The sequence below is a fragment of the Maylandia zebra genome, linkage group LG3 (genome assembly GCF_041146795.1).
Source record: "Maylandia zebra isolate NMK-2024a linkage group LG3, Mzebra_GT3a, whole genome shotgun sequence".
NCBI classification, from domain to species: Eukaryota; Metazoa; Chordata; class Actinopteri; order Cichliformes; family Cichlidae; genus Maylandia; species Maylandia zebra.
Genome location: NC_135169.1, coordinates 30,982,281 through 31,054,095, shown reverse-complemented (window position 1 = coordinate 31,054,095; position 71,815 = coordinate 30,982,281). Strand labels below are relative to the sequence as shown.

The 71,815-nt window shown below is 41.0% G+C and overlaps 3 protein-coding genes and 4 long non-coding RNA genes across 7 annotated transcripts in view; all 7 read left to right on the top strand.

The window, feature by feature from the left end:
* Positions 1-2,428, top strand: part of LOC112431344 (uncharacterized) — a 13,052-nt gene extending 10,624 nt beyond the window's left edge. The window contains exons 2-6 of the mRNA XM_076882209.1: positions 646-708; positions 1,135-1,194; positions 1,524-1,586; positions 1,805-1,867; positions 1,979-2,428. Of these exons, the coding sequence (XP_076738324.1) occupies positions 646-708; positions 1,135-1,194; positions 1,524-1,586; positions 1,805-1,867; positions 1,979-1,986 (257 nt within the window). The 3' untranslated portion in view covers positions 1,987-2,428. The remainder of the gene's footprint in view (positions 1-645; positions 709-1,134; positions 1,195-1,523; positions 1,587-1,804; positions 1,868-1,978) is intronic.
* Positions 2,429-21,489: 19,061 nt separating this feature from the next.
* On the top strand, positions 21,490-50,414 carry LOC143416470 (uncharacterized). The gene is made up of 3 exons (XR_013096839.1): positions 21,490-21,699; positions 21,822-22,100; positions 50,402-50,414. It is a non-coding gene; the product is annotated as an uncharacterized LOC143416470 (long non-coding RNA).
* LOC143414081 (putative high affinity immunoglobulin gamma Fc receptor IB) lies at positions 25,722-35,647 on the top strand. The gene is made up of 4 exons (XM_076877741.1): positions 25,722-25,834; positions 25,920-25,978; positions 27,551-27,817; positions 35,331-35,647. Exons 1-4 carry the CDS (start codon positions 25,722-25,724, stop codon positions 35,645-35,647), a joined length of 756 nt encoding a protein of 251 aa, XP_076733856.1.
* Positions 29,414-33,197, top strand: LOC143416471 (uncharacterized). Its single transcript, XR_013096840.1, has 3 exons — positions 29,414-29,629; positions 32,493-32,759; positions 32,938-33,197. It is a non-coding gene; the product is annotated as an uncharacterized LOC143416471 (long non-coding RNA).
* On the top strand, positions 37,194-41,200 carry LOC143416472 (uncharacterized). Its single transcript, XR_013096841.1, has 3 exons — positions 37,194-37,409; positions 40,287-40,553; positions 40,946-41,200. It is a non-coding gene; the product is annotated as an uncharacterized LOC143416472 (long non-coding RNA).
* LOC143416473 (uncharacterized) lies at positions 45,202-48,982 on the top strand. The gene is made up of 3 exons (XR_013096842.1): positions 45,202-45,417; positions 48,295-48,561; positions 48,740-48,982. It is a non-coding gene; the product is annotated as an uncharacterized LOC143416473 (long non-coding RNA).
* A 556-nt stretch (positions 50,415-50,970) lies between the features above and the next one.
* Positions 50,971-71,565, top strand: LOC143412406 (uncharacterized). The gene is made up of 8 exons (XM_076881695.1): positions 50,971-51,175; positions 51,318-51,578; positions 51,816-52,064; positions 52,289-52,402; positions 59,174-59,224; positions 59,322-59,387; positions 70,969-71,031; positions 71,143-71,565. The coding sequence occupies exons 2-8, from the start codon at positions 51,470-51,472 to the stop codon at positions 71,148-71,150; spliced, it is 660 nt and encodes a 219-aa protein (XP_076737810.1). The 5' UTR covers positions 50,971-51,175; positions 51,318-51,469; the 3' UTR covers positions 71,151-71,565.
* Positions 71,566-71,815: the final 250 nt, after the last annotated feature.

Below are 71,815 nucleotides of genomic sequence, written 5' to 3'. Positions count from 1 at the left end.
AAAAAATATTAAACCAGAGAAACCAAAACACCAAAACCCGGGTCAACCATTCAAGGACCTTAAAGGAAGCACAGGCAGGAAGACACCTGCTAGACACTGTTGCCTGTCTCCCTACTGTCCCTGCAGCTGACCCTAGGACGCTTGTCTCCCCCACATGTGGTCTTTCCAGATCTCCATTAACTTTTACATGTCTTAGATTCAGTTTGTGCTCAGTTTTTTATTAAAATTCAGTTGGACAAACATCCAAATAACCAACTGACTACATGCACAAAAGATCAGAAACAAACAGGATTTTACAACCTGATTGTATCTTTAACTCGACTGAAAGAATCCACAAATGTTGTTGTTTCATATCAGAACAACACAAACAGTAACACCATGATGGGTTCATGCTCTGAAAATATCTGACAGTCCTGTTGTTGATTTAAACACAACTAATGAAACTCTGTAAAAGGTTTTTCTGTTTTTTCATTTATCTTTGAAAGATCTGTCATGTTGGTTTTCATGTGTGAGCCACTGAAACACTGGTGCAGTACATCATGTGAAAAGCACAGAGCAGCTAGAGATGAAACAGCCTTTTAATTTAAGGAAACTGGCACCATGTCATTGGTTTACAATTGTGTAACTAAAATATGAACATTTCAGGTGCAGATAAACCTCCAGATGTCATTTACTCTAATATTGAACTGGAAAACTTTGGAAATAAGTGTGAGTACACAAAACATACAATGTAGAAAAAAAGCCTGGAAAGTTTTTGAAATATTTAAAAATGTGGCTCAAGAGTTGGGAGTTTGCCTTGTAATTGGAAGGTTGCCAGTTCGAGCCCCGGCTTGGACAGTCTCAGTCGTTGTGTCCTTGCGCAAGACACTTCACCCGTTGCCTACTGGTGGTGGTCAGAGGGCCCGGTGGCGCCAGTGTTCGGCAGCCTCGCCTCTGTCAGTGCGCCCCAGGGTGGCTGTGGCTACAACGTAGCTTGCCATCACCAGTGTGTGAATGTGTGTGTGAATGGGTGGAAGACTGAATGTGTAAAGCGCTTCGGGGTCCTTAGGGACTAGTAAAGTGCTATACAGATACAGGCCATTTACCAAAAATGTATTAAATGTTTTTCTTTTGTGGATTCGATCATCTTAACAGGGAAGCATCATAAACCAGAGCAGAGTGCTGTTTACACTAATGTGAAGACAGCAGCTGCAGGTACAGTCACAACAGTCTCATTCAGTGTTTGTACTTGAATGTGTCATCACATCATTATATTGCAGGTAATTATAGGTCAACATGGAGTTTAGTTATTCACTTACTAATCAGTGTTTCAGCTTTACTGAATCACAGCATCCACAGATTCTGACCCAGACCTCAATCACAAAACACACACATGCAAAGCTGAAGTGTCACAGGCAACAAATGATTTTTACTTAGATTTCTTTCACTTTAGTTGTAAAAAGTTTAAAGTTCATATGTATCCAACATCTTTGTATCATATCTGTACTGAACAAATGTGTGCTGAGCTCTGACGTCTCTTTTAGAGGACAGTCTGATGTATGCTGAGGTCAAACAGCCCAAAAAAGAAAAAGCCAAGAAAAACAAAGGTGAGCAAAGTCTGCCATCATCTCCACTGAATGTTGTTCAACATGTTTATCTGCTCCTAAAATGTAAATCTGTTTATATTAATATTTGTATTTAGGTTTTCATGCGTACTAATTACTTGGTTAATAAAATCTAGTTCTATCTTTGCATCAGTGGAGACATCCAGTTTCCTCCTGGTTAATGATATTATTGTTTTCAATGATCTTCTCTTCATTCACAGGAACATCAAGTCCTGCAGCTGATGCAGCAGTTTATTCTGAAGTCACATCAGGAAGCTCTCTCAGTAATTCTGCTGCCATGCAGGCTGATTTATTCTTCACATTATTAAATGTCTTCAGCTCATAATATCTTTACATGTTGGAAATCACTTTGTCTTTTTGTCCTTGTCTTACAGGTCAGTGAGGAGAGCTGTAGCAGCAAAGCCAAGAAGAAGCTTTTTATGAAGCCACTCTTGCTCCTCTGCTGCCCAAATATCAGACATGCTCAGCTTTATGTACAGTTACAATATTACATCATAATATCAGACATATTGCTCTCTTATAGCATAAAACAAATGCAGGTGTATTCGTGCTCTTTATATTCAGTTATTTGTATAAAGATTTTGTAATAAACCTTGAATGTATCTAACATGTTCCAACAGCAGTGAGAACAAAGTGTGAAATATGTGATCTTTAGTATCTGACAGCACAACTTAAAGTCAGTGTTTGCAGTGTTTCACAAGTAAATACTGATATGGGCACCAACAAATACTTTAACTGTGTTTGTCCAAAGATCTCGTACATTATATAAATAAGAATTATTTCTTAAACGTGCATATATGTATATTTTTGTTTCTGATCATTCTGTGCTTTTGTAGTTTGAAGGAGAAATAAAATCTTTTCACATTTGAACATTTTATCTTAGATTTTTGTTTCCTGTATGAGATTATTCACAAAGTAACAAAACAACCACTTAAACAGTTTGTAATGGTGTTGTCATGGAAACCTGAAATAAACAGATGCATTATCTGCAAAGCGGTCACTAAGAGTTCAGAGCATGACAGCAGTCTGCATGTATCTGACACAGAGGACTGAAGTAGAACATTTACAGAGAGAAGCTCTCTGTGTGCTGCTGTCACAGGATGCAGTTAAAGGAAAAGATAACTTGTACATGTGATGAATCTCATATGAAAGATGGAGACAGAACATCACAGAGAACTAAAGCTCTGCATCAATCGTGGTCAGCATGACTGAAAGAAGTAGAAGGATTAAACCTTTCCATTACGCTCCCTTTTGATCATTAACTGATCGCACAAGAATTTAAAAATATGACACAAACACAAACATTTAGTCACAGTAAGGTGGAGGTACAGGTCAGGCTCCTGCTCAGTCAGGTAAACTAAACCAGCTGGGTTGAGCTAGCTCAGTGTTTTCCCCTGAAGTCAGCATGATGGTGATAAACACTGCTGGTCATATGCTCTAACACCTCAGTATGTGCTGTAGATGGTTTTCTCTCTTCACTAGCAATCATGACCTTGTCCTAGAAAGTAGGTGAACAACTATAACTACACTGGTGACTGTTTTTATTTCTTCTATTTTCTTTTTGTCTGAAAGAGAAAACAAAGAGGTCATCAGTGCAACTCTGAGTATCTGTATTTCTATCCTGTAACTGTCAAGATGCAAGTTATTATACATGTGTATGTAAATGTATCAATAACAGTTACCAGGGTGCCGCCTGGTGGCATTACCTGAATATGCTCTGCATTATTTATCTATTCTATTCTCCACATCAGAAAGCCTAGTTATTCTATTTTCAATTCATTGCTACCCAACACCCCATGCAGGAGACTCTGACAGCACTGAGCAGCTCCTTCAGTGGCAGGCTGCAGCACCCACTGAGTGGGACGGAGAGATTTCGCAGGTCTTTCCTCCCCACTGCTGTCAGACTCCACAACAAAGACTTTTGCAGCTGATCAAACACACACATGTGCAATAAGACTAAGTGCAATACTGTTTTCTGACAAAGTTATATTTTTACTCAGTTGTATATAGCATTTGTATTCTATTTTTATCCTATTGTATATTTTATTTTATTCTATTCTATTCTATTCTGTACAGTTGTGTACAGTATATTATTCTTATTGTTTTCCAGTGTTCTCTAATTTTTGCTAATTAAATATATAACTGCTGAAATGTGTTTTCCCTTAGTGTGTTATTTATTGTGCTGCTTAACCTCAGTTAAAGACGTGAAAACATTTTGAGCTGTTGAGCACCAGTGCAAGTTGTTTTTGATCCATGTTTGTGTCTCTGAATTCATCTTTTGAAAGGTTTTCCACATTGGGAATGTTTTATGTTTTTAATTTATGTAAAACTTTTAAAACATTGAAATAAAACTCCAATAAATGCACACATGAAGTCATTTTTTTATTCAAGCAGCAACATCAAACAATAATAAAACATCAAACTGCAAAAGTGACAATACAGAAGAACATTTTAGTCCTTCCGAGCAGCTACAATGCATCTGTGTGTGAAAGACAGTTTTTGGTCCTTGTCTATTCTGCTACATGCTTATATTTATCTACTGGCAGACCTTGTGGTTTGTTTCACCATGAAAGGAGGAAATGCAGCCTGTGGTTTCAGCCTAAAGTCTTCAGCTTAGCAGATGTCTTGTTTTATGTTATCAGCTCACAGCAGAAAGTTAACAAGGAATTCAGACAAAGAGCACAGTGGAAATTTCACTTTTACCTTTGTGTGCATGACACATGTTTATATGACCTGCCTGTACTGAAATAATAGCAATAATTTCCACTGCTACATTAAAGTATGCATGGCAGTGTGTGAAAACAGACAAAAATAGCATCATTGTGGTGATAAGACAGTAAAGGAAAAAGAAATCTTTGTGGGCATCATGAGAAAATGTGAACAGCTTGTTTCTCACGCTGAAAAGCAGCTGCCTTTAAGTCTCTGTATGGACGTGCTGTAAAAGTTCATCTATCTGTGAATTAAATAAAATAATTTCTATTTCTACCCACAAAATCTTAACTTGTAACATATGATGGGTTTGTAAACAAACATTAATACTTCACTCATATTTATCTGTCTGCTGGACTCTGCAGTTACATTAAGCTGCTCCATCCAGGAGGAGTTTGGTCTGTGATGGAGAAGCTGAGCCTTTCAGTAAAATCAATATTATCGTTCTTCATTAAACAATGTAATAGATCTGTAAATCAAACCAAAGTTAAATTATTCAAAACTAATAACTGAAAACAAAAAATTAAGAAGTTTTAACAACAAGCTTACATTTCTGTATGTTTTTCTGTAAGTACAAGTCAGGTACTTCAGTACTTGTTTTTTCATTGGAAAAAAAAAGAAAAAAGAATTTCTTGGATACGAAAAGGAAAATATATAAAATGAATTTATACAGAAGCTAGCTAAGAAAAAAACGACAAAATTAAAACTTTGTTTCAGAGGATTGAAAGACACTTGTGTATCACAAAACAAGAAAAAGTTTGAACATGAACACGTCACACAACTGCTGCAGTCAAAGCTACAGGAGCTGTTTGAGGTTTGTGTAAAAGGAAGGAAGCACAGAGAGGTGATAGAAGGAGGCGCTGAATATAAACTCTGGTCTTATCTACATTAAGTGCAGCTTCTCTTTGTTCTGCATTTATTATCAATGCAAAGTCGAACACGTTGAGATTAGATGCAGATCAGCGCGCAGGGCTGGACGTGAGGATGGGGCACTCTTTGCTCTGTTTGCTGGGGTTATTCTGTGAGTACAATACACACCTTTACTGTTTGAATGGCAGCGATGAAGGAAAATGTTTCTCACTGGTGACAATTACAGTGTATCACTGCTTTAACCTGTTTACCTGACAGCTTCAACCAGAGGCGGAGGCAGACATTTGATACACCCGGGGCTTAGCCCTAAAGGGTAGTATGATGCATGTGGGATTGGGGGGGGGGGGGGGGGGGGGGGGGGGTGGTTAGAAATGACTGAAAGATTAATAGGCTCTGTTTTGAGTTTTGTTAAAAAAAGAATGACTTCATATAGGGAAAAATATATATCACATGTGCAGGACACCTTAAACTAGTTTTTTAATTAAGCAGCAAGGCAGAACAGAGTCGGGCCTGTATCAAGACACAGGGACTAAACCCCAATTCAACCAGACCCAGAACTGATCCAGAATTAAAACAGGACTACAACAGTTCAAAATCAGGACTACTTAGGATTTAACCAAAACAGAACCAGAACTAGATGATAGTAGCACTAAAAATCTTCATAGACCTGCACTACACTTATTTTTTAATTCTACCAAAGAACACTATTTAGATTGAGAAAAGTTTATATAATTATTTAGCCTTGTTGTGCAAACAAGCCTGCATAACTTAATAAATATAGAATTTGAAAAATAACAAACCTAAAAAGAAACACTAGGTACGAGATACATGAGGACCTATGATACGGTGATACTTTTGGTAAACAACCATTTGACTAACATGTGTCTCACCTGCTCTTGTTCATCTCTGTTCTGTCCTCATTCTCCTCTCTCTCCCTCTCTGTTCCTCTCTCTCCCTCTCTGCTCCTCTCTCTCCCTCTCTGTGCTGACAATCAAACCAAACACCAACATCATCAAATATACAGTTGTAACCAGATATTTACAAACTCTTCAGATAAAAACACTTTTTAAATTGTAACATCAAATCAGACTAAATGTTTATTTTTTTTAGATTGATAAATATAAAAACATATTTGTTAACTTTAAGAGTAAAGAGAGAAACTATCTGTATTTCTTAATTGTAAATGGCACCAAATTGTATTCAAACTTGAGCCACACTTATGGAGCTCCACAGTTCTTTTCCTGGTGTTTTGGTTTACATCTCTTGATTTTCCCATGTTGAAGAAACAGGCTCTGTGTTTTGCCTTATATGCATCCACAGGTGTGCCACCAGTTTACTCACATGGACTCTACGAACCTATCAGAAGCTTCTTCAGCTCAGAATGGAATCGTCTGGAGTTTTCTTATTAATGAACAATAAACTTAGTGTATATGTACTCCTAAATTTGATGAAAGTGATAAAAATAGAAGCTCTGTCTCTTTATTCTGGCATTTAACTAATTCAAAAGATATTTCAATATTTATTCATCCAAAACAAAACAAGTTTACTCTAAATTGATGTTCTACAGTAAAAAAAAATGTTCTTGTGTTTTCCATAAAGTGTATGTAAATATCTGGTTTCAACTGTGAATATACTGCTGTGTGTTGAAATTCTTCTTGTTTTGCATAGAAATATACTGAACAACACACAAAGCATAATATACAAAATAACATCTACCAGAGTTTTTTCTTTGAAAGAAGCCCCTTATGTCCATTCTTGTATATCAGTGCATTACTGAAACCGATTTATTTAGCCGTGGAGGGAAACAACTGAAAATATGAAATAAACACACATGTAAGCTAAGACTCTCTAAAGAAACAGCATTGTTGTTGTTCGGCTTTTCATTTCGCCATTTGTTGATTCGCTTGAAGAGCAAGTAACGTAATATGGGTCAAGTGATCCGTTTGACATCAATCTATCGTGATGCACCGTCATATTTACATTATTTGCACAGTATGAATGATTTGCTTTGGTACCTGGTCAAACTTCAGTTCTCCTCTGTCTGCCTGGCTGCGCTTCTCCAACAGCACACTCGCAGGCAGCAGCTCCCCCCGCCCCCTCGCTCAGTCACTTTGTGTCTGAGCTCGGATCATACCAATATTAGGTGGGATTTACGCACAGTTGTAAATTCCCACAGTGTGCGCTATGTGCTTCGAATATTGTGTGTAGTTTTTGTTTTATACAGTTGTATAAAACAAAAACTTCTGGGGCTTCTGAAAAAACAACCCGGGCTTAAGCCCAGTAAGCCACCCCCCCGCTCCGCCACTGGCTTCAACACAGCAGACTAGATTTTTTTTTCATGTTTTCAGCCTGTTTGACAGCTAATAGAAACACATAAATTAGGTGATGAGCAATAACTGTGCCATCTGAAAACTTACCTTTAAAAAGCCTCAGTTTATATATTTATTGTGATTTTGTCAGTTGCATAATGTCTGATGATGTTTCATTCATTATTTTAGTGCTCAGTACAGTCAACCATGGAAACACTGAAGGTGAGAAATAGTTTTTTTCTTCCTCTGTTGCTCTAAATGACGTCCTCTGTGTTATATTTTGTATCATAAACCAAACATTTCATTGAGATTATTGGTTAAAATGCTAATATAACCATGTTAAGTGTGTGAGCACTCAAGCACACACCCACGATACAAACTGTATATTTACTGAACAGCTGTGGTTTCATACATGTGGATTTTCTTTTCATGCATGTTTATCTGATCTGAAAACATCAACAGTGTGTGTAGTGAAGATTATGTCACTGAGTTATGCTGTTGGCATGTATGCTGGATTATATAGTGGGATATTTTGGATTACCTCTTGGAGTTGTAACAATGCTAATAATGAAAATCTACACATAGGTGGCATATTAAAGTAAAACCAAGATGAAATATGGTAACCAAATGCTGCTCTGAGCTCAGCATAGAGTTTGTTACCTTCATACTCCCTCATTTGGTGTTTTGATTGGAAGCTGTCTAACACGTCACTCCAAAGTCTCTGTAGATGTTCAGTGTGTTGAATTGTGTATCTGCAAAAACTCAAACTAATGATTCACTTTATTTAAGCATTCAGAGCAACAATTTTATAGTTTTGATCTTTTTCTAAATTACAGAACTTGGAGTGAAGGCCACTCTGACAGCAGACAGATTAACCATACCAGCAGGGGGCAGTGTGACACTGACCTGTGATGTGAAGTAGGGGTGGGCAGTGGCGTCGTTAGGCCTATTTTAGGGGTGCTTAAGCCTCCCTAAAATATTCTTAAGCCCCCCTAAATAATTTGGTGTTTAGTTTTTTGTTGTTTTTTTTATTCGATTTTTTTTACAGAACTTGCAGACAAATTCAATATAAAGATGCAGGAATATGAGTTTAAAGAAATAATAATATAAACCTGTCGCTATTCACATAAATATGATCATAACTCGGTTGGTTCCTTTCACTTTACACTGTTAAGGTAGCGTCAGTGCTTCGTTATCCAATCCGTTCCAGTTGTTCACAGGGGACATCCACATTACTGAAAATCCAGTCCTCGTTTTCACTGCTACTTTACACTCCGCTCGTATATACCTGCGGACACACTAGCATACATGCGGCAAACAGCAAGAAATCATGGATATACGCAAGTTTTTCAAGAAAGTAAGTCTTCATCACTGGCTGATAGTAACAATTAGTTAGCTCCAGCTAACAACAGAGAGTCCCATGTAATTAATGAACCAGGTGCTCCCCATTTTGATAAATAAAAACCTGGCTAGCGCACTAAGTTAAATTGTTAGCATAATGTTAATTTCTGTCACTCGTTTTAGCTCTGAAAAATCGAGCTGAGCTCATTCAGGTATGGTTAGCATCAGTGAAAACAATAATAATCACTCCTCCATCCCCATTAACCCGTAGGAGTCTGGACAGAGGATCACAGAGAGGGAGAGGGGAGAGACCTCTGCTGGAGAGGTGAGTCAAAGATTTCACAGGATGGAGTCATTTGTGATGCAGACAGTCTGATTAGAATGTTATGGAACTCAATATGGATATGAAATATGAAACATTTCAGTCACGGTACAACATATAAGACCTGTTTAACTTGAGCTTTTATTTAGGAGAGTCAAGGTTAGAAAGTAGAGAGCAAAGATATATATATATATATATATATATATATATATATATATATATATATATATATATATATATATATATGTATTTAGAACAAGGTTGCTTGAAAGCCAATCAGAAACCTGTGTTAAGCACTGGACTAGGGTGGACAGCCTATCCAGCTGATGAGGCTTAAAGGACATATGGAGCTGAATGTCATCAGCATAAAAATGATAAGACAGGTTGCTAAAAGATTGAATGATACTAGCTAAAGGAAGGAAGGAAGGAAGCATATAAAAAGAAAATAGTAATGGACCTAAAACTGAGCCCTGTGGGACACCACAAGTCAGGGCAGCAGTGTTAGAGGAGAACCTATCAGTCAGCTTAAAATGTGAAACAAAAATAGATTTAATTTCTCTGACAAAAACATCGGAGTGGCAGGTGGATACATACTTGTGAAGTATACTTGTTTGGAGGAATGGAGGAGATCAAAACTCCAGACATCCAGAGGCCCCCAGAACACAAGAGACCAAGGAAGACCAACAGAGGGGCAGCCGCGCCACTGTCCCAGAAAGAGCTGAGGAGAGTCCCAGATGAGGGCTCACTCAGCAGCCGCGGAGCAGAAGCCAGGGGGAGTTGCAGTGACGCGCCCGTGAGCTCCGCCGGCAGCCAGCCATGCCTGAGTGACCGAGCCCCAGGCCGAGAGGCCGGGGGCACCCCACCTCCGAAGTGGCCCGAGCGAGCCCCAGGCTCCAGGCCCTGATAAGCGGCCGCCAAGGAGTGAGCCGGTGTGTACCTGGACGCCCATCCCCGGACACAAAGAACCACCAATGCACCGACACCTGAGGGCGTCCGCCACCGGCAGGGGAAGTGGTGGTAGGGGGAGATAGGCCTCCAAACCTTGGAGGGCCTAAGATGTCCCCAGAGAAGTGGCGCCTGACACCCAACCTGACATATAGACACAGAAATACAGGCACACACAGATACAAACATCCATTACCACCCTCATGCTCTCATATGCACTTACTCCACACTCAACCAACGTGGAGACAGACATAAAGAGACGCTGTTCACACAATCACACTCCCCAAGCGTACTCTAAGAACCGGGTCTAGGTACCCTTGTCCCTGGAGGGGGGAACTGCACCCAGACCCAGGTGGTGTTACCCTTTTCCCTGCAGTGGGGAGAAGCAGACCGCCCCGACTCCGCAGCAGCAGGGAGGGCCCGCATTCCAGACCCCAGTCGGACGTCCAACTCCTCCTCCTAGCCCCCCACTCCAGCAGGCCGCAGAGAACGGGGGTGAGAGAAGACTCCAAACCTCCCTCCACCCGCTCATTGTAGTGTTGATGCATGTGTGTTCTAAGGTGCATTTAAAACCCAGCAGGTCATGGAGCTACCTGCCAGAGAGCAGCAGGTAAGCACATAGCCCCTCCTGCTAGCCCTCAATGTCTACGTGTATTTAAAATTGAGAGGTGGGCAACAACGCCAGGGGTGAGGTGTACACCCTGATGGTAATTTGGATTCCGTGTAGCGTGCCCACCCCCAAGATCCTATATGTATGTGTAATGAGAGTGTGAGTAATGTGAATGTCTAAGTTGTGGGATAAAATTGAGGCAGGGGCAGCCAGAAGGGGACAGGGGGGGGGGGGGGGGGGTAGCCTCCTCTGCACCCTGGTGACACACCCCTACTCCAAGGCCCTGCATGTGTGGGTGGTTGTGGTGGAGCGGGAAGAGGGAGGCAGCTGGAGATGGGGAGGGAAGGAAGGGAGGGGCAAGTGACCCCTCCCTGGGGCCAGCTCCCCCGCTGACCCCAGTAGGCACCCCCGTACTCCGCGACCCGCCAGGGAAACGGGGCCCAGGCCCATCCGGACCGGGGCCCAGTGCAGCAGCGCCGCCTGTCCCCACAGAGCTGAATAAAATTATTGATCTGAACTGTGCAGAAACATCAAACTTCTTCATCCTGTCATGTGATGATAGATGAGGACCTAAATGCACTTTGAGACAGACTGAATAAGAAAAAGTGAAACTTGAAGTGAACAACACACACACACACACACACACACACACACACACACACACACACACACACACACACACACACAAACAAACACACTGAGAGGGAAGTAAAACTCAACATAAGACACAAGAAACAGGGTAACAGTTAACACAGGGGAACTGACACAGGAGGATGAGACAGGAAAACACCGAGGAAACAAATTAAACTCTAAGACTAAATTACAAGAAGAACTAAAGCTCCATAAATGCTCAAAAATAAATGAAGCTCAATAAACAACTAGAGATGGCACGATACCACTTTTTTATGTCCGATACGATATCATAAATTTGGATATCTGCCGATACCGATATGAATCCGATATAGTGTGTTTTTTAATCAATAAAACTGTTTTTTAATATATTGCTGCATTTTGTATAAGCTCATACTCAAGTTTAAATAAACAACAACACTAAAGCTATTCTGTTATCCCTGTATGTAAAAAATACACTGCACCCAAAATAATTCATAGTTCAGCAAAACTGATCAATCTAATAAACTTAAACCTACTCAAACCTCCCTATTCTGGTATTTTAAAGAGTACTTAGCAGAAATATTAAGCAACCTAACTAATAGGGTTGCAAACTCCCAGCAAAAAAAAAAAAAAAAAATAGGGAACCACCCACCCTCCACCTCATGGTGCTAAATCGACGTAATCAACTTTAATTTGATGCAGTGTGGAAAAAAAATGCACAGAAATAAATTATTTTTCAAGAATAATTAAATAGATTCAACATCTTTCTTCAACAGAATTGCAGACTGCACAGATGGTATCTTCCCAAAGGAAAAAGTAGTATAGCTAACTAGGGTATATTAGACTTAATAGTTACTATATACAGTAATGGACTTCTATATATTTTACATCAGATTAAAACTTTGGGTGTAAGATTCAGATAATTATTTATTAAAATCTAGACATTTTAAATGAGAATAAGAAAGAAAAGTATGTCTTTGTCCCCCTTTTCCCTGTTAATGCCCTATCGGCCCCCCTGGCTAAACTTTGCTAGATCCGCCCCTGCACAGTTACCAGCCACCAGCTACTTAGAAAAGGATCCTGCACTGTAAAAAAATTCTGTAAAAATACAGTACAATCTACTGTATAAACGTGAAGGAATTTCCCGTATTAGTTTACAAGTATTTTTCTGTATTTCTCAACTACTGCAATGCATTGTGGGAAAAAAAACCTGAAAAGGAGGGAAAAGTAAGCGCAAGAGCAACCATTAGGCTTCTTTCAGGCTTCATCTGGATTTTGGACTCTGAAGTTGGAGAAACTGCCTTCAAATTTCTGTGGTAAGTATTAAAACTCATGTTTCCTTTTATTAGAATAATGTTTTTCAAAAGACTCCGCATTTTTATTTAGAAAGAATTGTTAATGTATTTGTTAACTGGTTTCGGCTGTCTCCAGACAAGTCAGGAATATTTTGCTGACTCATTTTTTAAAATAATTGTTATTTAGGTTTAACATGACTTAAGCTTTATTTTAGTTAATGTTAAAATAACTTTTACTGTGATACCACCAGTTTTGCCCTTCAGTGGCTGAACCAGTTTTCCTAAATATTATAGTTAGCTCTCTGTGTCTCTCTGGATATTACACAGCTGTGACTGCTAACTAGCTAATTAGCAAAAGTCAGCGATGTGGATAACTGGGAAAAGTGAGAACTTCATGGTCCTAGAAATTATTCTAGGACTCTAATAAGTACTGTATCAATACCTGTGTTTTACAGTTGGCTCTACTGTACACTTAAAAGGGTTTCAGGAAAAGTTACACTAACCCTAGTTTAAGCCTCAGACCTTCCTGGCTGTCGCTAGCAAATGCTAATGTTAGCCTCTGATTTGGGCTGCTAAAGTAAATACTTTTAGCTAGCTGACCAGCATAGATTATTTCGGTGGTTAACAGACTGCAGTGGTAATATTATGGAAAGTATAGTTTCACCTCAGCACATTTACAATTATGTCTATTTTGTAGCACATAGAAATGTTTAGTTAATATTTACAGACACACATTTTCCCTGTAACTGTGTTGTTACTCCAACATTTATTGAAAATGTATTTTATGAAATGCTGAGCAGCATTTCTAGTATGTGGAATATTTTTGTCACCCCACTGTGCTAATGTGATTAAATACTAATAATGATTACTAAAAAAAATCAATAATAAATCAATAATAACTATTTCTTGATTGAACTATAATGTAAGCGCAGTTCTGGTGTGCAGGGGCTTTATATGCCTTATCTATATCAAGCTTTTAGCCAAATATAAGCAGAGATATTTGTATCTTTCTTAAAAATCCAGATCCTTACAGATTATTTGAGAAATGGATCAACAGCTATCACTACTTGAAGCACTCTGCAAGTCCTGCAATGGAAAAATATCCCTTATTTCACCTTTGATCACACACTTTGGTTTTCCAGTGCAGAGCAATGGCCAAGAAAAGGACAGACTTCCCCGAGTGGAAAAAAAAGATGAAGATACAAGCTGGTGATGATCCAGAGCAGCTGGTCTCAGGAAATGAAGAAAAACCCTGATCACCTTCTCTACAGAAACAAGGTGAGTTTAATGTTGTGGTTGATTTAGTTTTTCAAGGTATGTATGTTACTTTAATTATAAACTGCTTTTGTTGCAACAGAATGGTGTTATGTGTATGCAACTCTACGTGAATTATAATCCTTTGTAGGGCTGTGTGATATGACCAAAATCTCACATCCCAATGTAAGACATATCTCTCCTGATAACGATATATATCACAAAATAGTGCATTTTCTGTTAATTCTGTGATTCTCGGGCAACTCAACTTATGTGAAATGTTTTCAGTTGGGCGTTGTGTACTTGGAGTCGAGTGTTTTGACCGATGCGTGAAACTATACATTTTTAGACATGAGTTTAAACGGCCGCCATTTTCTTTCTGAGTATTTATTACATGGCGTGCTGCGAGGAAAACCCTTTTCTAACGTTTGAGTCTACGGATTATTTTGAGCACCTGACAGCTCTTTTTTGCTTTTCATTCGTAAACTCTCTCCATACTCTTTCATGTGATTCTTGTGTAGGTGGTTAAAGAGGTTTGTCGTGTTTGAGTGGTGGTGGGGACCAATTTGTGGCATAATTTGCATAGTACAGTTTTCTGGGGCGTGTCAGATTTTTCATAACCAAACCATGTCCATGCTACAGAGGTAGCCCCTCGTTTAACAATAAGGTCCTCGATTTCTTTTGACTGGTCCTTCTGTTTGGAGCTAGCTGGTTCTGCCTCATCCTTGCTGGCCATGCTGGTATTCTCTGTGCCTTCATCTGCGTGGTGACTGTAAGTGCCATTTATAGTTACTTGATGTTTTTATTTGAGGTAATTTGTTTGATGCATATTCTGAAATTTTATGTTTGAGAATAATGTATATCATTTCAGTTTATTTTGAAAAGTCTCAACAGACACTTGAGCTTTATTGTGAAAGGTTTATGTGGAAAATAAACAAGCGGACAGCAGAGCCACGCACTGGTTTTACCGTCATTGTTGGTAACGAAAGTACGCGTAAAAACAGTCACTTGTCCGTCCATAGTGTGGTTATTGTAAGTATAAGAGAAAGAGAGAACTTTAAGAAATAATATAGCCACTACAGTGACCATCAAAATCATGAAAAAAATATTGCCGTAAACAGTTTATTTTGCAACACCACAAAACAAACAATAGTGTATAATATGAAACAATAGACATTTTTATATCGTCATCTGATATATATCGTCATATCGCACAGCCCTAATCCTTTTTTTTGCTTATGTTGTTTATGTTCTAGGTAAAAAAAATTATAAAAATACAAACTTTTTAAAAATGTCTTGTTGTTTCTCTTTTTTTCCTTAGAATAAATTGCGACTAGTCTCAATGGCTGACATGGAGGAGCAACCAGTGTTGGGACTAACGCGTTATTAAGTAACGCGTTACAGTAACTACGTTATTATTGTGGTAACGAGCACGGTAACTAGTTATTATGCCAAAATCAGGAACGCGTTACTCGTTACTGGGATTTAGATAGGGTCGTTACTCGTTACTTCGTGTGGTGGCATCGCGGAGTTTCCACAGATTCAGTAACATTAGCAAGTGGTGGAGGCAGCAGGTGGATGAAGGAAAAGGGACGCAGAAGGAAAAGAGACCCGAGGCGGCCGCCGGTCCAAGTGTGAACTGAACTTCAGGTAAGAAGTTATGACCTGCAGTCTCTCTGGGTCAGATATGAACCAAGTTTAGGTGGAGTTTATTTTCGTTATTCTGACTTTTTCCGTACTGCGTGCTAGCTAGCATGACGGAGTTTCTACACAGCTGGGTGGTGCTATGAAGTTAATGATGTTGAACCTTATTTTGTTCATAAGTTATTAGAGTTGCCAGCCGTCCCGTCTGGTATTCAGAGAAAATATTACTTATTTCTTATTGAGGTGAAAAGGAACAGTTTGTCCCGTAATTCAGCTACAATGAAAAAGGCACAAAGTTGGAGTTATTCTGTGTTTACGCTGCACAGCTGCCTCTTCTTCTCTCATTCTCCCCCCTCCCTCTCCCGTTTCTACTTCAATCATGAAACTGATCAATGATCAGCTGATCGGCTCTCTTGTTTGTTTATCGCCCACTTTGCGCCGAAAGAGGAAACCAGCGGATGTCGCGCTAAACAACAGCAGCACGTTTAAGCTTGATCAGCTGTTGTTAGAATTTATTTAATATTAATTTTAAGTATCAGCTGATGTTTGCTGGAGCCACAGCTGTAAAAAAAAGCTGCTGGTCATGATATGGTTTGGTTATCTGGTGAGAGGGAAACATGAAGATGAAACCAGGAGATGTCCTTACTGGATCATCAGAGCTGAGCAGGTGATGGAGAAACAGGTTTACCTTTTAGGTGACATGAATGAGTTGAAGGGAAGTTATGAACTGTTTCTGAGAGACAAATAACCCCAGGATCCTTTTTTAGGTAGCTGACAGCTGGTAACTGTGCAGGTGCGGATCTAGCAAAGTGTGGCCAAGGGGGCATGTAGGGCATTAACAGGGAATGGGGGGCACAAAGAAATACTTTTCTTTCTTATTCTCATTTAAAATGTCTAGCTTTTAAAAAATAATTATCTGAATCTTACAACAAACGATTGATAGATTGATGCATATATACCATCAAAACAGTGAACATCACTGTCACAACAGTGTTTGTTTTCATTCAAAGGCTTTATGATTTTTCCTATAATGGTGGGCCAGTTTCTAGTCAAAATGCCCGGGCCAATTTTCTGTCCCAGTCCAGCCCTGTATGCAGCTCATCTGCAGTCTGGTGTTACCTACATCTTCCTATTCAGAAGGCAGAATTTCTGAGTTCTGAGTACAATCGAAAGCACCACGACTGCAGTTTTTGTGTTGGATGTAAAAGGCGCACATGACTCTGTGACGTAGGCTAGAATCATGGCAGCAGTCAATGACGGTCCAGGCGTGGGATTTCTCTCGTGGAAATATGCAAGTTATCATATCCTTTCTATTGGTAGGTGGCACAGTGCACTTGTGGCAAGTAAGCAAGCTAGAAGACTGGCAAAGTTATGGAAGAAACACATTAACAAGAGAATTCTGAGTAAAACCAAAGTTACTTTCCCTAGTAACTAGTTACTTTGAAAGTAACGAGTAACTTGAAGTAACTGAGTTACTTTTGAGAGAAGTAACTAGTAATGTAACTAAGTTACTATTTTAAAGTAACTTACCCAACACTGGGAGCAACACAGCGACACGTTAACCCCGACTGCTGCAGTTCCTGTATGAACTGAGCAACTCTGGAAATCCAAGGAAAAGCTGAGTGTATTTTACTTAAAGCTCAGATGGACCTTGATGTACTAACATGCAGGCTGCATTCAGGACTTTGTCACACTGGTATATGAAGAGTGGTAACAAGACTTTGTAGTAATTTGTCTTACTATTGTCTTATTTGTTGTGATTTAGGGTCTGTGCGCACAAGCAGAGGTTTTTGTGTGTAACCTCGTTTTCAGAGCCTTGTCTAACATTTAATGGTCATGAAATATGTCAGACTTTTTCCTCTACTTAAACAGCTAAGAGCACTTGAACACCGTGGAGAGAAAGGTGTGCATTAAGGATTTTGAACTATGATGTTTAAGTGTTGTCACTGCTGAGGATTCGTGGACACAGATCCTTATTCACTACGCTGCTGTTTACAGTTTAACTTTTCATCAGAACAAGCACTTCTAATTGTACTTTGCTCCTCACTGACAAAACAAGTCCAGTAAATACACTTTTATCTTTAGGTTTGGGATCTGTCTTAATTTATTTTGTGTTGTAGTTATCATATGGGGAAAAGTCCTGTGGTTATCCACCTGTCCTGTTCGAATAAACCCAAAGTTCAGGAACATCTTCTTTAGATCTGTTCAGTTTTATTCATGTGGTACCACTTAAACAGTCAACAAATTTTGACTCAAGTATGTTATATTGTAAGGTAAAGAGCCCAAAGAGTTAATCTCAGACAAGTGTGAATTACATTCACTTCATTAATGAAGTGAATGTAATTGTAATGCGATTCAGTAATCAAAGGTGTTTGGCTATAACTGACTACATGTGTATACTGTATCATAAGTGGACAGACATGGATGTAAACCACACCTTAACCATTTGGCTGAGGCAAAACTACCACAAGGCAGTGATTCTAACTAAAAGCTACTCTGGATATTATTAAATGTGAACATATCGTTAAATATGACATTTTTTGTTTGTCAGGTGTCCTGTTTGAAGAAAACACTTGGTAGCCACTTGAATGAATGTAAATAAACACATTTACATGAGGGCAACCTGATTTCAAGGAAATAAAAATGCTCAAATTTGAAAGCTTGTGAGTTATTTTGTTCATGTATCAGCTGCTTAGTAGTTTTATGACAAGATGGATGCTGTCATTATATTTTAGTATAGTTTTAGAGTTGAGGAGAATAAAAGAATATTTAACATTAATTGTACCAATGTTGTTGTGTATAAAGCACAAATTAATTTAAGTTTTAATTTATGAATTTTTGAGCACGTGGTGTACTAGGTTGTAATTGCATAGAAATGTACGTTTAAGGATATAAAGAACTATATTTAATGAGTTACAGTGAAAAGAAGTGCTTGGAAATAGTAATATAAACAGAAATTTCAATTTTTCTATTAATGGAAAATATCAGTTAATGATACAGAAAATATACTGTGAATAAACAGAATTTTCCGTTTTATAGCTGAAGGAAATGTCCTTAAATAGTATAGAGAGTATACTGTAAATCTACAGAATTTTCCATTTTATCATTTACAGAAAAGTCCGTCAAACTTCCGTAAAAAAACAGAAAATATACTGGCAGAAAATTACCAGGACATTTTCCGTTTTTTTACGGAATATTTTTTTACAGTGTGGTGTACAAAGTAATATTAAATAAATTCTAACAACAGCTTATCAAGCTTAAACGTGCTGCTGTTGTTTAGAATCAGAATCAGAATCGGAAAGGGGTTTATTGCCAAATGTTGAGCAGGTTTACAACATTAGGAAATTGCTGCGGTGCTTCAGTGCAAACATAGTGTCATAGATAGCACTTAAATAGACATGAAAAAATAAAAGTAGGAATAAGAATTAAAAGTGCTACGTAGAAAGATATGTGCATGAGATATACATGAGATATATACATGAGAATAAGAATTAAGAGTGCTACGTAGATAGATATATACATGAGTGCAGGTGGTGATCAGTGCCAAACATGGAATGATGCAGTGACACAGCGTAGGGTCATGTGTTAGTGGCGGGGACAGTCATACGGTTATTGTTCATGTGTCCAACAGCAGAGGGGAAGAAACTGTTCTTATGGCGAGAGGTTCTGGTGCGAATGGACCGGAGCCTCCTGCCTGAGGGTAGCAGGTCAAACAGACTGTGTCCAGGGTGAGAAGGGTCAGCTGAGATCCGAGCTGCACGCCGCAATGTCCTGGAGGTGTACAGGTCCTGCAAAGATGGGAGTCTGCAGCCAATCACCTTCTCAGCAGAGCGCACAACATGCTGCAGTCTCTGTTTGTCCCTGATAGTGGCTCCAGCGTACCACACGGTGATGGAGGAGGTGAGGATGGACTCGATGATTGCAGTGTAGAACTGCATCATCGTCCGTGTTGGCAGGTTGAATTTCTTCAGCTGCCTCAGGAAGTACATCCTCTGCTGGGCTTTCTTGATGACGGAGGTGATGGTGGGCTCCCACTTCAGGTCCTGGGTGATGGTGGTACCCAGGAAGCGGAATGAGTCCACAGATGTGATGGGGGTGTCAGTCAGGATACAGTAGATGAAAATATAATAAAATATAATAAAATAAAATAAAATAGGAAAATAGTAAAGAGCAAAATATTAGAGAGACGTGGTAAAAGAGAAAAGATAAGATTAGCCGCTGGTTTTCTCTTTCTGGTGCAAAGTGGGCCAAAAACAAAGAAGAGAGACAGACTCGTGACAGAAAAGCCGATCAGCTGATCATTAATCAGGTTCACGATTGAAGTAGCAGCAAGAAGAGGCACTCGCTCCATATATCGGTTGTTAAGCTTAACGCGGGAATGCTTTACAAACATTCAGAGATGAACTTCCACACTTGCTTTACTTCTCTCTGGGATAACTTCCTCGGAGATGAAATGCTGGTTTGGTAGTGAGGCTACAAATACACACAGCCGCTCTATCATGTGAGCACACTGCTCCGACTGCTACGGTTATGAGCCGAGTTACGCCATGTCGCAAGTTTTGTGAGGTGCTTTTTTGATATTTAATGGATCGGATTGCATTTTTAATTTCTCTCCAATATCCGATCCAGTAATTTACGTCAGTATCGGACCGATACCGATATGTAATATCGGATCGGTCCATCTCTATAAACAACACTACAAACATGAACAAACAACAAATTCAACCTAAAAAAAAAAAACCCAGAAAACAAAATCAGACCTTGAATCTGACACACTCCAGATTTCTGCACCCTCTTTATTTTCATCAAATATTCATTTGATGTTTTGATGGTAAAAATTGAAATTAGAAGCTCTCTAATATGTAACTTCACTAACTTTCAGTTGTGTTTGGCTATTTTTTAATTACAGTTCACTTACCTTTTTATATTTATTTATTATTCAATATATGAACAGTGTATGAGCATACTGTTATAGAGTTTGTTACCTTTAAATGTGACATGAATGAAGGAAAAGACACTGACTGGAAATACAAAATCAACAAGGATGGTCGAGAATTTCTTGCCTACAACTTCTACATGGACTACAGATTAGAAATTAATTCTACAAGTCAGGGTGGTGAATATCAGTGCTTTGGTCGCAGGAAGAGCTCACGTTATACAAAGATCAGTAATACTGTCTCTATAACTGTATTAGGTAAGTCCTCAATGACCAATAATATGATTATTTGTGTTGAAAATCATCTGAATTATAAAATTCTGAATACATTTAATTAATGTTGTCATTGAAACTATTTTTTTCTGGTGCATTAAAACTTGAAACTTTAAGAAGAACTACTGTATTTTACTGGTTACTTTGCTCACAGTATACACAGTACAGCAATACCCACAGACTGTCATTTATTATTACTGCATTTGTGTATTTTAATGTATAACAAGAATAACTGTGGATTAAATTAATTTTAAATAAGGAGAAGAAGAAACATCAAAAGCTTCATAAAATCTAAGGTGATGATGTTTCTGTTATCTAAACCTGAAACTAGGCAGATCCCTCTGAACCCATCATTGTGTTTCCTTCAAGAGTGAACTGCAGTAGTTTATATTCAGTGTGACTTCTTCAGGCCTGAGATTGGACAAACATGTATACTGTGTTTATTTAGAGATCTACAACCTGAATTACTGCAGCTCTGTCACCATGTTGAGACAGAAAAATGGCAAAAAATTTGAAGCATCTTAAACTGCAGAAAAAAGAAAAAACTATAGTGATGAAATTTGTAGATTTTATTTTGTGGGACTTTAAATCACATGAAAAAATCTTTTAAAATGTAGGATTTGTTTTTATTTATTTTACCTTCATAATGGATCAGGTGTACATTTCCTTCCATTTTTTTTATAGCTCCAGTCATAATAGAAGATAAACCAATTAAACCCAGGGCCACACTCACAGCAAGAACTACAATCATACCAGTAGGGGGCAGTGTGACACTGACCTGCTCTGTGCAGAGCTCTGATGGATGGAAATATGAGTGGTTCAGACGAACCCAAACAACCTCTGAAGTTCAAATCAGAGATCAACAAAACAGAGATATCAGAGTATCTGAAGGAGGAATCTACAGCTGCAGAGGAACAAGAGGAAACCCAGTTTACTACACTGATAGAAGTGATGATGTCAACATTGAGAAAACCTGTGAGTTCAGTAATTTAGTTTGAAATATACATTCACTCATGATTATCAAACGTACAATGTTGAGTTTTCTGTGTTGATTTCATGTTTCTATTTGTATCTCAACTGTTAATATGTGTAAACAGTTTCCAATAAAGTTGTTGTAAAACAACAACCCAACTGGCCTCAGATATTCAGAGGTGAGACGATCACTCTGACATGTGAGGTGGAGGAAGGAGGTGAAACCACTGAGTGGGAGTATGAATGGAGAGGACCCAGGACACCCACACAGTGGACACACAATAATGATGTGACATTCAGAGTTTCTGAGTCCAGCAGTGGAGACTACATGTGTAAGAGTCGACGCAGAGATGACTCATATTCTTCAACAGAGTGGAGTGAAGCCTTCACATTGTCAGCATCAAGTAAGTCATGTTTGTTGTGTGATCTCCATTTGACAAATGTCATACTGGTCAGAACAGGATGAATTCAATGGTCTACAAAGCATGTTACATTGTTAGTCAGACAAAGAGCTGCAGCTGATAGTAGCCTCATTGTAGACAGTTTGTCACCACTTTGTGTCATGAACTTTCAGCTGGTATAGAGACGCCAATGCTGACCTGCTGCTCCATCACCTGAGGACAATAATGACAGAAATAAACAGTATAAAAATATTGTGTTCTTCAAACGTCCTCAAGAAACAACAACAAATCTACAATTTTTATAAAAATCATTTTGGCTTATGATCTCATCAAATACTGCTGTTTGTTACAATTGATTTAAAACACACACATGACTGGGTTTAATACAAAAAAGAAAAAAAGTTTTTACAATCTAAAGTTTTTGATATTATTTCTATTAAATTCATTGATTTGCTTGTTCGCCTCAAGTTCAGTTTATGAAAGCAAATCATACTCATTCCGCTTTATTTCAAATAACTAAACAACAGAAATGCTAGAACATTTTACTTAAAGCTGATATTTTAAGGTCTTATATTGTATTATGACTTTGTATGTAATTTTCATTCCTTTAAACTAAATTTCTTTCTGTGAATCAGCTGTTTTTCAAGGCAAGGCAAGGCAAGTTTATTTGTATAGCACAATTCAACAACAAGGTGATTCAAAGTGCTTTACAGAGACATTAGAAACAAAAACAAATAAAAAGCATGATTTAAAATTGATTAAAACAATCAAACAAACAAACAAATTAACAAACAAACAAACAAACAAACAAAACAGTATATAAATTCAAAACAGATCAAATCAGAACAGTAGATAAAATCAGTAGTTAAAATGTTAGTTTTGAAATTTAAGCATAAAAGTGTGGATTTGGTGCTTTATTCAAATGCAGCTGAGAACAGGTGAGTCTTCAACCTGGATTTAAATAAACTGAGTGTTTCAGCTGATCTGAGGCTTTCTGGGAGTTTGTTCCAGATATATGGAGCATAAAAGCTGAATGCAGCTTCTCTGTGTCTGGTTCTGACTCTGGGAACTGATAAAAGACCGGATCCAGATGACCTGAGGGATCTGGATGGTTCATACTGGGTCAGGAGGTCACTGATGTATTTTGGTCCTAAACCATTCAGAGCTTTATAAACCAGCATCAGAACTTTAAAGTCTATCCTCTGACGGACAGGCAGCCAGTGTAAAGACCTCAGAGCTGGACTGATGTGGTCCACTTTTTTGGTCTTAGTGAGGACTCGAGCAGCAGAGTTCTGAATGAGCTGTAGTTGTCTGATTTTTTTTTTACTCACTTTAACTAAAAAAAAAAACTCAGGTAAACAGTGGAAGCCCAGATGTCCCGGTTTTACAGCTGGTCTCAGATCAACTAACAGTTAATAGTTCACCTGTTTCTGCATTTAGGAGTACAGTTTGGTGGCAGAACATAAAAACAGTCTCACCTGATTCTTGATTCACTCTGATAAAGTTTTCATCATGTTATATACATCCAGCGTTAGCTCCTGGCTCTCTAGCTGGCTAACAGTTAGCTGAGATACCTGTGCTGTCCTCATGTGTGCTGCTGCCAGTTGTTGATTCTCATCAAATTTGTTTTACAGACACTTTTTTGTTCTTGTGCTGTTGGTGCCTGTTTGTAACAAGTGTGATGATCACACTGAGATCAGGGACCGACCTACCTGAGAAACCTGAGATCTATTATTGAACTCCATCCATCTTCTTAACCCATTATATGTATTATATGTGAGCTAATTAGCACTTACTGAATTCAAAATATTGGAAATTGCATATTGATAGAATTTTTCTTTATTTCTACAAAATCTTCATTTGTTATATAACAAAGTTCTTCATGAAGCAAGTGACAATCTGATGAATTTTTTCCTGTTTCTTCAACAGCAAGTAAACCCAGAGCCACACTGAGAGCACAAAGATCAATCATACCAGCAGGGGGCAGTGTGACACTGAGCTGCTCTGTGGAGGGCTCTGCTGGCTGGAAGTTTGACTGGTTCAGACGTGATTCAGTCTCTTCTAAAGCTCAGCTCATGAGAGGAAATGAAGCAAACAGAGGTATTAGTGTCTCACAAGGAGGTCTGTACCACTGCAGAGGAGGGAGAGGAGATCCAGTTTACTACACAGAGGACAGTGCTGCAGTTACAATTCAGAAACAAGGTGAGGGTGAAATTTTGTTGTGAGATAAAACTCAAATTCATGATGATATTAAAGTAAGTATATTTTTTTAAATTTTGTTCCCTGTTGATTATTTTCAGTGTAATTTGTTTTTATTTGTTTGTTGAATAGTTCTGGCTGCTGTGAATCATTATGATAATAAGCTGCTGCTGGAAACAGTGATGTCTTTGTTTTTCTCAGTTCGTAACAGGATCACAGTGAAACTGCAGCACAGCTGGTCTCAGATATTCACTGGTGAGACAATCACTGTCAGATGTGAGATTCAGGGAGGTGAAGGAAAGGTGTGGAAATATGAATGGACAGCACCCAACACAAACAGCCCTCCAACATCCAGTGAATACAGGATCAGCAGAGTTTCAGTGTCCCACAGTGGAGACTACAGATGTCGGGGTAGCAGTGACTATCTCTTAACAGGATGGAGTGATGCCTTCAGACTGACAGTTTCATGTGAGTTGGACCATGATTCATGCTGACATTTCATGTTTTCATGTTTACATCTGTCTTAACAGGAAAACTCCAACAATGATCCAGCTGTCTGCAGGCAGCTCAGGACAACAGTTTTTCTCACTGTACAAACAGAAAGGAGAGACACCATGGAGGCTCTTAAAATATCAGCAATGTAAAGAGGAATGTACAGAGATGACAGTTTGATAAGAGGATGATAAATCAGTGAAATCTTTAGTTTGTTAAACAGTCTAATGTGTCACATGCAGGGAAACTAATTAATTTTTGTGTTTGTAGATAAATTACTCTGTGAATGTTTAAAGTGTGATTAGTGCTGTAAGAAATGTATTCTTTATGATGATTTAATTTTTTTTAATGGTTTTGTTTCTTCAACAGCAAGTAAACCCAGAGCCACACTGACAGCACAAAGTTCAGTCATACCAGCAGGGGGCAGTGTGACACTGAGCTGCTCTGTGGAGGGCTCTGCTGGCTGGAAGTTTGACTGGTTCAGACGTGATTCAGTCTCTTCTAAAGCTCAGCTCATGAGAGGAAATGAAGCAAACAGAGTTATTAGTGTCTCACAAGGAGGTCTGTACCACTGCAGAGGAGGGAGAGGAGATCCAGTTTACTACACAGAGGACAGCAGTGACGTCACTGTTGTGGAGACTTGTGAGTTTTAAACTTTCTGTTATTTAAGTTTCTCATGTGTTTCATACAAATGTAGAAATAAACATTGTGGCATCAACTCCAGAAAAGACTAGAAAAACTGCATATTTTTAGGTCATTATCAGCTGTTAGTCTTTAAATTGTGTTTAATATTTGTGTTAAATATTTTTGGCCTCTCTTTCTAAATGCTTCTTCACCTTAAACTGACTTTAAGTGGACATGAAAGACTACATGTATTAAGCCACAGAGCCCTAAAAACAAACAAACAAACAAAAATAAAGGTTAATCCTGAACATGTTGTTATCCGAGGTCATCACCAAGCTAACAGCTCAGCTAACATCAGGTCAGATCAGGGTCGGTAACCTGCGGCTCTTCCGCCCCTCAGCTGTGGCTCCCGCAAACTTTGGGTGAAACAATTAAAAATAAAAGTCCCAAACTTCCTTTAAGAAGGTGGCCTGATGGGTAATGTATTCCGTGTATTCCGTGCCACAGGTTTAATGTTGTGGTGAAGACAGGGACCGCCTCTCTCTGCGGTGTGTGCGAAGCAGCGAGTGAGAGTAACATCTGCAGGAGGAAGTTTCCAGAGTGAGAAAAAGAAAAGTGTGTTTATAGCAGCAGCTACTGCAGCCAGAGAGAGTCTGACAGGCCCAGCTGTGAGCCACATGTTAGTATCCAGCTGTTCACTGTGTTCACCGCCTCCAGAGGAAGAAAGTGTGCTGCTGTAACCTTCCCTCGCCTCTCTCCATCTCTGCACTTTGCCATAAGTTGACCCAGAGCAGAAAGCTAGTTAGCAGCTACGAGCCAAACTCAGAACACTGAGCATCAGCCAGAGGTCTCCGTGGGTCAGAGCCGTGGATCTGGAGATAAACCTGCCGTTCTGACACTCATGTCAACATGACAAAGTCTGCTTTCCATAAGGAGACAAATTTGTGTTGAAAGTGTTACAAATGTGCACAATATTATCAACAAGCAATGATTTGTACACATTTGTTTCACACTGGGACTTGAAAGCAGCTCACATTTGTGGATCTGTGTGAAGCTGGCAGTTAAATTAGACTCAAAACCCCACGTGGGCACGAGACGTGATCTGTGCGTGTCAGGTGATTCGTCCACATGTATTTAACGTGTTGTGAGCTGTGTATTATCATCAGATCTGCTGTTATTGTGCAATAAATATCTTTATGTTTTCGACCCTGAGCTGATGTATTTTATACTCAGGGCTGCCCGTGGCTGCATGAAAACAACAGAAGATGATCGCTCATTGAAACGGACTGAAGACATAATTATATACAAATAGTTTTCATGATTATTCTTCTTATTTTACAATTATTGGACCACAGCTACATTTTATTTACTTATTCTGAACTCAAACAGACCTGCAGAATGATGCTTTATTTAAAGTAGGCCTGCACAGGCCTGTGCTGTTTTTCTCCTCTTTAAAGTTTTTGTTAAAAAGTTCTTAAAAGGTAAAAAAGCTCTTCTTATTATTAAGACATCTTGTATTGTATTAAGTATATTTATTATCATCTCTGAATTATGGACGATGAATTTTAAAGAAAGAAATCTGAAAAACAATCCAGACGTTAAAATTTGTCCCTCAATGATCAGCAGTTACTCAGGTTTGTGTCGACACATTTGTACAATAGTTTGTGTGAACTGGAGACCTGAAAAGTTGCACACAAATCACTGCACACATCTGTAAATCTTACTTTCTGCTTGTGAATCATATTATACACAGTTGTACCACTTTCAAGGTAAATTTGTTGCCATAAAAACAAGGATATACTGTCCACCTTCACTCCCTGTCTCTGTAGCTGTAAGTGGTTCTTCAAAGGGAAAATGCAGCTGTTAGCTGTAATGTTAGGATTTGTAGATCACTTTATAAATGTGGAGTGTGTGGAGAACAAGCTGTGTGAGTCAGATACACCAGTGGGCCACCACACACGTGTACCACACGGTAAATAAATGTAAACACTGATTTTTAAATCCAACTTCATTTACAGTCAAAGTGTCACCAGGATGCAGTAAATCTTTCTCCTCTGAACAACAGCAAAAAGAAAATCAGGCTTCAAAATGACTTCATGTTTCTATTTGTGTCTAACTGGATATTTTTCTGTGAACAGTTCCCAGTAAGCCCACTGTGACCCTGCAGCCATCCTGGCCTCAGATATACAGCGGTGAGACAGTCACTGTCAGATGTGAGATTCAGGGAGGTGAAGGAGCTCAGTGGACGTATGAATGGAGAGCAGCCAAGTTAAACACACCTCCAACATCCAATGAATACAGAATCATCAGAGCTACTGAGTCTGACAGTGGAGGATACAGCTGCCGGGGCAGGAGGGACTATTTCTTCTCAGGGTGGAGTGATATCATCACACTGACTGTATCATGTAAGATCTTTCATCCAGATTATTTCAAATTACTTATTGTGTTAATCTAACCTTTAATTGGGAAAATGAGTCATCTGCCTATTAAATAAAATCACAAATCAGATGTTAATTTATTAATTTTTTATTCTAGTAACTTTCAAACATGATAACAGACAGTTTGTGTTTATATTACAAAACTGATCATTTAACCATTTGTGGACAGGCTGCAGTCTTCAGTGTCCATGAACAGCATCAACATGCTGGTTCAGACGTTTCTTCTCAGGGTCGAAATTATTTATTTTCTTCTTGTATAAAAATATTTTTAATGTTAGTTTTAATCCAAAATTAATGGTTAAAAACATGTAACACATATAAACATTATAGAAAAAGCAAGTGAATGTTTCAGTTCAACAAGCGCTCCAGTCAGACATTAAACTTCAGTAACACTGTGCAGTTATGAAACTTTAATCTGAGTCAAACTGATTTAATCAGCATTAAATAAATCAATGAAATAAACATCACCCCACAGATACAACCCCAGTGAATTATGTCCAGTGTTCACTCAGTGTGGGTGTTAAACTGTGTGACTGGAGTCGTGCTTTGTGGCATCGAGAGCTCAAAACACTCCGTCAGCAACAAACTGACCATGGATTAAAAAAGTACACTTGGTGAGAGACAAACAGGGTATTTTAAAACTTTACTTATACTCGATAGCACTATAATTACTGCTTGTGAATTGAAATGCATTCTGGGATACCTGGCTGCCTCACGTCCACAGTACCACCAGTTCATCGCAGTCAATTTTCTAGTATCGATCTGTGCTGACTTACTCTACATGGTAACCAATCAGATGTTAGACAAGCTGCAGTGGCAGCGTTAAACAAGACCCTCCACAGGTTGATCACATTTTGGCAAGTTTGGTCTCATGAGGAACACAAACTCCATCTTTAGCTGAATTAAACTCAAAGGACTCCTGTGTGGTTTTATTTTATTGGAGACTTCATTGGAGTCTGTCAGCCTCTCTGATTGTTGAGTTTTCCTCTGTAAATAAGGTGTTTACATTATTCAAAATTACATCATAGAAAACTACATGAACTTGATGTTGGAACCATGTCAGCGATGGTCACGGTGCTCGAACAATAACAGACACCATTCAGTGTAGTGTGACTTTAGACTATTATTAAAGGGAAAAGTAGAGAGGACACAAACAAACTGACCATGGATTAAACATGGATAAAGTACTTTGTATTTGTGACATTTGTCTTTGAATAGATGAAGAATAAATCAGAGGGAATCTGTAGTGTAGTTGTGCATGAAGACAGTCTAATGTGTCACATGCAGGTAAATGTTTTCTGTTTGGTGCTAGAAGCTTAATGACTGAGTGAATGTGTAAAGTTTGATCATTACTATTAAGCACTTACTGAAAAAACAACAAATTGCATATTTCTAAAATGATTCTTGAATTTTTTTACTTTCTCTTTAAAATCTTTATTTATTGTAACAAAGTTTTTCCTGAAGCAACTGACAGTCTGATGTTTGTCTTTCCTGTAACATCAACAGCAAGTAAACCCAGAGCCACACTGACAGCACAAAGTTCAGTCATGCCAGCAGGGGGCAGTGTGACACTGAGCTGCTCTGTGGAGGGCTCTGCTGGCTGGAAGTTTGACTGGTTCAGACGTGATTCAGTCTCTTCTAAAGCTCAGCTCATGAGAGGAAATGAAGCAAACAGAGTTATTAGTGTCTCACAAGGAGGTCTGTACCACTGCAGAGGAGGGAGAGGAGATCCAGTTTACTACACAGAGGACAGCAGTGACGTCACAGTTAAAGAAACTCGTGAGTTTAAGCACCCCATTTAGAGTAAAAAAAATGAAGTCTAAAGTTTAAAAACCACATTATGAGATAGTTCATCCTCATCGCAGGTTTTTAATGCAAAATAATTATTTTTAAAATAAAATACTCAGAAATCCCTGTTACTGAAAACAAATGATCTCATGGTCCTGGGCCGTGTTGGCCCAGTATTCTTAGTTCTCTTGTATTTTTGTATTCAGTTCCCTGTTTAGGTTGTTTCCTGAGTTGCCCTGTTATGTTGTTCCCTGTGTGCTTTCCCTTTGTGAATCTCACCCCCTGTGTGCCCCTCTATGTATTCATGAGCCCTTGTCCCCTTTCGTGTTTTATTCCATGTTTTCCCCAGCCTGTTATGTCTGTGTTCTCCCCGTGCTCTCTCCTCCTGTCTGAACCTCTGTGTACTTCCTGTTTGACTCTGCCCGTCTCCCGTCAGTGTTATGTTCACCCCGCCCTGTCTCGTTATGGTTATCTGTGTCAGCTGTGTTCCCCGTGTGTTCCCACTTTCCTCGTTAACCCTCTGTGTATTTCTGTCTGCGTCTCCCTCTGTTCGGCGTCGCGTTCTCCCTCATGTTGTGTGTTATTCTCCCCGTGGTTCCTGGTACATCTCATGTTTAGTTTTTCCAGTTTAGTTCAGTACTGTTTTGTGTTTCACCTTTAAGCCAGCATCAAAACCGTGATCTTTAAGTTTATCCCCGTGTCTGTGAGTCTGCATCTTGGGTCCTTCTCCTGCCTGCCACACAACGAACCATGACAAATGAAGTGTCCTGCAGAGTAATCAGTGATGATAATGATGTCTAACGTTATTGATCTGAACAGGAAATTTTATATAACTCTCAAGGCTGCAACAGCAGTGGTGTGGAAGGTGAGAGAAAGGGCTGAAGAGCAGGCACTGACTAATGACTTATTGGGAGAGAGCTGTATTTACAGTCGTGAGATACAAACAGAAGCAGTGCAGGGACAAAAGAAATACCTAAACTGGGAAAACTAAAAATCATACAAAGGAACAAAAAACCTGGGACAAACCCAGTACATGACACATAAAGACCTGAGATATGGAACATGGAGCCTGGAATGCAGAAGGACAGGGGGGATAACAGGCACACAAACCAGCAAGAAACAGGACAACACTGATCTTAAATACACAGGCAGTAATGAGGGAGTGAGAAACAGGAAGGAAGCACAGCTGGGTATAATTAGAGATGAAGCAAGAGGAAAGCAAAACTAGACACACTGCACACAGGATGGGCTATCAAAAATGTTTTTTTAAAAAAATAAATAAAAAGGAAGCATGACATTCATAAAGATGCAGAATAGACACTGAGACATGAAACACAGGGAAGACGTAGAGACAGAGAAACAAGACAAGCATTTGACACATGGAGACAAAAAGGAAAACAAGGATACAGAACAAAACCTTCACTAGAGACATGACGGCAAGAACACAGCGAAAGGCACAGAACAGAACAGGAAACCAGAAAATATCAACACAGAAACCCCCAGAAAACAATAATTCAAAGAATATAACTTAAACCAAAACACAAACAGTGGGTCACCAGAGCCAGGACTGTGACAACAGCACATTCATTTCAGGTTGCCAAATCTGCTTTCTTTAGGATTTAAAATGTAATATAGTTTAAGCTTTGACGTTGACATGTTTTTATAGAAGTCATTTTGCTTTGACATTTCCAATCAGCTCACAGAGAAACCAACACACACACAGTCAACTACAGCTTATCAAAATGTCAAAGTACTCGAGCACTACGGCTGCAACTGTTCATCGAGTAATTCTCATAAAACGATTATAAAAAAATCTTTCCCCTTTTTTTTTGCTTTGATGCTTCGTTTAACAAACAGCTCTGTAGAGTTCAGTCGTCACCATGTGAACTCGAGTGTTTCACCCACATTTGCATCTATAAATAGACCTGCAATAGAAACATATTAAGAAGCACGCCTGTGGATAAAAAGTATGACAACACTGAACGCATGCAGCCCCCAGTTTTCCTACAAAAACACTCATAAAAAACAGCAGCAGTGATGATGATGCTGACACAGTTTAACATGCAGTCAGTCTGCACACATGTAGCAAAGAGGTGGAGCTGTTACAGAGACGGTGAGCTCAAGCTGAGTGAAAGAAAATCTGTTTCTAGTGTGTAAAACAGGAGCGCTGTTCCTGTCTTCACCATTAAAACCTTTCCTGGGAAAAAGCTCAGAAGTCCTTCATCACCTGATCAATGAACTCTGACTTGAGGAAAAGTGAACTTTTTAGCTGCTCCATCCACGGCTGTTTGTTTTACACAGGAAAAAAATTCTGCATTAAAGATGCAGAAGTCACATTAAAATATGCAGATGAACTGTTAACTTGCCCGGTGTCATGTTTAAATCAGGCAGCTCACAGAAGGCTCACAGCAGCTCTCCAACATTTTATACCAGTGATAACTGCAGCAAGAAGGGAGGAGTCTAAAGGGGGGCGTGGGGTGTACCATGACCATATTTATTCCAAGGCTTTCATTACATTATTTTTCCAATTTAAAATAAAGTAATACAAAATATTAATACAAATGCTTTAATATTTACAATTATAAATATAAAGGTTTTTTGCAGTAAAACTCAGACACTGACCTGGGGCTGTTAGGTTGGAAACTGAATTATTATTAACATCTGCATCAGCAGAACCTCGTTTACATCAATGCAAGAATTTGCCTGAAAGGACAGAGTAAACCTCATTACGCTGACTTTTTATCATTGCAACCAACACGTAGTCTGCACACTGAAATTAATTCTAACACTAATCATTCAAATAATTATGATAATAAGCTGCTGCTGGAAACAGTGATGTCTTTGTTTTTCTCAGTTCGTAACAGGATCACAGTGAAACTGCAGCACAGCTGGTCTCAGATATTCACTGGTGAGACAATCACTGTCAGATGTGAGATTCAGGGAGGTGAAGGAAAGGTGTGGAAATATGAATGGACAGCACCCAACACAAACAGCCCTCCAACATCCAGTGAATACAGGATCAGCAGAGTTTCAGTGTCCCACAGTGGAGACTACAGATGTCGGGGTAGCAGTGACTATCTCTTAACAGGATGGAGTGATGCCTTCAGACTGACAGTTTCATGTGAGTTGGACCATGATTCATGCTGACATTTCATGTTTTCATGTTTACATCTGTCTACTACTCTTTGGAGTTCATTCAAAACTGAACTGGTATTTGAAGTTTGAATATTTATTTTGTTATTGTTATTTTCCCTGAACTAAAGGATAATATGATGTATGTTTTCCTGTAACTACAACAGCAAGTAAACCCAGAGCCACACTGACAGCACAAAGTTCAGTCATACCAGCAGGGGGCAGTGTGACACTGAGCTGCTCTGTGGAGGGCTCTGCTGGCTGGAAGTTTGACTGGTTCAGACGTGATTCAGTCTCTTCTAAAGCTCAGCTCATGAGAGGAAATGAAGCAAACAGAGTTATTAGTGTCTCACAAGGAGGTCTGTACCACTGCAGAGGAGGGAGAGGAGATCCAGTTTACTACACAGAGGACAGCAGTGACGTCACAGTTGTGGAGACTTGTGAGTTTTAAACCTTCTGTTATTTAAGTTTCTCATGTGTTTCATACAAATGTAGAAATAAACATTGTGGCATCAACTCCAGAAAAGACTAGAAAAACTGCATATTTTTAGGTCATTATCAGCTGTTAGTCTTTAAATTGTGTTTAATATTTGTGTTAAATATTTTTGGCGTCTCTTTCTAAATGCTTCTTCACCTTAAACTGACTTTAAGTGGACATGAAAGACTACATGTATTAAGCCACAGAGCCCTAAAAACAAACAAACAAACAAAAATAAAGGTTAATCCTGAACATGTTGTTATCCGAGGTCATCACCAAGCTAACAGCTCAGCTAACATCAGGTCAGATCAGGGTCGGTAACCTGCGGCTCTTCCGCCCCTCAGCTGTGGCTCCCGCAAACTTTGGGTGAAACAATTAAAAATAAAAGTCCCAAACTTCCTTTAAGAAGGTGGCCTGATGGGTAATGTATTCCGTGTATTCCGTGCCACAGGTTTAATGTTGTGGTGAAGACAGGGACCGCCTCTCTCTGCGGTGTGTGCGAAGCAGCGAGTGAGAGTAACATCTGCAGGAGGAAGTTTACAGAGTGAGAAAAAGAAAAGTGTGTTTATAGCAGCAGCTACTGCAGCCAGAGAGAGTCTGACAGGCCCAGCTGTGAGCCACATGTTAGTATCCAGCTGTTCACTGTGTTCACCGCCTCCAGAGGAAGAAAGTGTGCTGCTGTAACCTTCCCTCGCCTCTCTCCATCTCTGCACTTTGCCATAAGTTGACCCAGAGCAGAAAGCTAGTTAGCAGCTACGAGCCAAACTCAGAACACTGAGCATCAGCCAGAGGTCTCCGTGGGTCAGAGCCGTGGATCTGGAGATAAACCTGCCGTTCTGACACTCATGTCAACATGACAAAGTCTGCTTTCCATAAGGAGACAAATTTGTGTTGAAAGTGTTACAAATGTGCACAATATTATCAACAAGCAATGATTTGTACACATTTGTTTCACACTGGGACTTGAAAGCAGCTCACATTTGTGGATCTGTGTGAAGCTGGCAGTTAAATTAGACTCAAAACCCCACGTGGGCACGAGACGTGATCTGTGCGTGTCAGGTGATTCGTCCACATGTATTTAACGTGTTGTGAGCTGTGTATTATCATCAGATCTGCTGTTATTGTGCAATAAATATCTTTATGTTTTCGACCCTGAGCTGATGTATTTTATACTCAGGGCTGCCCGTGGCTGCATGAAAACAACAGAAGATGATCGCTCATTGAAACGGACTGAAGACATAATTATATACAAATAGTTTTCATGATTATTCTTCTTATTTTACAATTATTGGACCACAGCTACATTTTATTTACTTATTCTGAACTCAAACAGACCTGCAGAATGATGCTTTATTTAAAGTAGGCCTGCACAGGCCTGTGCTGTTTTTCTCCTCTTTAAAGTTTTTGTTAAAAAGTTCTTAAAAGGTAAAAAAGCTCTTCTTCTTGTTAAGACATCTTGTATTGTATTAAGTATATTTATTATCATCTCTGAATTATGGACGATGAATTTTAAAGAAAGAAATCTGAAAAACAATCCAGACGTTAAAATTTGTCCCTCAATGATCAGCAGTTACTCAGGTTTGTGTCGACACATTTGTACAATAGTTTGTGTGAACTGGAGACCTGAAAAGTTGCACACAAATCACTGCACACATCTGTAAATCTTACTTTCTGCTTGTGAATCATATTATACACAGTTGTACCACTTTCAAGGTAAATTTGTTGCCATAAAAACAAGGATATACTGTCCACCTTCACTCCCTGTCTCTGTAGCTGTAAGTGGTTCTTCAAAGGGAAAATGCAGCTGTTAGCTGTAATGTTAGGATTTGTAGATCACTTTATAAATGTGGAGTGTGTGGAGAACAAGCTGTGTGAGTCAGATACACCAGTGGGCCACCACACACGTGTACCACACGGTAAATAAATGTAAACACTGATTTTTAAATCCAACTTCATTTACAGTCAAAGTGTCACCAGGATGCAGTAAATCTTTCTCCTCTGAACAACAGCAAAAAGAAAATCAGGCTTCAAAATGACTTCATGTTTCTATTTGTGTCTAACTGGATAATTTTCTGTGAACAGTTCCCAGTAAGCCCACTGTGACCCTGCAGCCATCCTGGCCTCAGATATACAGCGGTGAGACAGTCACTGTCAGATGTGAGATTCAGGGAGGTGAAGGAGCTCAGTGGACGTATGAATGGAGAGCAGCCAAGTTAAACACACCTCCAACATCCAATGAATACAGAATCATCAGAGCTACTGAGTCTGACAGTGGAGGATACAGCTGCCGGGGCAGGAGGGACTATTTCTTCTCAGGGTGGAGTGATATCATCACACTGACTGTATCATGTAAGATCTTTCATCCAGATTATTTCAAATTACTTATTGTGTTAATCTAACCTTTAATTGGGAAAATGAGTCATCTGCCTATTAAATAAAATCACAAATCAGATGTTAATTTATTAATTTTTTATTCTAGTAACTTTCAAACATGATAACAGACAGTTTGTGTTTATATTACAAAACTGATCATTTAACCATTTGTGGACAGGCTGCAGTCTTCAGTGTCCATGAACAGCATCAACATGCTGGTTCAGACGTTTCTTCTCAGGGTCGAAATTATTTATTTTCTTCTTGTATAAAAATATTTTTAATGTTAGTTTTAATCCAAAATTAATGGTTAAAAACATGTAACACATATAAACATTATAGAAAAAGCAAGTGAATGTTTCAGTTCAACAAGCGCTCCAGTCAGACATTAAACTTCAGTAACACTGTGCAGTTATGAAACTTTAATCTGAGTCAAACTGATTTAATCAGCATTAAATAAATCAATGAAATAAACATCACCCCACAGATACAACCTCAGTGAATTATGTCCAGTGTTCACTCAGTGTGGGTGTTAAACTGTGTGACTGGAGTCGTGCTTTGTGGCATCGAGAGCTCAAAACACTCCGTCAGCAACAAACTGACCATGGATTAAAAAAGTACACTTGGTGAGAGACAAACAGGGTATTTTAAAACTTTACTTATACTCGATAGCACTATAATTACTGCTTGTGAATTGAAATGCATTCTGGGATACCTGGCTGCCTCACGTCCACAGTACCACCAGTTCATCGCAGTCAATTTTCTAGTATCGATCTGTGCTGACTTACTCTACATGGTAACCAATCAGATGTTAGACAAGCTGCAGTGGCAGCGTTAAACAAGACCCTCCACAGGTTGATCACATTTTGGCAAGTTTGGTCTCATGAGGAACACAAACTCCATCTTTAGCTGAATTAAACTCAAAGGACTCCTGTGTGGTTTTATTTTATTGGAGACTTCATTGGAGTCTGTCAGCCTCTCTGATTGTTGAGTTTTCCTCTGTAAATAAGGTGTTTACATTATTCAAAATTACATCATAGAAAACTACATGAACTTGATGTTGGAACCATGTCAGCGATGGTCACGGTGCTCGAACAATAACAGACACCATTCAGTGTAGTGTGACTTTAGACTATTATTAAAGGGAAAAGTAGAGAGGACACAAACAAACTGACCATGGATTAAACATGGATAAAGTACTTTGTATTTGTGACATTTGTCTTTGAATAGATGAAGAATAAATCAGAGGGAATCTGTAGTGTAGTTGTGCATGAAGACAGTCTAATGTGTCACATGCAGGTAAATGTTTTCTGTTTGGTGCTAGAAGCTTAATGACTGAGTGAATGTGTAACGTTTGATCATTACTATTAAGCACTTACTGAAAAAACAACAAATTGCATATTTCTAAAATGATTCTTGAATTTTTTTACTTTCTCTTTAAAATCTTTATTTATTGTAACAAAGTTTTTCCTGAAGCAACTGACAGTCTGATGTTTGTCTTTCCTGTAACATCAACAGCAAGTAAACCCAGAGCCACACTGACAGCACAAAGTTCAGTCATGCCAGCAGGGGGCAGTGTGACACTGAGCTGCTCTGTGGAGGGCTCTGCTGGCTGGAAGTTTGACTGGTTCAGACGTGATTCAGTCTCTTCTAAAGCTCAGCTCATGAGAGGAAATGAAGCAAACAGAGTTATTAGTGTCTCACAAGGAGGTCTGTACCACTGCAGAGGAGGGAGAGGAGATCCAGTTTACTACACAGAGGACAGCAGTGACGTCACAGTTAAAGAAACTCGTGAGTTTAAGCACCCCATTTAGAGTAAAAAAAATGAAGTCTAAAGTTTAAAAACCACATTATGAGATAGTTCATCCTCATCGCAGGTTTTTAATGCAAAATAATTATTTTTAAAATAAAATACTCAGAAATCCCTGTTACTGAAAACAAATGATCTCATGGTCCTGGGCCGTGTTGGCCCAGTATTCTTAGTTCTCTTGTATTTTTGTATTCAGTTCCCTGTTTAGGTTCTGTTTCCTGAGTTGCCCTGTTATGTTGTTCCCTGTGTGCTTTCCCTTTGTGAATCTCACCCCCTGTGTGCCCCTCTATGTATTCATGAGCCCTTGTCCCCTTTCGTGTTTTATTCCATGTTTTCCCCAGCCTGTTATGTCTGTGTTCTCCCCGTGCTCTCTCCTCCTGTCTGAACCTCTGTGTACTTCCTGTTTGACTCTGCCCGTCTCCCGTCAGTGTTATGTTCACCCCGCCCTGTCTCGTTATGGTTATCTGTGTCAGCTGTGTTCCCCGTGTGTTCCCACTTTCCTCGTTTACCCTCTGTGTATTTCTGTCTGCGTCTCCCTCTGTTCGGCGTCGCGTTCTCCCTCATGTTGTGTGTTATTCTCCCCGTGGTTCCTGGTACATCTCATGTTTAGTTTTTCCAGTTTAGTTCAGTACTGTTTTGTGTTTCACCTTTAAGCCAGCATCAAAACCGTGATCTTTAAGTTTATCCCCGTGTCTGTGAGTCTGCATCTTGGGTCCTTCTCCTGCCTGCCACACAACGAACCATGACAAATGAAGTGTCCTGCAGAGTAATCAGTGATGATAATGATGTCTAACGTTATTGATCTGAACAGGAAATTTTATATAACTCTCAAGGCTGCAACAGCAGTGGTGTGGAAGGTGAGAGAAAGGGCTGAAGAGCAGGCACTGACTAATGACTTATTGGGAGAGAGCTGTATTTACAGTCGTGAGATACAAACAGAAGCAGTGCAGGGACAAAAGAAATACCTAAACTGGGAAAACTAAAAATCATACAAAGGAACAAAAAACCTGGGACAAACCCAGTACATGACACATAAAGACCTGAGATATGGAACATGGAGCCTGGAATGCAGAAGGACAGGGGGGATAACAGGCACACAAACCAGCAAGAAACAGGACAACACTGATCTTAAATACACAGGCAGTAATGAGGGAGTGAGAAACAGGAAGGAAGCACAGCTGGGTATAATTAGAGATGAAGCAAGAGGAAAGCAAAACTAGACACACTGCACACAGGATGGGCTATCAAAAATGTTTTTTTAAAAAAATAAAAAAATAAATAAATAAAAAGGAAGCATGACATTCATAAAGATGCAGAATAGACACTGAGACATGAAACACAGGGAAGACGTAGAGACAGAGAAACAAGACAAGCATTTGACACATGGAGACAAAAAGGAAAACAAGGATACAGAACAAAACCTTCACTAGAGACATGACGGCAAGAACACAGCGAAAGGCACAGAACAGAACAGGAAACCAGAAAATATCAACACAGAAACCCCCAGAAAACAATAATTCAAAGAATATAACTTAAACCAAAACACAAACAGTGGGTCACCAGAGCCAGGACTGTGACAACAGCACATTCATTTCAGGTTGCCAAATCTGCTTTCTTTAGGATTTAAAATGTAATATAGTTTAAGCTTTGACGTTGACATGTTTTTATAGAAGTCATTTTGCTTTGACATTTCCAATCAGCTCACAGAGAAACCAACACACACACAGTCAACTACAGCTTATCAAAATGTCAAAGTACTCGAGCACTACGGCTGCAACTGTTCATCGAGTAATTCTCATAAAACGATTATAAAAAAATCTTTCCCCTTTTTTTTTGCTTTGATGCTTCGTTTAACAAACAGCTCTGTAGAGTTCAGTCGTCACCATGTGAACTCGAGTGTTTCACCCACATTTGCATCTATAAATAGACCTGCAATAGAAACATATTAAGAAGCACGCCTGTGGATAAAAAGTATGACAACACTGAACGCATGCAGCCCCCAGTTTTCCTACAAAAACACTCATAAAAAACAGCAGCAGTGATGATGATGCTGACACAGTTTAACATGCAGTCAGTCTGCACACATGTAGCAAAGAGGTGGAGCTGTTACAGAGACGGTGAGCTCAAGCTGAGTGAAAGAAAATCTGTTTCTAGTGTGTAAAACAGGAGCGCTGTTCCTGTCTTCACCATTAAAACCTTTCCTGGGAAAAAGCTCAGAAGTCCTTCATCACCTGATCAATGAACTCTGACTTGAGGAAAAGTGAACTTTTTAGCTGCTCCATCCACGGCTGTTTGTTTTACACAGGAAAAAAATTCTGCATTAAAGATGCAGAAGTCACATTAAAATATGCAGATGAACTGTTAACTTGCCCGGTGTCATGTTTAAATCAGGCAGCTCACAGAAGGCTCACAGCAGCTCTCCAACATTTTATACCAGTGATAACTGCAGCAAGAAGGGAGGAGTCTAAAGGGGGGCGTGGGGTGTACCATGACCATATTTATTCCAAGGCTTTCATTACATTATTTTTCCAATTTAAAATAAAGTAATACAAAATATTAATACAAATGCTTTAATATTTACAATTATAAATATAAAGGTTTTTTGCAGTAAAACTCAGACACTGACCTGGGGCTGTTAGGTTGGAAACTGAATTATTATTAACATCTGCATCAGCAGAACCTCGTTTACATCAATGCAAGAATTTGCCTGAAAGGACAGAGTAAACCTCATTACGCTGACTTTTTATCATTGCAACCAACACGTAGTCTGCACACTGAAATTAATTCTAACACTAATCATTCAAATAATTATGATAATAAGCTGCTGCTGGAAACAGTGATGTCTTTGTTTTTCTCAGTTCGTAACAGGATCACAGTGAAACTGCAGCACAGCTGGTCTCAGATATTCACTGGTGAGACAATCACTGTCAGATGTGAGATTCAGGGAGGTGAAGGAAAGGTGTGGAAATATGAATGGACAGCACCCAACACAAACAGCCCTCCAACATCCAGTGAATACAGGATCAGCAGAGTTTCAGTGTCCCACAGTGGAGACTACAGATGTCGGGGTAGCAGTGACTATCTCTTAACAGGATGGAGTGATGCCTTCAGACTGACAGTTTCATGTGAGTTGGACCATGATTCATGCTGACATTTCATGTTTTCATGTTTACATCTGTCTTAACAGGAAAACTCCAACAATGATCCAGCTGTCTGCAGGCAGCTCAGGACAACAGTTTTTCTCACTGTACAAACAGAAAGGAGAGACACCATGGAGGCTCTTAAAATATCAGCAATGTAAAGAGGAATGTACAGAGATGACAGTTTGATAAGAGGATGATAAATCAGTGAAATCTTTAGTTTGTTAAACAGTCTAATGTGTCACATGCAGGGAAACTAATTAATTTTTGTGTTTGTAGATAAATTACTCTGTGAATGTTTAAAGTGTGATTAGTGCTGTAAGAAATGTATTCTTTATGATGATTTAATTTGTTTAATGGTTTTGTTTCTTCAACAGCAAGTAAACCCAGAGCCACACTGACAGCACAAAGTTCAGTCATACCAGCAGGGGGCAGTGTGACACTGAGCTGCTCTGTGGAGGGCTCTGCTGGCTGGAAGTTTGACTGGTTCAGACGTGATTCAGTCTCTTCTAAAGCTCAGCTCATGAGAGGAAATGAAGCAAACAGAGTTATTAGTGTCTCACAAGGAGGTCTGTACCACTGCAGAGGAGGGAGAGGAGATCCAGTTTACTACACAGAGGACAGCAGTGACGTCACAGTTGTGGAGACTTGTGAGTTTTAAACCTTCTGTTATTTAAGTTTCTCATGTGTTTCATACAAATGTAGAAATAAACATTGTGGCATCAACTCCAGAAAAGACTAGAAAAACTGCATATTTTTAGGTCATTATCAGCTGTTAGTCTTTAAATTGTGTTTAATATTTGTGTTAAATATTTTTGGCCTCTCTTTCTAAATGCTTCTTCACCTTAAACTGACTTTAAGTGGACATGAAAGACTACATGTATTAAGCCACAGAGCCCTAAAAACAAACAAACAAACAAAAATAAAGGTTAATCCTGAACATGTTGTTATCCGAGGTCATCACCAAGCTAACAGCTCAGCTAACATCAGGTCAGATCAGGGTCGGTAACCTGCGGCTCTTCCGCCCCTCAGCTGTGGCTCCCGCAAACTTTGGGTGAAACAATTAAAAATAAAAGTCCCAAACTTCCTTTAAGAAGGTGGCCTGATGGGTAATGTATTCCGTGTATTCCGTGCCACAGGTTTAATGTTGTGGTGAAGACAGGGACCGCCTCTCTCTGCGGTGTGTGCGAAGCAGCGAGTGAGAGTAACATCTGCAGGAGGAAGTTTACAGAGTGAGAAAAAGAAAAGTGTGTTTATAGCAGCAGCTACTGCAGCCAGAGAGAGTCTGACAGGCCCAGCTGTGAGCCACATGTTAGTATCCAGCTGTTCACTGTGTTCACCGCCTCCAGAGGAAGAAAGTGTGCTGCTGTAACCTTCCCTCGCCTCTCTCCATCTCTGCACTTTGCCATAAGTTGACCCAGAGCAGAAAGCTAGTTAGCAGCTACGAGCCAAACTCAGAACACTGAGCATCAGCCAGAGGTCTCCGTGGGTCAGAGCCGTGGATCTGGAGATAAACCTGCCGTTCTGACACTCATGTCAACATGACAAAGTCTGCTTTCCATAAGGAGACAAATTTGTGTTGAAAGTGTTACAAATGTGCACAATATTATCAACAAGCAATGATTTGTACACATTTGTTTCACACTGGGACTTGAAAGCAGCTCACATTTGTGGATCTGTGTGAAGCTGGCAGTTAAATTAGACTCAAAACCCCACGTGGGCACGAGACGTGATCTGTGCGTGTCAGGTGATTCGTCCACATGTATTTAACGTGTTGTGAGCTGTGTATTATCATCAGATCTGCTGTTATTGTGCAATAAATATCTTTATGTTTTCGACCCTGAGCTGATGTATTTTATACTCAGGGCTGCCCGTGGCTGCATGAAAACAACAGAAGATGATCGCTCATTGAAACGGACTGAAGACATAATTATATACAAATAGTTTTCATGATTATTCTTCTTATTTTACAATTATTGGACCACAGCTACATTTTATTTACTTATTCTGAACTCAAACAGACCTGCAGAATGATGCTTTATTTAAAGTAGGCCTGCACAGGCCTGTGCTGTTTTTCTCCTCTTTAAAGTTTTTGTTAAAAAGTTCTTAAAAGGTAAAAAAGCTCTTCTTCTTGTTAAGACATCTTGTATTGTATTAAGTATATTTATTATCATCTCTGAATTATGGACGATGAATTTTAAAGAAAGAAATCTGAAAAACAATCCAGACGTTAAAATTTGTCCCTCAATGATCAGCAGTTACTCAGGTTTGTGTCGACACATTTGTACAATAGTTTGTGTGAACTGGAGACCTGAAAAGTTGCACACAAATCACTGCACACATCTGTAAATCTTACTTTCTGCTTGTGAATCATATTATACACAGTTGTACCACTTTCAAGGTAAATTTGTTGCCATAAAAACAAGGATATACTGTCCACCTTCACTCCCTGTCTCTGTAGCTGTAAGTGGTTCTTCAAAGGGAAAATGCAGCTGTTAGCTGTAATGTTAGGATTTGTAGATCACTTTATAAATGTGGAGTGTGTGGAGAACAAGCTGTGTGAGTCAGATACACCAGTGGGCCACCACACACGTGTACCACACGGTAAATAAATGTAAACACTGATTTTTAAATCCAACTTCATTTACAGTCAAAGTGTCACCAGGATGCAGTAAATCTTTCTCCTCTGAACAACAGCAAAAAGAAAATCAGGCTTCAAAATGACTTCATGTTTCTATTTGTGTCTAACTGGATAATTTTCTGTGAACAGTTCCCAGTAAGCCCACTGTGACCCTGCAGCCATCCTGGCCTCAGATATACAGCGGTGAGACAGTCACTGTCAGATGTGAGATTCAGGGAGGTGAAGGAGCTCAGTGGACGTATGAATGGAGAGCAGCCAAGTTAAACACACCTCCAACATCCAATGAATACAGAATCATCAGAGCTACTGAGTCTGACAGTGGAGGATACAGCTGCCGGGGCAGGAGGGACTATTTCTTCTCAGGGTGGAGTGATATCATCACACTGACTGTATCATGTAAGATCTTTCATCCAGATTATTTCAAATTACTTATTGTGTTAATCTAACCTTTAATTGGGAAAATGAGTCATCTGCCTATTAAATAAAATCACAAATCAGATGTTAATTTATTAATTTTTTATTCTAGTAACTTTCAAACATGATAACAGACAGTTTGTGTTTATATTACAAAACTGATCATTTAACCATTTGTGGACAGGCTGCAGTCTTCAGTGTCCATGAACAGCATCAACATGCTGGTTCAGACGTTTCTTCTCAGGGTCGAAATTATTTATTTTCTTCTTGTATAAAAATATTTTTAATGTTAGTTTTAATCCAAAATTAATGGTTAAAAACATGTAACACATATAAACATTATAGAAAAAGCAAGTGAATGTTTCAGTTCAACAAGCGCTCCAGTCAGACATTAAACTTCAGTAACACTGTGCAGTTATGAAACTTTAATCTGAGTCAAACTGATTTAATCAGCATTAAATAAATCAATGAAATAAACATCACCCCACAGATACAACCCCAGTGAATTATGTCCAGTGTTCACTCAGTGTGGGTGTTAAACTGTGTGACTGGAGTCGTGCTTTGTGGCATCGAGAGCTCAAAACACTCCGTCAGCAACAAACTGACCATGGATTAAAAAAGTACACTTGGTGAGAGACAAACAGGGTATTTTAAAACTTTACTTATACTCGATAGCACTATAATTACTGCTTGTGAATTGAAATGCATTCTGGGATACCTGGCTGCCTCACGTCCACAGTACCACCAGTTCATCGCAGTCAATTTTCTAGTATCGATCTGTGCTGACTTACTCTACATGGTAACCAATCAGATGTTAGACAAGCTGCAGTGGCAGCGTTAAACAAGACCCTCCACAGGTTGATCACATTTTGGCAAGTTTGGTCTCATGAGGAACACAAACTCCATCTTTAGCTGAATTAAACTCAAAGGACTCCTGTGTGGTTTTATTTTATTGGAGACTTCATTGGAGTCTGTCAGCCTCTCTGATTGTTGAGTTTTCCTCTGTAAATAAGGTGTTTACATTATTCAAAATTACATCATAGAAAACTACATGAACTTGATGTTGGAACCATGTCAGCGATGGTCACGGTGCTCGAACAATAACAGACACCATTCAGTGTAGTGTGACTTTAGACTATTATTAAAGGGAAAAGTAGAGAGGACACAAACAAACTGACCATGGATTAAACATGGATAAAGTACTTTGTATTTGTGACATTTGTCTTTGAATAGATGAAGAATAAATCAGAGGGAATCTGTAGTGTAGTTGTGCATGAAGACAGTCTAATGTGTCACATGCAGGTAAATGTTTTCTGTTTGGTGCTAGAAGCTTAATGACTGAGTGAATGTGTAACGTTTGATCATTACTATTAAGCACTTACTGAAAAAACAACAAATTGCATATTTCTAAAATGATTCTTGAATTTTTTTACTTTCTCTTTAAAATCTTTATTTATTGTAACAAAGTTTTTCCTGAAGCAACTGACAGTCTGATGTTTGTCTTTCCTGTAACATCAACAGCAAGTAAACCCAGAGCCACACTGACAGCACAAAGTTCAGTCATGCCAGCAGGGGGCAGTGTGACACTGAGCTGCTCTGTGGAGGGCTCTGCTGGCTGGAAGTTTGACTGGTTCAGACGTGATTCAGTCTCTTCTAAAGCTCAGCTCATGAGAGGAAATGAAGCAAACAGAGTTATTAGTGTCTCACAAGGAGGTCTGTACCACTGCAGAGGAGGGAGAGGAGATCCAGTTTACTACACAGAGGACAGCAGTGACGTCACAGTTAAAGAAACTCGTGAGTTTAAGCACCCCATTTAGAGTAAAAAAAATGAAGTCTAAAGTTTAAAAACCACATTATGAGATAGTTCATCCTCATCGCAGGTTTTTAATGCAAAATAATTATTTTTAAAATAAAATACTCAGAAATCCCTGTTACTGAAAACAAATGATCTCATGGTCCTGGGCCGTGTTGGCCCAGTATTCTTAGTTCTCTTGTATTTTTGTATTCAGTTCCCTGTTTAGGTTCTGTTTCCTGAGTTGCCCTGTTATGTTGTTCCCTGTGTGCTTTCCCTTTGTGAATCTCACCCCCTGTGTGCCCCTCTATGTATTCATGAGCCCTTGTCCCCTTTCGTGTTTTATTCCATGTTTTCCCCAGCCTGTTATGTCTGTGTTCTCCCCGTGCTCTCTCCTCCTGTCTGAACCTCTGTGTACTTCCTGTTTGACTCTGCCCGTCTCCCGTCAGTGTTATGTTCACCCCGCCCTGTCTCGTTATGGTTATCTGTGTCAGCTGTGTTCCCCGTGTGTTCCCACTTTCCTCGTTTACCCTCTGTGTATTTCTGTCTGCGTCTCCCTCTGTTCGGCGTCGCGTTCTCCCTCATGTTGTGTGTTATTCTCCCCGTGGTTCCTGGTACATCTCATGTTTAGTTTTTCCAGTTTAGTTCAGTACTGTTTTGTGTTTCACCTTTAAGCCAGCATCAAAACCGTGATCTTTAAGTTTATCCCCGTGTCTGTGAGTCTGCATCTTGGGTCCTTCTCCTGCCTGCCACACAACGAACCATGACAAATGAAGTGTCCTGCAGAGTAATCAGTGATGATAATGATGTCTAACGTTATTGATCTGAACAGGAAATTTTATATAACTCTCAAGGCTGCAACAGCAGTGGTGTGGAAGGTGAGAGAAAGGGCTGAAGAGCAGGCACTGACTAATGACTTATTGGGAGAGAGCTGTATTTACAGTCGTGAGATACAAACAGAAGCAGTGCAGGGACAAAAGAAATACCTAAACTGGGAAAACTAAAAATCATACAAAGGAACAAAAAACCTGGGACAAACCCAGTACATGACACATAAAGACCTGAGATATGGAACATGGAGCCTGGAATGCAGAAGGACAGGGGGGATAACAGGCACACAAACCAGCAAGAAACAGGACAACACTGATCTTAAATACACAGGCAGTAATGAGGGAGTGAGAAACAGGAAGGAAGCACAGCTGGGTATAATTAGAGATGAAGCAAGAGGAAAGCAAAACTAGACACACTGCACACAGGATGGGCTATCAAAAATGTTTTTTTAAAAAAATAAAAAAATAAATAAATAAAAAGGAAGCATGACATTCATAAAGATGCAGAATAGACACTGAGACATGAAACACAGGGAAGACGTAGAGACAGAGAAACAAGACAAGCATTTGACACATGGAGACAAAAAGGAAAACAAGGATACAGAACAAAACCTTCACTAGAGACATGACGGCAAGAACACAGCGAAAGGCACAGAACAGAACAGGAAACCAGAAAATATCAACACAGAAACCCCCAGAAAACAATAATTCAAAGAATATAACTTAAACCAAAACACAAACAGTGGGTCACCAGAGCCAGGACTGTGACAACAGCACATTCATTTCAGGTTGCCAAATCTGCTTTCTTTAGGATTTAAAATGTAATATAGTTTAAGCTTTGACGTTGACATGTTTTTATAGAAGTCATTTTGCTTTGACATTTCCAATCAGCTCACAGAGAAACCAACACACACACAGTCAACTACAGCTTATCAAAATGTCAAAGTACTCGAGCACTACGGCTGCAACTGTTCATCGAGTAATTCTCATAAAACGATTATAAAAAAATCTTTCCCCTTTTTTTTTGCTTTGATGCTTCGTTTAACAAACAGCTCTGTAGAGTTCAGTCGTCACCATGTGAACTCGAGTGTTTCACCCACATTTGCATCTATAAATAGACCTGCAATAGAAACATATTAAGAAGCACGCCTGTGGATAAAAAGTATGACAACACTGAACGCATGCAGCCCCCAGTTTTCCTACAAAAACACTCATAAAAAACAGCAGCAGTGATGATGATGCTGACACAGTTTAACATGCAGTCAGTCTGCACACATGTAGCAAAGAGGTGGAGCTGTTACAGAGACGGTGAGCTCAAGCTGAGTGAAAGAAAATCTGTTTCTAGTGTGTAAAACAGGAGCGCTGTTCCTGTCTTCACCATTAAAACCTTTCCTGGGAAAAAGCTCAGAAGTCCTTCATCACCTGATCAATGAACTCTGACTTGAGGAAAAGTGAACTTTTTAGCTGCTCCATCCACGGCTGTTTGTTTTACACAGGAAAAAAATTCTGCATTAAAGATGCAGAAGTCACATTAAAATATGCAGATGAACTGTTAACTTGCCCGGTGTCATGTTTAAATCAGGCAGCTCACAGAAGGCTCACAGCAGCTCTCCAACATTTTATACCAGTGATAACTGCAGCAAGAAGGGAGGAGTCTAAAGGGGGGCGTGGGGTGTACCATGACCATATTTATTCCAAGGCTTTCATTACATTATTTTTCCAATTTAAAATAAAGTAATACAAAATATTAATACAAATGCTTTAATATTTACAATTATAAATATAAAGGTTTTTTGCAGTAAAACTCAGACACTGACCTGGGGCTGTTAGGTTGGAAACTGAATTATTATTAACATCTGCATCAGCAGAACCTCGTTTACATCAATGCAAGAATTTGCCTGAAAGGACAGAGTAAACCTCATTACGCTGACTTTTTATCATTGCAACCAACACGTAGTCTGCACACTGAAATTAATTCTAACACTAATCATTCAAATAATTATGATAATAAGCTGCTGCTGGAAACAGTGATGTCTTTGTTTTTCTCAGTTCGTAACAGGATCACAGTGAAACTGCAGCACAGCTGGTCTCAGATATTCACTGGTGAGACAATCACTGTCAGATGTGAGATTCAGGGAGGTGAAGGAAAGGTGTGGAAATATGAATGGACAGCACCCAACACAAACAGCCCTCCAACATCCAGTGAATACAGGATCAGCAGAGTTTCAGTGTCCCACAGTGGAGACTACAGATGTCGGGGTAGCAGTGACTATCTCTTAACAGGATGGAGTGATGCCTTCAGACTGACAGTTTCATGTGAGTTGGACCATGATTCATGCTGACATTTCATGTTTTCATGTTTACATCTGTCTACTACTCTTTGGAGTTCATTCAAAACTGAACTGGTATTTGAAGTTTGAATATTTATTTTGTTATTGTTATTTTCCCTGAACTAAAGGATAATATGATGTATGTTTTCCTGTAACTACAACAGCAAGTAAACCCAGAGCCACACTGACAGCACAAAGTTCAGTCATACCAGCAGGGGGCAGTGTGACACTGAGCTGCTCTGTGGAGGGCTCTGCTGGCTGGAAGTTTGACTGGTTCAGACGTGATTCAGTCTCTTCTAAAGCTCAGCTCATGAGAGGAAATGAAGCAAACAGAGTTATTAGTGTCTCACAAGGAGGTCTGTACCACTGCAGAGGAGGGAGAGGAGATCCAGTTTACTACACAGAGGACAGCAGTGATGTCACAGTTACAGAAACTTGTGAGATTAATTATTTCATTTCTACCAGACTAAGAGGTCATAATATGTTCTGTGCTAAGAACTTTATTCAACAACTGCAAGTTTATTAACCCTTAAATAGGGAAAGTCTTTAGTTTTCCGTTCATTAAGATTACTTGGAGAGGCGAGAAATGGAAAAATAGAAAACATTTCTCGGCCTTATTTTTGATCTTTATGTTTCTTTTTGTCTCTAACTTTTTCACTTCATTACTTAAATCACGCTGCTGTTATTGTGTATATATTTATTTATATTTCTTCATACATTCTTATATAGTTCTATATTGTGTATTTTGTTGTACAGTTATTTTATTTTCAACTTTAATTTATATATTTTATCTTATTCTTTCCCAGTTAAATTTACCCTTCATTCTAATTTGTGTTGTACAGTTATCTCCTTTTTAACCTTAATTTATATCTTATTCCTTCCTAGTAAAATTTACCCTTTTTAATTTTTCATATTTATTTCCTATCTTATTCATAGCTTTTTCCTTTTTTGTGTTCTTTAGGTCACGAGCAGTTGTCCAAGCATTTCACTGCATATCGTACTGTGTATGACTGTGTACGTGACAAATAAAATTTGAATTTGAATTTGAATTTAACTGGATATTTTTCTGTGAACAGTTCCCAGTAAGCCCACTGTGACCCTGCAGCCATCCTGGACTCAGATATACAGCGGTGAGACAGTCACTGTCAGATGTGAGATTCAGGGAGGTGAAGGAGCTCAGTGGACGTATGAATGGAGAGCAGCCAAGTTAAACACACCTCCAACATCCAATGAATACAGAATCATCAGAGCTACTGAGTCTGACAGTGGAGGATACAGCTGCCGGGGCAGAAGGGACTATTTCTTCTCAGAGTGGAGTGATATCATCACACTGACTGTATCATGTAAGATCTTTCATCCAGAGTATCTAAATAAGGAAAAAGCACTTCTTCTTTCTTACAGCTTTATAACTGTCTTTCATGTTGGTCAGTAAAATGTTTAGTTTTTATTCCAACAACAAAAACCTGAACAGCAGCTTTTTATTCACAGTGAAGAGAACAAAACATATGAGAGTAACTTCTCTGCTGTGCAGCTCTAATACATGAAAGATGAAATGCAGAACAAATGCTGGATCTGTCTCAGCTGCTCCACCACATCCACTAAGAAACATTAAATCCACTGATTGTTCCTCATGTGTGTTTTTAACTTAGAAATGCAGCAAATTAAATATGAAAGATTAGTGTTGTGTTTGTGTGATAGTTGTACAGTTTGTTGCAGCTTCACCATTAAAGTTATGTGATATTTATTATTGACATATTTCCACCAAGTTATTTCAACTGGTTTGATTCAGTCATTGACTTTTGTTCTTTTTCTAAACTGAACTGCAGATAAACCAAAGGCCAAACTGAGAGCTGATAACACAGCTGTTCCAGTAGGGGGAAGTGTGACCCTGACCTGCTCTGTGAACCCATCATCATCATCTGGATGGAAATACTACTGGTACAGAGATGAGAAATCCTCTGAAGCCCTGACCACACAAGATGCAGTTTTCCACTCAAATGGACAAATCCGTGTCTCACAGGAAGGACTCTACAGGTGCAGAGGAGGAAGAGGAAACCCAGTTTACTACACAGAGGACAGCCAGTCAGTCAGGATTGGGAAAACTGGTGAGTTCAAAGTTAACAAACCAAAAATCACAACAGTTTGTAAAAATGTGTTTTTATTAGTACATGTTGAGATATTTGACATGTTTAGATAGTCTCACTCTTAAAGTTCATCATAAATATTGTGAGTCAACATTTTAGTGACATTGAATTCAGAGTTAAGAGACGAAAGATTGAGAGAAAATCTTTGTTGAACAGATGAACCCCGTCCTGTCCTCACTGTGTCTCCATCATGGCTGAGTCCTGGAGCCTCAGTAACTCTGAACTGTGAGGTTGAACATCCATCTGCAGGATGGAGCTTCTACTGGTATAAAGCTGTTCCTGATCTATCAGAGAAATCCTCCAGTTATGAGCTGCTACCTGATGGCAGTGGGACTGCACAGGACTCCTACATCATTCATGGACAGACACACACAGCAGGATATGTGTGCAGAGCTGGAAGAGGAGACCCAGAGTATCACACTGATCACAGTCAACCAAAGTTTGTCTGGTCTGCAGGTCAGTGTGATTCTGTCTAATAAGTTGTCCCATCACTGTAAACCACCAAGATTCAGCTCATCATTTTTTTTTCTAATATTAATTTGATATTTTGAATCCTAACATCTGTGAGCTTTGTCTCTTCCCTGCATGTTGTTTCCAGATGTTCATTCAGCAGCGTCTCTCACAGTGAGTCCTGACAGAGTGCAACACTTCACCTCTGACTCTGTCTCACTGACCTGTGAGGGAAACTTCCCTGAGTGGAGAGTGAGGAAGTTCTCTGAGGACGGCCGACTGTACTCTGACTGTAGGAGAATGACTGGATCCACATGTGACATCAACACATCAAAGTCAGATACTGCAGTGTACTGGTGTGAGTCTGGATCAGGAGAGTTCAGCAGTGCAGTCAACATCACTGTACAGAGTATGTTATTATACATTTACTTCTTGGATTTGAATGATTTAGATGTCACATGAACATTTGTCCCAGCTTTGCTGTATGTGTGTAATTTATCTGGAGAAATAGCGGTTTTTAAATACACAAGATCAGATCTTCATGATGAGCATTTGTACAATCTGTTCTTATTATTGTTTGTCAGCTTTTTCTAAAAGTGTTCACCAGCTGATGTGACTGAAACAATTGTGTGTGATTGTGTCACAGATGATGGTAATGGTCCTATCCTGGTGAGTCCTGTTCATCCTGTGACTGAGGGAGCTTCTGTTAGTCTGACCTGCAGTTTGAGAACACAAAAAATACTTTCCAATGTGTTTTTCTATTACAATGACAAACTTATTCAAAATGATCCCCGAGGGGAGCTGAAGATCTCTGCAGTGTCAAAGTCTGATGAAGGTTTCTACAAGTGTCAGTACTCAGGAAGAGAGTCAGCACAGAGCTGGATGTCAGTTAAAGGTGAGCAGGATCAAAAAATCTTTTATTTTTTTCTGTGATTTATAACAGATGAATTATTTATATTCACGTACCTCATGTACTGCAAATACGAGGTACATGTACATTGTTTCATCAGTAATGTTTAGCATCAGTTTTATTTCTTTATTGAAGTACTTTGTAAACTTCGTTCATCTTATTTTATTAAGTTAAATAATTTATTAAAAATTAGACATTCTCCTTTACAGTAGCTGTGTCCACACCTGAGAGCTCTTCATTTCCTCTTCTGATGATCTTTAGACTAATTCTTGGATTCATGTTTATTTTCCTTCCACTGTTGTTTTGCTGCAGACGGTCCAAAGGTGAGACCTTTTTTTGTTTTTTTATGTTTTTAAAAATTAAAATAAATAAAATTAGAAATTAATTACATTAGTATAAAAGCCATAACCATGTTTAAGCAAAAGTCTTTGTCAACTACGACCCTGAAAACACACACAGCCACAAGGTTGCAGCTGAGCAGCAGCCCTTTTATTAGCCACACACATTGTTGTTTCAGCTACCGAGGCACAGGAAGCAGACACTCCTTGGTGGCTTGCTGCTCACTTCCCTCCTTGCTCGTCACTGTCAACAACATAAAACAGAACCCAAAGTCAATTACCTGGCCAGGCACACCTGTTCCTTGCCCTGCCCCGCGAGCACACTGCGTCACCCCTCCTATGCAGCAGGCCAGAGACCTGCTTCATGCGGTGGAGCCACTGCCGCAGGGCATGGCCTGAGCAGAGGGTGAATGGCCGTCCCAGGAGGTAGTAACGAAGGGAGTCGACCACCCACCAGATTGCCAGGCACTCCTCCACTGTGCTGTAGCGGGTCTCCCAGTCCGTGAGCTTCTGGCTGATGTAGAGAGTGGGACGGTCGACTCCCCTTACCTGCTGGGACAAAATGGCCCCCAGCCCTCTGTTCGAGGCATCTGTCTGCAGAATAAAAGGACACCCGCTGCACATGCTCCGCCCAGGTGTTGCTGTAGATGATAACACCATCCAGGTAGGCGGCAGCATATGCAGCGTGCAGCCACAGCACCCACTCCATAAGGTGCTGAAAGGCGGCGGGGGCTCCGAAAAAGCCAACCGAAGTGTGACAAATTGGTACAACCTGTACGGTGTGGAGAAGGCTGTTTTTCCTTAGACTCCACAGACAAGGGAATCTGCCAGTAGCCCTTGGCCAAATCCAGCGTCGTTAAACAACGAGCAGTGCCTAACCTTTCCAGGAGCTCGTCGACCCGGGGCATTGGGTACTAGTGATGGGATTTCCGGCTCTTTTTAGAGAACCGGCTCTTTCAGCTCGGCTCACTAAAAAGAGCCGGCTCTTTCGGCTCCGAACCGGCTCTTGAGGTTGTTTTGTTGCTTTAATTAATTTATTATTAACAACAATATAAAATTATGCACAAAAGGCATTACGTGAATGCACCGTCACGCCAAGCTGCTCTATGAGAGAAGTACGGCCGGGTAGGGGGGAGAACACATCAGCAATGCACTGTTGCAGTGCAGCAACATCCGCTCTCTGGGCCTGTATGAGATGGTCATCACAATGGAGGGAGGTGGGAAGAGCAGCGGTTTCAGCCTCTTTCCATGCTTTAAGGAGGTTGAGGTGGTAAATCTGTGTAGCTCCTCCCCTGTCCAACCGTGCTACCTCATAGTCAACATCCCCCACTCGCCGTGTGACCACAAAGGACCCTCGCCACTTGGCAAGTAATTTGGAGCTGGAGGAAGGGAGCAATACAAGCACTTTGTCTCCTGGTGAAAATTGCCTGAGCCTAGTCCCTCTGTTGTACAGGCTTTGCTGATGCTGCTGGGCCTGGAGCAGATTTTCCCGTGACAACCTCCCCAACCTGTGCAGTTTTGCTCTCAGGTCCAGCACGTATTGAATCTCATTCTTCGCGGGGCTCGACCCTTCCTCCCAGTTTTCCTTAATCAGGTCGAGCACCCCCCCAATTCCTTCAGTGTGTGAGACATGAACGACGTGCCCATGTCAGTATTTCTTTCAGAATACCGACATGGGAGATAACATGGCGAGAGAACACAGGAGCACCTCAGGGATGTGTCCTCTCGCCACTCCTCTACTCCCTCTATACTTCAGACTGTGTGGCCACCCACGGCTCCAACACCATTGTGAAGTTTGCTGACGACACAGTGGTGTTGGGTGCTATCTCCAACAACGATGAGGCGGCCTACATGGATGAAGTGAAGAATCTGGCATCATGGTGCCAGGACAACCACCTCCAGCTGAACGTTGGCAAGACCAAGGAGCTGGCGGTGGACTTCAGAAGGAGTCAGCACAGAGACTACAAGCCCATTATCATCAATGGAGCTCCAGTGGAGAGGGTGCAGTCCTTCAAGTATCTTGGTGTCCACATCTCCTCAGACCTGATATGGGCTGCCCACATTCAGGTCCAGACCAAAAAGGCTAGGCAGTGCCTGTATCACCTACGACAACTGAGGAAGTTCAGGGTCTCTCCAAAGATCCTCAGGATTTTCTATACAGGCGCTGTGGAGAGCATCCTCACACAGAACATGACATCGTGGTTTGGGAACAGCTGTGTGAAGGACCAAAAAGCTCTCCAGAGAGTGATCCGTACAGCAGAACGCTGCTGCAGGATTGCTCTCCCCCCGCTTCAGGACACCTACACCAGGAGATGCCGGACTAGAGCAGCGCAGATACTGAAGGACCCGTCCCATCCTGGCAACAAACTGTTCCAACTTCTGCAATCTGGTAGAAGGTTCCGCATCATCCGGGCAAAGACAGAGAGACTCAAGAGGAGCTTCTATCCCCAAGCCATCCGGGCCCTAAACACACACACCCGCCCTCTCACATCACTATAATTGACTGAGACAGGACTCTCTTCCAGACACTCTAAACCAAGGCACAATGTACATTCCAAATTCCTTTAATTTTAAATATGCTTATATTGTCTATCCTGTAAAATAGTCAGATGTCTATTCATATTAATGTACAGAATTCACCTGCTTGCTGCTACTACTGCACATTCACCCAATGTGTATATATATATATATATATATATATATATATTTATATATATAACACCCAGCACGCCCCTGCGGGCGGTTTATCCCTCAAGCTCGGGTCCTCTACCAGAGGCCTGGGAGCTTGAGGGTCCTGCGCAGTATCTTAGCTGTTCCCAGGACTGCGCTCTTCTGGACAGAGATCTCCGATGTTATTCCCGGGATCTGCTGGAGCCACTCGCCTAGCTTGGGAGTCACCGCACCTAGTGCTCCGATTACCACGGGGACCACCGTTACCTTCACCCTCCACATCCTCTCGAGCTCTTCTCTGAGCCCTTGGTATTTCTCCAGCTTCTCGTGTTCCTTCTTCCTGATATTGCTGTCATTCGGAACCGCTACATCGATCACTACGGCCGTCTTCTTCTGTTTATCTACCACCACTATGTCCGGTTGGTTAGCCACCACCATTTTGTCCGTCTGTATCTGGAAGTCCCACAGGATCTTAGCTCGGTCATTCTCCACCACCCTTGGGGGCATCTCCCATTTTGACCTCGGGACTTCCAGGTTATACTCAGCACAGATGTTCCTGTACACTATGCCGGCCACTTGGTTATGGCGTTCCATGTATGTCTTGCCTGCTAGCATCTTGCACCCTGCTGTTATGTGCTGGATTGTCTCTGGGGCATCTTTACACAGCCTGCACCTTGGGTCTTGCCTGGTGTGATAGACCCCAGCCTCTATGGATCTTGTACTCAGAGCTTGTTCTTGTGCTGCCATGATTAGTGCCTCTGTGCTGTCTTTCAGTCCAGCTTTGTCCAGCCACTGGTAGGATTTCTGGATATCAGCCACCTCCTCTATCTGCCGGTGGTATACCGTGAAGGGGCCTGTCCTTCCATGATGGTTCCTCGTCTCCCTCCTCTTTCTTGGGTTTCTGCTGCCTGAGGTATTCACTGAGCACTCGGTCAGTTGGGGCCATCTTCCCAATGTATTCTTGGATGTTCGTTGTCTCATCCTGGACTGTGGTGCTGACACTCACCAGTCCCCGGCCCCCTTCCTTCCGCTTAGCGTACAGCCTCAGGGTGCTGGACTTGGGTGAAACCCTCCATGCATGGTAAGGAGCTTTCTTGTCTTTATGTCAGTGGCTTCTATCTCCTCCTTTGGCCAGCCTATTACCCCAGCAGGGTACCTGATCACGGGCAGGGCGTACGTGTTGATGGCCCGGATCTTGTTCTTACCATTCAGCTGACTCCTCAGGACTTGCCTGACCCTCTGCAGGTACTTGGTGGTTGCAGCTTTTCTAGCGGCCTTTTCATGGTTCCCATTTGCCTGCGGGATCCCCAGGTACTTGTAACTGTCCTCTATGTCTGCAATGTTGCCTTCTGGTAGTTCAATCCCCTCAGTTCTGACTACCTTCCCTCTCTTTGTTACCATCCGACTACACTTCTCCAGTCCGAACGACATTCCAATGTCATTGCTATATAGCCTGGTAGTGTGGATCAGTGAATCGATGTCTCGTTCACTCTTGGCACACAGCTTGATGTCATCCATGTACAGGAGGTGGCTGACAACTGCTCCGTTCCGTAGTCGGTATCCGTAGCCAGTCTTGTTAATGATCTCACTGAGGGGGTTCAGGCCTATGCAGAACAGCAGTGGGGACAGAGCATCTCCTTGGTAGATCCCGCACTTGATGGTGACTTGTGCTATGGGCTTGGAGTTGGCCTCTAGTGTTGTGCACCACATCCCCATTGAGTTCCTGATGAAGGCTCTTAGGGTCCCATTGATCTTGTACAATTCTAGGCATTCCAGTATCCAGCTGTGGGGCATTGAGTCATAGGCCTTCTTGTAATCAATCCAGGCAGTGCACAGGTTGGTCAGTCTGGTCTTGCAGTCTCGGCTGACTGTTCTGTCTACCAGTAGCTGGTGTTTTGCGCCTCTGGTATTCTTGCCAATTCCTTTCTGTGTCCCGCTCATGTATTGACCCATGTGCCTGTTCATCTTAGCCGATATGATGCCTGACAGGAGCTTCCATGTAGTACTGAGGCAGGTTATTGGTCGGTAGTTGGAGGGGACCGGTCCCTTCTTGGGGTCCTTGGGGATCAGGACCGTCCGACCTTCGGTTAGCCATTCCGGGTGTCTCTCGTTAACTAGCAGCTGGTTCATTTGTGCTGCCAGACGCTCGTGGAGTGCAGTCAGCTTCTTTAGCCAGTAGGCGTGAACCATGTCGGGCCCTGGTGCTGTCTAACTCTTCATACTGGAGACCCTTTCTTGGATATCTGCCACTGTGATGGTTACTGGACCCTGTTCAGGGAGGTCGCTGTGGTCTGCCCTCAGATCCACTAGCCACTAAGCATTGCCGTTATGGGTTGCGTCCTTCTCCCATATGCTCTTCCAGTATTGCTCGGTCTCCAGCCTGGGTGGTGCTGTTCTCTTATTATTATTGTTCCCTTGCCACTGAGAGTACACCTTTGCTGGTTCTGTGGAGAACAGCTGGTTTATTCTCCTGCCTTCTATCTCTCTGGTGTACCTCCTCAAGCGGCTGGCCAAGGCTGTGAGTCTTTGCTTGGCAGTTTCCAAGGCCTCAGGTATGGACAGCTTGCTGTATTTCTTATGCACCTTCTTTGTCGCACCTTTCTGCAACTCCGTTAGTTGGCTAACCTCCCTCCGTGCTATATACTACATATATATATATATATATATGTTCTTCCTCTACCCCCCCCCCCCCCCCCCCCCCCCCATTTTTGCACATGTCGAGGAGCGTGTCAGGCTACATTTCACTGTGTGTTATACTTGTATAACTAGGCATGTGACAAATAAAGAACCTTGAACCTTGAACCTGAAACAGTGCCTGCGCCACACTTTTCGCCAAAATGGTGCGCAGCAGCACTGCTTCCAGGTATTGTATTGCATAATCCACCAGGACCAACACAAGGCGATAGCCGCGTGCACGCCGGTGGAATGGCCCGATGAGATTCATACCAATGCCTTCAAATGGGATCTCCATCAATGGCAATGGGCGGAATGGCGCATTTGGGATGGCTGGCTGGTTAACCAGCTGGCATTCTGGGCACAACACGCACCTGTGGCGCACACCACCCCAAATGCCCGGTCAATAGAATCGGGCCATTATACGCTCCAGAGTGTTCTCGCATCCTAAATGCCTTGCCATGGGGTTTGAATGAGCCTCCTGGAAAATCGTTTCCTGGCAGCTTTGCGACACCAACAACTGGGTAGGGATTTCATTCGTGCGAGTGTTGTGACTCACTCAATAAAGCCGATCATTCCGTAATCGGAAGTGGGGCCATCAATATCTATCACCTGGTCGTAGGCTGAGCCTAGGGTGTCGTCCCAAGACTGCTATAGTGGAAAATCTTCCATGGAGTCTATAACGGGAGGCAGTTGGGCCTCTGTAGAGGTCCCCGCCGCCTCCTTCCCCCCAGAGTCAGTGTCGGTCGACCCCGCGTCACTGCAGACATTACATCAATTTATAGGTTGCGATTGCATCTCCACGTATTGCCCCAGGAATCTGTGAAACCCCGGCCAATTTGTGCCCAAAATTAGGGGATGTGACAGGCGCGGACTGACCGCCGCCTTTACTCTAAGTGTTTTGCCCCTAAATTTTAAGAGCAGCGACACTACCGGATACTTGTGAATATCCCCGTGCACACATTTCACCTCCACCCACTCTGCCTCCAGCAATGCCCTGGCCGAACCAGAATTTGGTGAACCAGGGTCTGCATGCAGCCCGTGTCCACCAAAGTGTGGCGTATACCCCCTTGACATCTTACCGGGATGTGGTACGTCCCTCCTGGACCGGGGGCGGGTGCCGGAGCCCCGGCGACGTGGAACACCTGGCCCACTTCCATCAGTCTTATATTACATTTTTAATAAAGGTGCTGCTAATGAGCAGACTCTAAATCAGGATGAAGTTCAGCAGCAAGTGTACTCCCCTCTTCTTCATGGTTAGTTTTTCATGTAGTTTCAAATATTCTGATGCTATTTGCAACAAGACTATACTTAGTAAATCTGCTGCAGCTTTTCATATAAATGTTATTCAATAATATTTGTTTTTAAATTAGGTTCACAGACATGAGCTGACTGATTTTCTCTGACCTGCAGGTGATCTTTGTGTCTATGAGACAGTCAGAAGATGTGAAAACACTGAAAATGGTAAAGTATACACTTTCATTAATATAAAGCTTGTGGAAGCTGAATGATTATACAATAACTGTGTTTAACATGAAAGTCAATAAGATTATTATTTCAGGTCCAGCAGAAGGTGATTTCACCAATGTCACATCCGTGATTCAGCTCAAAGTCATTAGGAAGACAAGTGAGTGCACAAAATTTAAAATTTAAATGCAAAATATACATTGGTAATTATTCTCACTGATAGGTTTTATTTGATGTAACGGTTTTCCAAAACAGTTTTTTATTTTGATGTAATGAAAAAAAAAACAATGCATTTGAACGGGTAAAAACAAAGCTGAAAAGTAAGAAAACAAACAAACAATAAAAAAACAACAACAAAGCTAAAAAGTAAGAAAAAAAAAACATTGAGAAAATAATAGGGAAGGGAGGAAAAACAATTACTAGGAGAGCCACAATGTGTAATTCTCGTCGAGCACTTTATGAATTACAGTCCTGGTCACCTCAGTGACGCAGGCGTCAGTTTCTTGCAGCGTGGCCTCAATGTCGCGGGCGTCTCTGAGTTCAAACAGATATGCCTGGGCAACGCCTCTGACTTGAGCCGCTGGTGGTGAAAAACCCTCTAACCGCAAACTTTGCAATAATGTGTTGGTGAAATGCCCATTCCATAATCTTTTGCAGAGTTCATCATAGTACCTGAAAAAGTAATATTTTTCCAGCGGGAAAAGACAAGAATGTCGTCTCTGCGAGGGGTGGGAGACCTCACATCCTTGACAGACTTCTTGCCAGTGTTTCTGGATTAGCGAGTTAATAAGGTACTTGACAGTTAATTTTGTAAGTTAAAAAACAGTGGTGGGGAGCAGACTCGCCGCCTTGTCGTTGTCCATGGCCGAAGGCTGTCTTGCCGGGGTGGGGATCGATGTCTTCAGGCTCTCGGAAAAGGGCCCGGCATACAGGGTCGCCCAAAGCCCAGAGCGAGGCACCGGAGACTGAAGTGTTGCCGGGGGGTCTGGTCTGGGGATTGCCAACCGAGAGCGGCGAGTTGCAGATGGCTGGGTGAGTTCCAGCCTTGAGGGGATGAGGGCGGCGGCGGAGTATCTGGAAGCATAGTGGCCGGAGACGTTGAGGCTCTGAGGTGGGGTAGCCAGAGCCATCAGTGGACTCGGTGGTGGAGTAGAATCAGCTGGAGATGCAGCAGAGGGGGCTCCGAAGCTATGGTGAGTCATGATTGTTTAGATGATGTGGAGAAGAAACGAACGTTGTGGTTTTTAAAAGGACTGGGAGAGGAGGAGGCGGGGGTGGGGGAGGGGTAAAGGGGCCGGATGAGGGGCGGTGCTATGTAGAACGTGGCGGCGTTTTTCCAACTAGGACCAGTTCAATTGTAGTTTTACTCAGCTTAAAAAGCTCTAATATTTTCCCACTCTTTTCGCCCACCATCTTCAACCAGTCCTGAGTGGGAATTCGAAGCATGGTGTTGAAAACACCAGACTGGGTGTTTGAAAAGTTCAACACAAACTCTTCCGTGTGAGCATCATCGGTTGTATGATGATGCCGACTGGCTCTACAAAACCACCGACAAAATGGCGTGCTTTTAGTCTCCCACTGCGTGTATGTGACTGTTTTTCTCACCATGTTTAAAGGTCGGTGCTGATGGTGTTGCTGGTTGAATGTCGGAAATGCGTGGGCCTCTTTGAAAGCCGGATGCGTCTGCGTCTGCTGGTCCCTGGTTCGCGGTTGCTGCGAACTCGTTTGCCGCAGGCTCTTCTGAACTTCAGGGGTGACGATGAGGGTCAAAACAGCCCAGTCAGAGGAAGTAAAGGCGATCCGTGGTGTTAGCGGGCCAAAACTTTCACCTGCTTTTAGCTCTCTAAGGCTAAAGGCGTAGCCCCAAAACCCGCCGGAGCTGAGATGGAATCTCTCCTCCATTGGATTAGCATGGGCTGGCTGAACCCTACAAAGATGCAATTGTGTGAGTTCTGTTGGCATGGCGGAGGCTCTGTAGCTAGTTACTGGGGTCTGAGAGACCACAGTGAGGTTGGCAGGTCTGGTGTCCATGTTGTTTTAAGAAAAAGAGAGAAAAGTCTTTTTTTTCTGGGAGAAAAAAAAGAGTTAAATTTAAGATTATTTATCCTGAACGAGAGCAAGAGATTGCACCTATCGCAGATAAGGTAAATCAGACCTGTATCCGATTGGCTAACCAGGGTGCGGCGGTAGCCGCCCACTTGTTATGTGATTGGCAGCGGGGCGAAGTTAGGCACGCCTCGGAGGCGGAGTTGGTCTCCCTCTTTGAACGAAGAGCCAGAATCATTAAGGAGCAGATACAGAGCGAGTAACAAGGGGAAAAAATTGTGCGCTGGCTGTGGCTTGGTGCGAGTAAGAGGGACGGAGAACTTAGGCTGTGCGCTGAATTTGGGACGGAGCTAGTAAGAGGGCTGGTTTGAAGAAAAAAGACTAAGGATTTTTTTCAGGAGTATTGCCTGTTATCGAATATAAGGTTTTGGGAATAGAGGGTTCCCTAACAAGTTATTCTAGGAGTTTTTTGTTGCGCGTATTTGGATAAAAACACGGAGGTTTTTTTCAGGTTTCCTGCTTGTTTGCCTAAGGGTTGGGTGGGAGCCGCGGTGCGCTGAATTTGAGAAAAAAGACTAAGGATTTTTTAAGGGTTTTGGGAATAGAGTGGGAGTGCCTATCGAGTTATTCTAGGTTTTTTTTGTTGTTGTACATTTTTTGGAGAAAGACGGAGGATTTTTCAGGAGGTTTTTGCTGGGAGCTGCAGTGCGCTTATGCTTGGGGTAGTTTTTCGGGGATCGTGAGAGTTTTTTGCCACTCGGACTTTGATTCTAAATCTCCTTGTTCGGATTAAACAAATGCAAATAAATTGAAATAAAGTTTTCCAACAAGGCATGCAACCTGTATCTCCCGGCATACTGAACTAGGGCTGCCACAAACGATTGTTTTGATAGTCACCGATTATTTTTGCAATTAGTCGACTAATCAGATCATGCATCCATTGGACGTAAAATGTACAGCTTATTGCACCGGCATACATCTGCTCTTATATAACTATCATTAGCTTACAGCTTTAAGTGTTTAAGGTATGTGCTAACTAAAAATAAAGACAAGATGATAGTTTATTAAATTTTAATGAAATTTGCAGATTGTTTCGGTGAGTTTAATAAACTCCTTGCTATCTAAAATATAACGGGACACCGGAGTATATTCTCGAGCATCTCACACTTCTGATAATCAGTTGTCTGCTTGACGTTTATTCAGCTGTGTAAAAACTATAACTTTAATCTCAGCCAAACCGATTTACTCAGGAATAAATAAAATCCTAAAAAAAAAGCCAAACAATAACATTTTAAGTTATCTAAGTGACTTAAATATGTTTAACCTGAGTAGCGAAAGACGGCGGTAGGTTTGAAAACGATTTGCCCGGAGTCCGGGGTTCTCACCGGCTCTAGTGAGCTTTGCCCCCGGCTAGCTATTGAGCTAGCGGGTAACAGACGTCGGAGCGCTTTTGAAAATATGTGGTGTCTTGATAAACTGAGCAGATATTTGAGGTTTACACAGTTACATTCTTGCCTGAAAATATGTTAAATGTTTATTTTGTGACCCAGAAAGAATAATAAGAGTAATATTAAAACTAACTAGCTGCCGCCATTGTTGGAAACTGAGCTGGGCTGCGCTATGAATTCTGGGACACAGCTTCTTCTTCTTCTGGGTTTAACGGCAGCTGGCATCCTTGTACATACAGTGCTGCCATCTTCTGTTTCAGTCCGTTATTATACTCTTAAATCCTACTACTTATTCCTGCGTCTTTTGTGATCTTACAAAGCTTCAAACGACGCGTCGACTATTAAATCAGTCGTCGGCGATTTTGATAGTCGACGTAATTGTGACTAGTCGACTAATCTTGGCAGCCCTATACTGAACGTTACAAAAGCACAAGTTTAACTAAGCACTTTTACTCTGGTTTAAGACATTTTCACACACACACACACAAGCACGGACCCTGACACAGGCGCGCGCATGGGCGCGCACAGACACACAGGCGCGGGGCGCGCACGCGCGTGCACATGCACTGACCCACCACCAGATGGCGTTTTTTAAGCATAAAAAGTAAAAAACTTTTTAATGGCTTAAAATTAAAGAATGCTATTTGATATAAAAGCTTTATTTTTTAATAATCAAATTATTTTTTTTATTTTTTTGGAAATAATGAGTTATGAACTACCATAATTTGCTGAATATCATAATTTGCTGAATATCATAATTATATTAATATCCAGAGGTGGGTAGTAACGAGTTACATTTACTCCGTTACATTTACTTGAGTACGTTTTTGAAAAAAATTTACTTTTAAAGTACCTTTTTTGCACGATACTTTTTACTTTTACTTGAGTACATTTGTGAAGAAGAAACGGTACTTTTACTCCGCTACATTTGCAAAATTCGACTCGTTACTTTTAAAAAAATGATTAGTTTAACACATTAGATAACATGCCGCCAGTGGAGTTTCCGGTAACTTTTTTACCAATCAGATGTGGCTATGCAGTCACATGACCAGTTTGAAACTGTGCCGGGCAGAGCAGCCCAAACGTTTCAAAGAAGAAACATGAAAACATGGCAGAGCCAATTGTCTACGCTAGAGCTGAAAAGGATGAACACCCTTGGCCTCATATACAAAGAATGTTTCGCATAAAAGCAGTACAAAAGAACAGCTATGTCTTCAGTGTCGGTGTCTTCAGTGAGAGCCAAAACAACAACTTTTCAGCGTGAAACAACTCAACTCATGTAACCTGAGGAAGCGGTAAGTTTTCTCTAAATATCTTTTTAGCTGTAGTTAGCTGGATGTCAGTCTTATGTTACAGCAGCTGTGTTGAGCTCGAGCTGCGAGTCATATTTTCGGCGCTACGTTGTAGTGAGACAAATTTGTGGGGTTTTTGTGCAGCTTCGGCTGTCCTTTTAACTGCTCGCTGGTTAGCTAGCGTGAGCTATAAGCTAACAGCTCGCCTAGTTAATGACGCTGGAGTTCCACGCGCATGCAAACAGCTCGTCTCTACTGCTTTAACTGTTAAAACAGAAGGCAATACTGCGGCTAGCAGGATTTATTATGTGAAAAAGCAGCTTGTTTAGTTTAAACAGTCTGCATTAAGCTGGGCAAACACTGTGCGATTTTTTTCAGTCACGTTATTCAGCTCCTGCTCAAACTGTACAATTGAATCGCAGGGGTTAGAAATTCATAGGTCACGATGCAGGGTCTCACACTATACGGCCTGATGCTCTGATGCGACCTGAGTGCTCAAACTGTGCGTCCATAACATGAAGCTTATCATACAAAATCTGTCTCTCGCTCTCCCTCTCTCTGTCTTACAGACACACACACACACACCATCAACTTTGCTAAATTACTAATGGAAAACATTGACCAGGCAGCTGCAATTGAGCAGCAATGTCCATCCAACTCTTTTCATGGTTGTTGTAGTCGTCACAATTTTGTGAGGCCACATTGCAAAGCCTCGGATACAGAAGCGTAGAGCTGCCACCCAGCCAAAAGAAAAATAGAAAAGTGAAAAGTTCTAACAATATACTTTTCATGTTTGTACAATATACTATCATGTTAGTACAATATACCTTTCACGTTTGAACAATATAATATCACGTTATTACAATATACATAATTATCATGTTCGTACAATATAAATATTATATAGGCTACATCGCAGCTCCAGTCACGGCTTCCATCAATGTCTTTCTCATCTTTTCCCAGAGTAACAGCCAAACAGGAGGATCTATTGGCTAGCACTGCTTAGCCTTGCATGCATTCTTATTTTGAACTTAATCTGGAATTCATTGCAAACTGTTTGTGCGGGATATGAATGACAGGATTTTGTTTTTCTACAAGAGTTAGTAAAAAACATCTCCAGTGTGATCAAATCTTCTTGCTAAACATCTGCAGCTTAGCAGTGTATACAGCACTATAATGACCAGACCTAATTCTTTTGAAAACCATACATCTTTCCACAGGTCTCAACTTCATCAGACATTACCTAGACTCAGAGCTGGATGATGCCAGCACAAACAGCAGCCTAACCGACTAAGATGATGGATCCATGGGGTCAGGAAAGCCAGAAGCAGGGGAACTGGAGAGGTACCTTTCATGTCCATTCACTGGAGGTGTGGATCTATTGCATGGCGTTCCTCACATCAAGAAGCTGTTGATCAAAATCAATACAGCTCTTCCTGCATCTGTAGCTTGTGAAGGACTTCTCAGTCATGCAGGACTCCTGTTCACTGCTGAACAGTTACAGCTTCACAGCAAGAACCTTGAGAGCAAACTGCTGCTGAAGCTTAACCATCACTTCACTAAGTGAAGAAATGGCACATTTTTGCTAAATATGCAGAAATAAATGTACACCCATACAATTTATGGTAAACTGAGCTGCCTTGTATGTACATATGTTAAAGTTGCCTCGTTGTAATGTTTTCTCTGAGGCTGCTGTGTCATTTGGAGCAAAAATGAATATAAAGTTTACAGCATATCTTGTCACTGGAAATTGTTTGCACTGTTTATATATTTATATTATTTACTGTAGGTATTGGTGAAAAAAGCTTGATGTTGTGAAAAACTGAAATCTGGAAAAAATTTTCTTGATCTTTTTACATATATTCCTTTTAAAAATACTAAAATTTGTATATTTATTTATTTTTGTTTGTCTGATAGCATTTATTTATAAAATAAATCAGACATTTCAAACAGTTACTCGCTACTTGAGTAGTCTTTTCACCAAGTACTTTTTTACTCTTACTTGAGTAACATTTTTGAAGACTACTTTTCACTTTTACTTGAATAATAATATTTTAAAGTAATGCTACTCTTACTTGAGTACAATTTTTGGATACTCGACCCACCTCTGTTAATATCATAATTTTATTTATATAATATTTTTATGAATATCATATTTTTATTACTTCCTTTATTACCCCTGAGCTCACGGATAATTTATTGGGACCATAAATCACTCGGTTTGACATAAGGGGTATAATATCACTCTGTCTCAGACTTAAGAGTCACTACCCCCATTCATTTCCCCCACATCATATTCACTGGTTGCCCACAAGTGCTCCGAGATATCCAGCAGTTCTGGAGAGTCTGGGTTCCACCTGCTAAATACAGAGAGGATTTTTTTTTTGTTAGCAGCTGCACAGTTCACAAAACACTAATGTTTAGTGTCAGATGCTTACTAAACACCTCATTGCAATGTTTCATCACTGGAATGTGAGTTTCTTCCCCAGGTCTGTACTGTTGCACTCAGTTTAGTCACAGACCCAATCATGTTATTTAGCTTTTAAAATAAAAATATGTGAGATGCTGTCACGTATTTGACTTGACAAAGCAAGTTCAGGTGTGTGTTTATGTCTAGGTGCAAGCTTCACATACATCAGAAACAGGAACCACATTTAACCCTTTGCAACATTCTACTCACTTGTGTTACAATCAAATGATCTTTCCCTGATCTAATAACAATCAACTAATTTACATATCAATTCTCATCCCACTAAGTTGACAGGACAAGATGATAATAGCTGGTCTGCAATCTTTAATCAGTCCCACATCATATTTAGACTTGACAGGCCATCGGGCACCTCTGTGAGCAGTGGATAAGAGGAGTCTGCACGGGGTGGCCTGCACTAAATAAGGATCAACAGTGGGATCCACCAGTTCAACTGAGTGAACATAGTGAACAGTATAACAATAGACAAAACTGTTTTATAAGCATTCAATTTTTAGGGAGAACAACACTTTTGGGTCCTCCCTGACCTGCCAATCGCAAGATCTGTTACAATTGTGTACAGATCTGCCCAGGTCTTCCCACCTGTAGTCAGTGGACCTAGCAGGGGAAATGTGTGGGGTGGATGCATCCATTATAAACAACCTTTTGTTCTTTAGTGAGTGAAATCGCAAGCGCAGCAAATGTAAAGCTCTAAAATAAGCATTTCACTGTTAGTTTATCATTTTCAACTCTGTACCACTCCTTCTCATGTCTCACATCAGGGCCCTGCGAAGCACAGTGAGAAGTGCAGTGCAGGCTGTCAGCAGCCAAAACAGGCATCTGGAGGCATGCAGTCACGTGCTGTTTATAAAAAAGCAAAAACAAAAACAACAAACAAACAAACAAAAAAAAACTTTCAGTGAGTGGCCCTGCCCCCAGCTTCCATGCATACACGAAGGCAGGGGTCACAGGGCTGTATTTAACCATTGCATAGTCACATTCTGACTGTGTGATTGTAATGCCATCATGGCAGGAGATCAAATTTATGTTTAATTTACACATTAAGTAAATTTACTGGACATGAGTCTGACCATGGAAAACTGTTTTAACTTTTGGCCCTGTCCGTCAATACAGGACAGGGGAATGGTGAAATTTTCCCTTTGAACATGCCCTGTTGCAGAGACAGAGTGGGAGTACCTTCTAACGTTGGCTGGAATTTCAGGGAGGGTGAGAACATAACACAGAGTGGCTCCGGAGTCTACAAGAAATTCCACCTTCTCACCACACACAGACATTCCATGCATAGGCAGAGATTTATAAGCTTAAATGTACATATGCGCCCTTTGGATTGCATGAAATGCGTTCAATGTGTATGTGTGGAGCATTTTGCGTATCAGCATGAGTACTTGTTAGCAAAGCATTCTTCATTGCATCAGCATGTGTGTGTGTGTGTGCGCATCACTTCATCCTGAGTCAGTGTGTGTGTGTGTGTTCGTGTTTTTGCATCACTTCCCTGTTCTGATGTCTTGGGCAAACCACGGCCTGAAGCGCCCCCTGGGGTCCTGCCCTCCTCCTTTCAGTTTGCTTACGACCACTGCTGCTGCTGGTCACTGCACCGTCCACCCTGGTTCTGACCCAGATTGGGGCAGTCCTTTCTCCAGTGTCCATTCTGGCTGCAGGTGAAACATGCATCTTGATCTGCGTTTTGTCTCTTCTGCAGTGGCTTTTGACCTCGATTGCTCCTTCTGCTCCTGCCACGCCACCCCATGCTGGTTTGCCACGGCCTTGTATAGTGTTAATGCAGCGTTGCAGAGGTCAGCATTCTGATGCTCTGCCTCTCTTTTGGGCTTGACGTCACAGCTCTTTCAGCTGAGGCCTGTCTGGGGATCTCCTCCCGTGTAGTGAGAGGAGGCCTTGGGTTCAGCGCCCTCCGTCTCCGCTGGGTGAGGTGCCCCTCCTGCAGCTCTGTTGGGGTTTTCGGGTTGTTGTGGTGGGTCCAGCTGCTGCAGCGGTGGGTCAGGGTCACGTCAAAGGGGGTCGAGGGGAGAGCAGGAGTCCAGGTCAGCTTCGGCTTTCTGTGATGGGGCATGAGCACAGAAAAAAAGGGTAGAGGTGCGTGAACAGGAAAATGATGTGTTGTGTGCTGTGTTATACAGAGGCGGGAGGGGCGCTGACACGGGTTCTGTGTCAGCTTTCTCCCTCTCTCCTCCTTTCTCACCTTTTTTTTTCGAAACTGCATTTGTAGGTTAATACACTCTCTGCTTATTTGTGTGTGCGCATTGTTTCACCTTGCTGTTTTTTAATGGTGACGTGGGCAAACCACAGCCTACAGCTCAATCCAGAGTCCCTTCCTCCCTTCCACCTTCAGTCCTTTGGCTAGGGGTTTGTGATGAGGACAGTCTCTCCTAAAATGTCCCTCCTTTCCACAGCTGTAGCACTTTCCTCGGCCACCTTCAGGCACCCACACCCTGGCCCTGACCCCACCTCGCCGTCCTCTGCCTCTTCCCCTCCTCTCTCGTTGGCCTGTGCTTCCTCTCAGCACGTGGTGGGGGTCAGCACTTTGTTTTCCCTTTTTTTGTTTTCTTTGCGCCTCCCCTCTCTGGCTGTAAAATCTATTGGCATCAGCTGGTTCACCTCTGCGCTGTTTGCAGGCGTATAAAGCTGGCCAGAGACGGTTGTTCAGCATTTTCATGGCATATGTGTTCTCCTCCTTGGGGTGAGGTTGAGGTGGGGGTCTTTGGTGGTTACACAACAGCAGTTGGGCTTGTTTTTGGAGGGACCACGCTCAGTTCTGGAGCTGTTATTCTTGCCGCGGTGGTTTTGGTTGCCGGGGAGGACGGGACTCCAGATCGGAGTGGCTATCATTGCTGCTTCTGCAAAATGACATAAAAAAAAACAAGGTAGTGAATCATGGCTTGTATGTGTGTGTAGTGGAGCTGCAGACTTAACAGGGCCTGTCTCCTATCCATTTCCTTTTTCTCCCCAAAAAGGCATCTCCTTAAAAGCTGCTTTTCTCTCGCGTCTCTCTGCTTCCTCCATAACACATCTCTTTTCATCATTCATCCTTAGCACACCAGCCAATTTAGCCCCTTTCTTTGTCAACATTTCTTTTTCTTTCTCACAACTTACTTCATGCCTTCTACATTTTATTTATCATCGAGTCAAAGATTTAGTTCTTTCCTTGGCCACCCGGTGGAGCGTGTGTGACAGTCCACGCCCCGGCCCTTAACTCAGCTGTGCCGACTGTCTCGGAGGATCCGGATCCCATGTTACTGGCTTAAGCGTCCTTAGCGAGGCTAGGCCTAGAACTTCCCCGTGAAATATCACGGAGGAGCACCCCATCTCACCCATCCTTGGGCCTGACCAAACAGAGAACTTAAGTGACTTATATATATATACACAAAATACTATAGGCTGGACACAGCTCACCGGTGCAGATTCTTTTGGATGATCTCGGTGTGTCGCTGAGGACTCGCCCCACAGCTCCCCCATTTTGAAGCTTTGGTGGGACCGAGGATTGACTCTTTCCCTCGGCATGATCAGCCGTCTTTGGGGTCGTTCCTCAGCGCCCACACTCGGAGCATCCTGTTCATGATGCCAAGCTTGTTGTGGAATTTTGTAAATAAAGTCTGCAACACGGAAAGAGCTGTGGTCAAACTATTTATTACTGCGCGCAGGAGAGCCAACACACACATCAAACATTACAGTTCACAGTCATCCCAGCTCTGCCCCTGGGACGTCTCAGCTCCTCTTTTATACCCCCCCCCCCCCCACACACACACACACACACACACAACTCTCTGTATCTTTTAGTTACAACAGGTTTCTGTCCCACGGGCTGTTGCTGGGCAGATAGCAACTCCCACTGTCTTTTCCCAGGAAGCTCCTGGCACCTGTCATCTTGGGAGTTTCATCCTTCTACGCCCTAACAGTTCAAGGTTCAAGGTTCTTTATTTGTCACATGCATAGTTATACAAGTATAACACACAGTGAAATTAATAGACATCTGACAGTTATAGACAGTTAGCAGATAACATAGTGAAACATCATTAAGCAAAGCTAAGCAGTTTTTTTACGAGGTCATACTGACACACACACACACACACACACACACACACACACACACACACACACACACACACACACACACACTTTATCTAAGCATACAAAAAGGTTATACCAAATCCTACAGTGAGATTCTAAACACATAAATCCAAATGTGAGGATAAGCTAGAATTTTTCCATAACCCCAAGAAAATCAAAGGTGAGCAAAGTCTGCCATCATCTCCACTGAATATTGTTCAACATGTTTATCTGCTCTTAAAATGTAAATCTGTTTATTTTACAGTTTATATTTATGTATGCGTAAGTACTCATTACATGGTTAATAAAATCGATCATACTTTTTATCTTTGCATTAGTGGACACATCCAGTTTCCTCCTGGTTAATGATATTATTGTTCTCAATTATCTTCTCTTCATTCACAGGAAAATCAAGTCCTGCAGCTGATGCAGCAGTTTATTCTGAAGTCACATCAGGAAGCTCTCTCAGTAATTCTGCTGCCATGCAGGCTGATTTATTCTTCACAATATTAAATGTCTTCAGCTCATAATATCTTTACATGTTGGAAATCACTTTGTCTTTTTGTGCTTGTCTTACAGGTCAGTGAGGAGAGCTGTAGCAGCAAAGCCAAGAAGAAGCTTTTTATGAAGCCACTCTTGCTCCTCTGCTGCCCAAATATCAGACATGCTCAGCTTTATGTGCAGTTACAATATTACATCATAATATCATATAGACATATTGCTCTCTTTTAGTATCAAACAAATGCAGGTGTATTAGGTATTAATATTCATGCTCTTTATATTCAGTTTTTTCATAAAGATTTTGTAATAAACCTTGAATGTATCTAACATGTTCCAATAGCAGTGAGAACAAAGTGTGAAATATGTGATCTTTAGTATCTGACAGCACAACTTAAAGTCAGTGTTTGCAGTGTTTCACAAGTAAATACTGATATGGGCACCAACAAATACTTTAACTGTGTTTGTCCAAAGATCTCGTACATTATATAAATAAGAATTATATCATAGGCAGTGAATACATTTGAATGTATTTCATGTATATTTTTCTGATCATTAATAAGGTAGAAATAAAATCTTTTTACATTGAAACATTTTGTTTGATTTTCGTTTCCTGTATGAGATTATCCACAAACTAATAACACAACCACTTAAACAATTTGTATCAACATTGTCATGGAAACCTGAAATAAACAGGTGTGAGTATTATCTGCAAAGCGGTCACTAACAGTACAGAGCATGACAGCAGTCTGCA

Bases quoted from the DNA above. Each gene is read 5' to 3' on its own strand.
- LOC143412406 (XM_076881695.1), top strand. From the start codon at position 51,470: ATGACTGGATCCACATGTGACATCAACACATCAAAGTCAGATACTGCA. The intron at 59,225-59,321 runs GTAAAGTATACA...TTATTATTTCAG, and splicing joins ATGTGAAAACACTGAAAATG to GTCCAGCAGAAGGTGATTTC. The intron at 59,388-70,968 runs GTGAGTGCACAA...CTTCATTCACAG, and splicing joins CAAAGTCATTAGGAAGACAA to GAAAATCAAGTCCTGCAGCT.
- LOC143414081 (XM_076877741.1), top strand. From the start codon at position 25,722: ATGTTGTTATCCGAGGTCATCACCAAGCTAACAGCTCAGCTAACATCA. The intron at 25,979-27,550 runs GTGAGAGTAACA...TTCTGTGAACAG, and splicing joins CGGTGTGTGCGAAGCAGCGA to TTCCCAGTAAGCCCACTGTG. The intron at 27,818-35,330 runs GTAAGATCTTTC...TTCTGTGAACAG, and splicing joins CATCACACTGACTGTATCAT to TTCCCAGTAAGCCCACTGTG.